This window comes from Hippoglossus stenolepis, chromosome 15 (genome assembly GCF_022539355.2).
Source record: "Hippoglossus stenolepis isolate QCI-W04-F060 chromosome 15, HSTE1.2, whole genome shotgun sequence".
Taxonomy (NCBI): Eukaryota; Metazoa; Chordata; class Actinopteri; order Pleuronectiformes; family Pleuronectidae; genus Hippoglossus; species Hippoglossus stenolepis.
In genome coordinates, this window is record NC_061497.1 from 3624183 (window position 1) to 3695464 (window position 71282).

General features: G+C 40.8%; 4 protein-coding genes across 9 annotated transcripts in view; 3 read left to right on the forward strand and 1 right to left on the reverse strand.

Annotated features, from left to right (window-relative positions):
• Nucleotides 1–1205: 1205 nt before the first annotated feature.
• On the forward strand, nt 1206–18109 carry samsn1b (SAM domain, SH3 domain and nuclear localisation signals 1b). Of its 4 annotated transcripts, none has more exons than XM_035178359.2 (15): nt 1206–1448; nt 3052–3186; nt 3663–3706; nt 3987–4027; nt 5071–5151; nt 5352–5449; nt 7912–8038; nt 8121–8515; nt 12810–12887; nt 13030–13149; nt 15375–15504; nt 16017–16168; nt 16966–17166; nt 17269–17419; nt 17799–18109. In XM_035178359.2, the coding sequence occupies exons 1-15, from the start codon at nt 1425–1427 to the stop codon at nt 17972–17974; spliced, it is 1953 nt and encodes a 650-aa protein (XP_035034250.2). In that variant the 5' UTR covers nt 1206–1424; the 3' UTR covers nt 17975–18109. The 4 variants fall into 4 exon arrangements, with proteins under 4 accessions (XP_035034250.2, XP_035034249.2, XP_035034251.2 ...); XM_035178358.2 differs by having other exon boundaries at nt 1207–1448; nt 12810–12920; nt 17290–17419; XM_035178360.2 differs by having other exon boundaries at nt 1207–1448; nt 13033–13149.
• Nucleotides 18110–19632: 1523 nt separating this feature from the next.
• On the reverse strand, nt 19633–46998 carry gdpd5a (glycerophosphodiester phosphodiesterase domain containing 5a). Of its 3 annotated transcripts, none has more exons than XM_035178364.2 (17): nt 46681–46998; nt 38162–38336; nt 31160–31263; nt 30978–31071; nt 30829–30888; nt 30639–30737; nt 29833–29926; nt 29010–29155; nt 28054–28136; nt 27743–27893; nt 26834–27055; nt 26360–26505; nt 24170–24317; nt 23678–23760; nt 22581–22595; nt 22229–22341; nt 19633–20958 (listed from the first exon to the last, which is right to left on the reverse strand). In XM_035178364.2, the coding sequence occupies exons 2-17, from the start codon at nt 38276–38278 to the stop codon at nt 20873–20875; spliced, it is 1761 nt and encodes a 586-aa protein (XP_035034255.1). In that variant the 5' UTR covers nt 38279–38336; nt 46681–46998; the 3' UTR covers nt 19633–20872. The 3 variants fall into 3 exon arrangements, with proteins under 3 accessions (XP_035034255.1, XP_035034254.1, XP_035034256.1); XM_035178363.2 differs by having other exon boundaries at nt 26825–27055; XM_035178365.2 differs by lacking the exon at nt 22581–22595 and having other exon boundaries at nt 26825–27055.
• Nucleotides 46999–53239: 6241 nt separating this feature from the next.
• Nucleotides 53240–58354, forward strand: serpinh1a (serpin peptidase inhibitor, clade H (heat shock protein 47), member 1a). The gene is made up of 5 exons (XM_035178380.2): nt 53240–53437; nt 54894–55500; nt 55580–55678; nt 57048–57280; nt 57377–58354. Exons 1-5 carry the CDS (start codon nt 53420–53422, stop codon nt 57677–57679), a joined length of 1260 nt encoding a protein of 419 aa, XP_035034271.1. The 5' UTR covers nt 53240–53419; the 3' UTR covers nt 57680–58354.
• Nucleotides 58355–61013: 2659 nt separating this feature from the next.
• Nucleotides 61014–71282, forward strand: part of acer3 (alkaline ceramidase 3) — a 12425-nt gene continuing 2156 nt past the window's right edge. The window contains exons 1-11 of the mRNA XM_035178383.2: nt 61014–61176; nt 64891–65001; nt 65198–65250; nt 65836–65888; nt 66167–66248; nt 66330–66365; nt 68853–68911; nt 69028–69129; nt 69756–69860; nt 70421–70466; nt 70558–71282. The exon at nt 70558–71282 is cut by the window's right edge and continues 2156 nt beyond it. Of these exons, the coding sequence (XP_035034274.1) occupies nt 61074–61176; nt 64891–65001; nt 65198–65250; nt 65836–65888; nt 66167–66248; nt 66330–66365; nt 68853–68911; nt 69028–69129; nt 69756–69860; nt 70421–70466; nt 70558–70611 (804 nt within the window). The 5' untranslated portion in view covers nt 61014–61073 and the 3' untranslated portion in view covers nt 70612–71282. The remainder of the gene's footprint in view (nt 61177–64890; nt 65002–65197; nt 65251–65835; nt 65889–66166; nt 66249–66329; nt 66366–68852; nt 68912–69027; nt 69130–69755; nt 69861–70420; nt 70467–70557) is intronic.

The following is a 71282-nucleotide window of genomic DNA, read 5'->3' on the forward strand; positions in this document are numbered from 1 at the left end:
AGATTTATGGGATTTGTCAGAGTGAAACACGGATATTTCCTCAAGTATCTCCACTCCGAGAGCAGGTGAACGTCTCTGCAGCTTCCCCGAGGACACACCCGCCGTCTGAAACCGGCCCCATCACTCTAATACAGCTGGAGGGAGACGGTGCAATCATGTCCAGGTGTTTTCTGGTTTATTATTATATAAATCACAGAAATAAAAACTGTCAAATACAGTTTTATTCAATTTAAAATTAAAAGTATTCCTGGACTGGATTAACAACATTGGCTTCAATATGCGTCCAGACACACATGATGACATCACATTAATGTCTCATCAATACATGGTACTGACTTGACTTCTTTTCCTGGAGACTTGTGCTTTATCGTTGCAGATCCAGGATCACGGCTGCTGCTGTAGATCGTGATCGCGGCTCGTGATGGTGGATCATAAACGTGGACCATGAATCATGAAATCGTGAATCGTGGATTGGGAATCGTGGATTGTGGATCACGATTGCCTAGATATACGATATGGCTCGTTATATGTTCTACCATTACTGGCAATACCTCTGTCATTACTGCCAGAGCTGCCCCCTTCATCCCTGTCAGACTTTTTCTTTTGTATAAATACTTTAAACACTGATACACCTCTCCCTTTTTAAAAAAAACACTTTTCTTATGAATATTGTAAATATTGTTATTTTACATAACTATATTAGACATCTATTGCACTTCTGTATGTCCGGGGAGAGGGACCCCTCACATGTGACACTCTCGGAAGTTTTGAAATGTTTTCCCTGTTAATAGGATTTTTTTGGTAAGTTTTCCTCAATCTAGTCGAGGGTTAACGGCTCAGGCTGTTGCACCTTTAGCCCTGTGAGACAAATTGTGATCCGTGAATATGGGCGATACAAATACACTTTTGATTGATTTATTGTTTGGCATGAAACACATTTGAGGTCAGAACCTTATGGAATCTGTGCATTCTGCATTAATAATAACAACAATACGTTTTTTCCGAGTAAACAGAGTGTGTAGAGGTTTAACTTCACTGAGTGATTAGTTAATCTCTATGGGGTCATTATCCTAATCATTTCAGATAGATGCCAAACAAAGCCGGCCTGGGCTGTTTGCTGTCTTGTTGTTACGGGTGGCCCGGCCCTCTCTGAGGCCGGTGCTGGACAGTGACGGCTCACTGCATCTATTGGATTATGGGAGGGATTTGAAAGTAGGATTAGGCCGTTGGGCTGTGGACAGCATGGGGGCTGCACGAGCCTTTACATCACAGGGGTGTGTTAGAGTGCATGTGTGTGTGTGTGTGTGTGTGTGTGTGTGTGTGTGTAAGTGCATGTGTGGGAGGTTGGCATGTGAAAGTGTGTTTGTGCATCCCAGAGGCGCGTCTCCACTTGGCTCCATTGTCTGTTGCGCGGACCGTCAAACATGAACCTGTTCTGCTTCACACTGGTAAGACACTTCCTCTCCTGAACTCCTGTAGATTTGAGGGTGGTCTGTCAGGGGCTCGTTCAGCCTCAGAGGCAGAGGGAACTCTGTGTGCCACTGTGGGACACACTGGTGATGTTAGCGTAGCTGACAAGGATCTGAAATGGGCTCTCTGGGGAGCGAGAAGACGACTGCAAACAACTTTTCTTCTCTAAAAGATTCATACTGTTCCTTAGACGCAGTCTTCCTTTGCTGTGTGACTGTAGTTGCTGGGTTTGTTTTGGCTATGTACAACTGTTAATATAATATAGTAGACATGATAAATCCTGTCAACATGGCACATTTTCTAACAACGTAACAACAACTTAACATTGCACATTATGTTTTCACTGTCAAATTACGTCCATAAATATTCTTGAATGTTTGAATAAGGATGAAAGTAAATATTGGCATCATCATGACAAAATGAAATGATTATAACGAGAAAATAAATCATGAGACTGAGTTGAGTGCTGGTGATGAATTGAAACTTTGCCATGTGACTGCCACATTTATTATTCATATCTGCTGTCCTAACATTGATGGATGACCAGTAATAATTTAAAACAGAGAATATGTCAATACAATACTTTCGTCTGCACTCAGTGCCGGTTTGGGGATTTACTCTCAGGTATGATTTTGAATTCAACAACGTGGTACAAGACAGTACAAGATGTCTCCAGCCTCCTGATCCCAAAAGCACAATAACACAGGAGATATTCTGCTCAACACCCCAGATATGTCAATGGTTAAAAGCTGGCGTCTTACTCACACAGCGTGTCAGCCCTGAGCAGCTGAGACTATCTGTGTCACAGTCTTCAGGTTGAGGTGGACTGGCTGATCAGTCCCACCCTGTCCGGGACGTATAGACACATAGTGACTGGGCTGATGAAGCTGCTATATGCAGTTCACGAGAGCTCACCGGCAGTTCAAGGTTAAAGGTTGTCGATGAGAGCCTCGGTGCAGAGGAGGAGATGAAACATTACTTTACGTTACTGACAAAAATTTAGGATTTTTGTAAGATGTAATGGAATGCATGAATTTAAACTCCAGTTCTATGTACCTGGCTGTGGAATGTTGGATGCATCTTCATAAAGGACATTTGACTCTCCACACGAACAAGGTGGTGATATTAGAAATGTTTATATCATTTTTTAATACCAGGCTTCTTCACATATTTTTACATAGCACTTCTCACACAGAATATAATCCTGCCTTTTCCCACGTCCAGACATTTAGACAAAATCAGTGTGTGTAGCAGAACGCTGACCTGCCCTGTTCAGGAACTGAGAAAATGAAGCAGAAGAAAGTTCAGCACAAAGTGATGGATATCGATTATACATGTTTGAGTGACACGCTGTACATGCAGAGTAATTACACCAGTGTAGATGCCAAACTCTTAGATTAGAAGACATGTTCACCTGCCCCTGCCTCAAGGCTTTTCATTGATTTTATATTGTGTAGTCGGACTGATGACTGATTCCAGTCAATTCCTCCCTGATGAACCTCAACAATAAGTTTGAACAGTGTGAAACAGTGCAGGCTGCTGTTGCTCTGTGAAAACGCTGATTGCTCTCTTTACTCCCAGGCGGGCTCCACAGAAAGTTTATACGAACCAGCCTCCAGCCCAACGCTGAGGGAAGTCCTGCCCAAGTACCAGTGCAGCCCTGCTCTGCTCAGGTGTAAGCCTGAGTGGGGGGGCTCAGAACCATCCATCACTTCTGTGAGTATCTGGTATAGTGAGCAGATTCCACACATTCAGACCAGTTTAACTATGCAGAGTTTTGCAAATAGTCCCTTCACAACTGCAGTGGAACAGAGTTGTGGTGCAGCAGCACTGTAGATGTTCTCTGCTACCTCCCTCCTATACCCAACACAGTAAATAAACCTGTTCTCAGTGGTGGAGGAAACGTTTCACTAATGTAAAAGTACAAATAAATAGACAAAGACGTACTAAAGGAAAAGTGGAAATACCACATTAAACCTGAGCAAAAGTAGTAAAAGTATTTGCTTAAAAATTATTCCTAAATTTTTTGCTAAACTAATGCAATGGTCTACTACGTCATCAACTGTACCTACAATGATGATGCTAATGAAAACACTTACACTGTTATATTAATTAAATCTAATAGCCTCTTCTGAATCCATTTGAACAAATTTTGCTAAAAGTTACCTTCTCTTTGGTTTTGTTTCCCCAAGAGCCAACCTGAGAATGCAGTGAAATTAAAAAGGAGCAGCAAAAGGTATGTGAGATTTTTTGGCTCACTTTCAATTCAATTACATTTGTAAAGAACCAAACCATAACATACATTATCTCAAGGCACTTCACAAGTCAAGATCTAACAAAAATAGAGAAACCAAGAATTGTTCAGTAACATGTTTTTTAAAGTGAACACAGACTGCATATCTCTAAGTGACAGGTTCTTTAATTCGATTTTCTGTGACTGTTTCTTTCTTACTTTTCTTTCACTCATTAGAATCAACTCAGTTCTTATTAGTACATTAAAGTGTTTGTCCTTTCAGGTCCTGTTTACCGTCATCACCCTTGGACAATAAGACCACAGGTTGGTAGATAATGATCATATTCACTCACTGTAATATGCATCCCTGCGTCGCCTTCAAATCACCTTCGCCTGGTGCAAAATGCTGCTGCTAAGATTATTACTGTTTATTACTTCATATTACAAGAATTATTACAAGATTGATTATTACAAGAAAACATGACCATATGGGGCAAAGGTAGCGGACCGTGCAATAACCATAAGGTTGGTGGTTTGATACCTGTCTCCCCAAATATATGCTGAAGTGTCCTTGGGCAAAACACTGAACGCTAAATCACAACTGACAACTGTGCCGGCTGTGTGTGAATGATGTATGATAGAGAAAGTGCAGCACATACGTGCACCATATGAATGTGTGAATGGCAAAACGTATTTGTAAAGAGCTTTGAGTGGTCATCAAGACTAAAGCTCTACATAAATACAGATCATTTACCATTTATCATATAACACTGGTCTGATTCTAGCCTTGCTCCACTTGCTTCCTGTTCATTTTTACATTGATTTCAAAATTTCATTGATGACTTTTAAAGCCACATCATGGATTTACTTACTCCCTATGAGTCTGGACACCAACTTAGATCAGCTGATAGTCTTATCTTAGGGACTGAGTGGTGACTAAAGGCTGACGTGCTTTTGCACTACAGGCCTCAAAACTCCGGAATGATTTACCAGCTGAGATCAGAAATACTACATCTGACTTAAATCCCTTCTTAAAATGTTATAGGTGAATTTTAATTAATTTTATTTATTTAAATGTTCATAATTGTATTGTTTTACTGTTTTCTCTTATATTATTATTACGATTATTATGATCATTATTATGATTAGGATGATTATGATTATGATTATTATGATTATTATCATTTTTAGTTTACAGATGATTCGGACTTCATTTAAATATAACTCTGGCCCACACCACTCATCTTAATCGCATGTTAAATGTGAATGACTCTTTCTGTAAATGCAGCTACAATGTGACCAATGTGTCACCTGCTTCTTCTTCTTCTTCTTCTTCTTCTTCTTCCCCTCCACCTTGTCTGTTGCAGAAAAAGACATTCATCATGTCTGCTGGACGTCTTCTGGTGACGAGATGGACTTGTCTAATCAAAACAAAGTTCGGAGCAGAGGTAAAGAAACATGTTGGCATGTGCAAAAGGAAAAAATAATGAATTGGTTGTTGTGAACTTCTCAGTGTGAGTTTGAGGCATAAGAGGATGAAGGTGTGTTTACCTGATATGCAGGATGCCTTATTGAAGTGTATGTTTGACAGTAGATGCATTGAGGAGGACATGATGCAGTAAGTGACATGTGTTGTTTCATGGTGCAGAGATGTGTGAAGCTCGCTGTCAGAGCAGCAGGACGACGAGAGATGACAGAGTGAAGGAGCTGAAGTGTGACAGGACACAGGCAGATCTATCCGCTCAGGTAAAACCACGTTACTGACACCTTACAGCAGCCTGCAGTACAGAGCCCCCTTATGATGAATGTAGTGTTGTGTTCAAAGTAAAACCAAACCCTATTATCTAAATAAATGAATGACATTCACACGAGGAAAGCAGAGGGCCGAGTTTAGTCTTTTGTAATCCTGTACCCGCGATGTGACAGACACGCACGTAGATACCTGGCATACCTGGGTGTTTGTGCACGTGTTAGTGCACGTGAGGGAAATGACAGTGGCTGTTTACCTTTGCTTATGTAACAGAGGAGGAACAAACACTGAATGGATTATATCACAGTGGAGTGAAAGTCAGGTGATGTTTAAATGTGTGAACGCAGAAATGTGACCAACGCTTCAAGTGACTTCAGCGTCTTTATGTGCCGTGTAGGAAGGTTACAGGAGGTAAAAAGTGAATTTGAAGTAAACTGGAGGGAGGTCAGTTGTATATCAGCCAAATCAGATCCACTGTTCACTTTAATCTGCTTTATAATCTTTAATCTCCTTTATGGGGACCTTTTATATCTACATTGTGCTCCCTGGATTCTGTACAGGTTGTTGCTTTTCATGCCAACAGCTGATAGTTGAGATGGGAACATCACAACGGGGCAGCAAGGACACAAGGGAACAAGGGATAATGCAGTGGCTAAATGGGTCCTAGGGTCCTGCTTTAACTTTAACGTGCATTCAGATCCTCTACAAATAAATCCCACTGAGAACTTTACAAATAGATTGGTTACTAAAGTAAAAATACAGAGTCATAATCAGCTAAATGAACTTTAAATAAAAGTATTCTATTATTATACATCTGACAATTCAGAGAGGAATATTGTACTATTTTTAATCACAGCATGATATAAAAAGTACAACACATTCTTTCAGAGGCTATGTATATAAAGTATTTTAAGAGGCTGCTTACACCCTGATGGAGAGAACTAACCTAATGCAGCCATTTATTATAATATTTCAGCCATACAAGATGTTTTACTGCATTTTCATGTTTGATAATTAATTAATTACACAAAGCTTATAAAACTTATGTAGCTTTATTTCGAGTAGCGTTTTTAATGCGGAACCTTAATTTATATTTCAGATTTGATACTGGTACCAGTGTTTCCGTGGGGTCTTAAAAATGTAATTATCTAATCTAATTTTAGGCCTTCAAAAGTCTTAAATACGTTAAAATATTACGTAGTAGGTCTTAATACTTCTACGTCTTATGTTAAGTTATGTAAACATTGCTGCTTCTATTGCACATAAAGATGTGTTGTTGTTTAAGATAGGTGTTTCAGCCGCATGCAGAGTTTATGATTGTGTTGTAGTTCTTTCTCAACCAAATATAACACTTTGTAATAAAACTACAAACAAGATCAATGGGTCTTGATAACTAGACTCGCCTTGGCTGTGGGAAACATTATGGATACCTGCAGTGTCTGCCTTTAGTTTGCATGTTACCGTGGCAATTCAAGGGTCAGAAAACCTGCTGGAAGAGTGAATACTTCTTCCACCACTGAGTAAGTGGCATTAAAGGGAATTTTTGATTTGACATGAAGTGAGAAAGATTTCATATTTTCCACTGCAGCCACTTGGTATAGTTTGCAGAGGGAAATGAAATGAAACGACTTGGTGTCTCAGACCTGTTTACGTTAAACAGCAACACTAACCAACAAGGACACATGTTACACATCAGACATTGACGGACAGTAATAAGGTCTTGCTGGATTCACAGCAGGACGTCACATGAAGTGCAGGTTAATAGTTCCTTTACTAAATGTCTGTGTTTAGCTAATTTTAGCTGTGCTAATAGGCGCCATTGTTAACTTCCTTTGTTCTTAGCATAATGAGCCTTCATGTACTGTCACTGGGTTTTTGTTTTTTTAATGGTGTGCTTGATATGGTCTTATCTGAAATGTGTGATGCTGCCATCATCAGCAGATTTCCCTTTAAGAAAAGGTTACCAACCTCAATGGGATTTTCCCTATTAAACACAGTACATGTGCCAACATTGGACTGTAAATGTACTTTCTTTCCACCAGTGAATGTAATTACCATTTGTTTTCAAACTGAACTAAAAGGGAAATCAGAGAGCACATACCTGTGCCACGGCCCAACAGTCCCCTTATGGAAACATATTTAGATTCACGAGATCCAGATATTAATTTGTAGCTGCACCAAATAAACATCAGTCCCTTAAACATTTTTGATTGTTTTCATTAACATCTGTGACCTGGATCTGCACCAACATTTCTTTTTTAACCGACACCACGTCCTTCAAGCAAGTTTTGTGGTAACGTGTTCTCTAGTTTTTGCATATACATTGATAATAAAACACATTAAAAGTAGTGGGTAATGAAAGATAACTCACAAACAAAACTCACGACACAGTGGGTCTGAGTGATGCTGGGTGTGTGTGCACACTGCTTTGAATGCACAAACTGTTTCTTCATTCCAGGCCGGTGAAACTGCAGCTGACACAGCAGAATCCATTCACAGCAAAAGAAGACAAAAGAAGTTACTGAGTCTGGTGCTAGCAAAGAAGGGACATCAGAGGGGAGGAAAGAACACATCTGGGAACAATGGTGGGTTTTGGGGGATTTTCTTTGACTTGTATAAGAAGAATTATTATATACTTATTGAAAAACAACTGCTGCTCTTCTTCAGATTGTTTGGCAGATGTGTTGAGCAACAACAATCCGGTGCTAACCTGCATCGGCCTGGGGAAGAGAACAGAGAAGTCGTCTAAACCTGCTGCATCAGCGCAGAGGCAACAGGCCAAAGAACATGAGGATTCAGAGGAGGAGGGCATTTTGAGCCCAAGGGTTGGAACTCATCTGTGGAGCCCATTTGAGTGCCCACAGCCCTGGACTCCTTTCTACCACACCTGCCAGCAACCTCGACACGAGCTGTGGGTGTGTGGCGGCACCTTGTCACTGCCTCGGACCACAGAGTGGGATCGTTTCGAGACTTTGATACAGAAACTGGACGTCAAGCAGCCCAGTCCGTCTCCCCCACAAATGATCCGCTCCATCACAGACCTGCACCTCTCACAAAACGCAGTAAGACACACAGCACGTTAACAGACTTTTCCACTAGAGCAGATGTGTCATCCTAATGCATAAATTCACAATTTATCAAGTCTGTCTTGGATTGTTAAACTTGGCCCCGTTTCTGCATCTTTTTGGGTCTGAATGATTAAAAATGTTGAGTGACTGGGGGTGGCCACACTGAGAGCAGTCGCTTTGCTAATTGAGAAAATGCCTCCGTCAAAGGTGGGGTAAGCGATATTAATTCCACAAACCATCAAATTCTGCTAATATCTCCTCACAATCCATTAGCTGTGTGTGCACTGATAATCTGGTTTAAATACACATCGCTGGCTCTGTATTTTGGGAAACAAAGAGAGTTGGACGACCCAAACAGCAAAACCCTGTTCCAACAGGGGTATTCATGCTTCTGCATGGAACAGATGCTGTTGGGGCCACCACACATTGGCCCAATCCCATTTCAACCCTTGGCTCTTCCCTTTCGTTTTGGGCGTTCACATGTAGGGGTAGGCTGTTCCAATACCTGTTGGGACGGAGGGGTAGGCCTAAGGCAGTGGTCGCCAACCCGTCGATCGCGATCTACCGGTCGATCCCCCAACTCTCTGGACTCACTGGCTGTCGTCTTGTCGCAGATCAGCTGTGTGGCCGTTGTCGGTTTTTCACATGCGCTGTGTGTCCGCTAACTGGCGGTGGAGCTGCAGGTTTACCTCCTGCATTTCCTTCAAGAACAAGTTGGTTTATGTACTAAACTAAATATCAGGACTCTACGGTATGAAGATGCGCATCTTCCGGTCTGTCGATAACAATCAAAGACCCGCTGGAACAAATGAGTGGATCTAGAAAGTGAAACGCTGGAGTGCTTTTACTTTGAAACGGGTTCGGGAAGTGATGTAAATACGTTTGTGTCATAGAGAGATGAACATCGTGGTTCACAGCAGAATAAACAGAGAAAATTATCTTTCACCTGAGTTTTAAAGTGTTTCTGATGAATGTATGTCACAAACAAATGGTTGCACCACTTTCTGTATGCCTTTTCAAAATAAAAGCACTCCAGCGTTTCTGTTGATGGAATCCATTCCCTTGTTTAAAAAGGGTTTTTTATTGTTAAATATTTGCTGGAGCAGAAGATGCACGGCTTCATACTGTGTAGTACTGGTATTTATTTGAGTACAAGGGACTTCTTTCATACAAGGAAATAATCCTATTTGTGGCCATATTCAAATCAAAGCCTATATTATGTAAAAACATTGTGCTGCAGTAGCAGCTCTTCTGCAGAACATGACGTGGAACTGAGGAGGTACATATTTTGCATTGTAAATATGAATTGATATTAATTTGAATATTGTGCATTGAATAGAAACATTTGCACCACTGCCCTTCGTTGTGTATATTTATTTCTTGTACATTCAGCCTAACAGAAATTGCAAAAAATAATAAGTATGACCCTCCTAAGTGGGTTTCTTGGAAGATATCAACAAAATCACGACTGTTTGCTGTCCTGGCTCCTAAATGGTGGAATGAGCTCCCCATGGACATCAGGACAGAAAGTCTATACATCTTCCGCCGCCAACTAAAAACACACCTTTTCCGACTATACCTTGAATAAAAGTTTAAACTAACAATTTAGTAGCACTTAAATGGCACTTACTTATAGCATTCTGTAGTTTTGCTTTCTTGAAGAAATTGTACTCTTGATTCTTGTTGTTCTGGTTTGTTCCTCATGGTTGATGCACTTATTGTGAGTCGCTTTGGATAAAAGCGTCAGCTAAATGAAATGTAATGTGATGGTAGATCTCGGCTTAAGTTTGGAATTAAAAAGTGATCTTGGGCTCGAAAAGGCTGGTGACCACTGGCCTAAGGCATAGGGCTGTATACCCCTCCAAACGGAGATTTTTCCGACCCTCACTTCAAAGGTAGGGGTACCCAGAATGCCTTGCGAATCACAAGCTTGGAGGGAGACCCACAAATGTAGTATTTTCTCCATTAAGAAGGATTTAAATTACTGATTGTAATATCTTAGTTTAATATCATTTCAATGAATTATGGTATCTTTTTTTACAACAACCTTAAAATAAAAAAAGATTGCGAGCGTGCTAGCATTGGCATGCTATCGTTAAAATGCTAGCAATCTTTTTTGCATGAAAATCCTGTATTTTCACCTAATTTCATATAGGAATACCGACTATCTGCTTCTTATGGTGTTGTCTGCAGACGATGCTAATGTGTGTGGTGGCTGATTTCAACTTGTGAAGATCAGTGATGCACCTTGGCAATGCACGTGCATGAATGTGGGGGGATGGAGCTTCTGAATGAGCAATGAAGGGAGGGGTGTATTTGTTTTCAACATCAAAAGTCGTCCCCAAAATGAGTTACCCCACCTTTAAAGTGTTCAAACATGTTGGATGTTACTTCTCCACCAGGTTTTCACTGCTTCTGCTAATGGAAGAAAACCATTGCGGCTGTAGAGTGGAGTAGATCCCTCTCTCTGTTACAGTTTGTTCCTGAAGTGATGTTAACTGTGGCACATGGGATCTTAAAATAGCTTGTCTTTGTTCAGCATTTATTTTGTGCCAAAGTCCAGTAGAGAGCAGCATAAAGGCTCCAGTCTCTGAGGTGTGACATTTTGTGTTGATGCAGTTTATAATGCAGCCAGCTCCCAGACCTGCACAGTGTCATTAAGCTGTGCCTCGCAGGGCCCGGCTTTCTAATTGCACCTCCGAGCTCCTCCGGGAACATTCAGACCATCCGAACAGTAATTGAAATGTCTACCAATACTTGTTTCCTTAAATTGCTCTTATGGTTTTCTGAACCAAAGCTTTTTACAGCTGAGTTGCATTTTCAGCCTCACTAAACACAGCTAATGGCTCCTAAAGTGCTGCTTAATAATATCATAATCATGATCACAATCATAATCATGTGGAAAGAAAACAAATGTGATGACATTATGTGAGACTGTGTATGGACCATCCTGCTCACAGTGGCTAGTGCAGAATGTAATAACTTTTTCCCTTAGAGCCTACATTATGAATTATTGATATGTTATGAGTTTATTAAAATAGTTTAAACATTATACGTAGCTGGGAAGCATGAAGCAGCTTGAAAAATGTCAGAGAGCAGCCCATGATACACTTATAGGGGAGATTATCTTATTTAACATTTCTATATCAATTGACTGGTCATTTATTCTATAAAAGTGTTGTCTGGTGCAGCTCGGAACAAAAGATGTGAAGTATAGAATCCAGAGCATCTGGAGTTTAGCTTAAGGACTAAAGTTAGGATATCTCACTCTCTGCTGCTTTGATTTTGACAATTATTAATGAATTAAAAATTATTTATACGGCACTTTCAAAACAGAGCAGTCAATATAAAAAAGTAAAAGAAATAGAACAGAAAAACATATGTAAAAACAACATTGAAGAAAATACCTTAATAGAAAAGAGTGCAAGATCATATTGGAGAAAAATACGACAGCTAGACACCATGTGTGCTATAAAAGTGGGTTTTGAGAATGGATTTAAAATATGACACTGACTTTGCTAACATAAGGTGGACAGCTAGGAGCGTCCTGCCTGAGGAGCATAGGCAGCGGCTACAGGCTAAAGTACATTACTAAAAGTTTTAAGATCAATGCTCAACTTAGCCAGTGTCGTGACGAGGATGGGTGTTGAGGTCATTTTTGTTTCCCCCTTATTATTCAATGCAAGTCATTTTTAAATAATACATATCCAGAAACAGTGAACATGTCTGTGGTTGTAACCTGTTTCTAGTTCAAACACATGATGTATTAATAGCTGCTCATCCAACCACTCAGTGTCAGTGCCGTAACGGCCAATGTTGGGAAATGATCCAAGAGTGAATGTAACAGATGTTCTGAGCGCGGAGCTGAATGACTGATAAACTGAAGCTAACGACCAACTGTTTTTATACTGTCTCTCCTATAATGACACTTATGTTGGAATATGAGACTATGAATCAGCAGACCAAGATCATTTTAACTGTAAAAAAAACTATACTGGTAGAAATAACAGTGAACGTTTCCCGACGAGATAATAAAATAATACATCTTGCAACATAACACAGTAAAGCACAACATGGTCCTTAAAATACAATTTACACACTATTTTGACTTGGGATATAAAAATGACAAGATATCCAGCTGTATTGCTGCCAGGGGTTAACCTCATTTCCCAAAGACGAATCATAAACGGGAACGAACACAAAGTGTTTTTGTTGTGGGGGTCACAGAGAAAGATAATATGCCCATCTGTCACTTGAAAACACTCATTTTAATCTCTATTTTACCCAGATGACCAGATTTGGGAGATTTGACGCCTCCTCACAACGCTCGCCTTTAATGAAACCGCAGGATGATGGAAGCTGTGCGGTAAGACAACCCACCTCCTCAATCTGCCAGCAGGTCTGTCTAGGAATTTACCCGTCTCAGACATCCTCCACCACACCAAAAAGCCAGTATTTAGACTGGGAGGAGCCCTTTGTTTACATGGTGTTTTGTTTTTAAATCCAAGCAGGGGCAGAAAGAGGAACCGACCAAATCAAAGCTGCAGGAGGAGAAAATGGAGGCGTCACCACAGACAGACAGGAAGCACGTCGACGCCCCACCAAAGAGAGTTCTGACAGCCATCACCGTACGTCGGGCACCCTACCCAGCTCATGTTAACACAACCAGTTTGAAGTTCACTGCTCCCTGCATTCGGTTCACACCTCATGAAGTAACATCTGTTTGCAACCACACAGCTGTCAGCCCCACACCTGCTCTGCCAGGCTGAGCATTTATCTATCAGTTTCACACAGAGCTCATTACATGCTAATGTTGAAATGAGCCCTGATAGGGACTGATTACTGACAGGTTATCTGTAGTTAACCTCGTTTAAAAATCACCATCACATGTGACGTGAGGATTTCATCACCAGGAGTACTGATCATATTTTTGGTCCAGCATCAATAATAACCTCTACATTATTTGGTGTCAGCTGTTTTAAATGTATTTTTACTGCACCTTTCTAGTCTTGCAGTTTGGGGTTCAGTATCTTGCTCATTTTAAAATAATGATACATATGCATAAGTAATAGCTAATCACTTGTGAAGAATTATTAAGAAATTGTATTGAATTCCTCTAATAAGAAATGCACACACATAAGACTGCACGTCACCTGGATTTTACTGAAAACAGTCTGAACGGGGCATCTGGTGGCCTAACGGCACATTCCACATAATTACAGCATCCATGGTTGGATCCCCGGCTGCATGGGGACCGTTGTTTCATATCATACCCCTCTCCCTCTCTCTCTCTCTCTGTGACCTAGTTTCTCTCTTCATCTTTCTCTCTTTCTCTCTTTCTCACCCCCCCCATCTCTCTCTCTCTCTCTCTCTCTCTCTCTCTCTCTCTCTCTCTCGCTCTCTCTCTCTCTCTCAATTGTTATCCAAAAAAAACCAAAAAAAAAGGAGGAGAGACTGGCCACAGCTATGGCAAAAGGTCAGGATGAATTAATGCATGAATTAATGCTTGATGTAACACAATTTGCACCATTAAGGAATTGCTATTTATTAATTTGCAGTGATGTTATACATTGAATTATATGCAACCAAAATAGCTTGAGTATAGTCGCAACAAAATAAAACATATCAATGTACAGGATATGTTGTCTGCTGATTTTATGCCTTTAAAGTGTCACTTAAATTTGACCAGAGAAAATGTGATATGCGATATGTTAAATTCAAAAATAAATATTCAGCACTAATGAATTACACATATAATATGAATCCCGTCACATTAGATGATAAAATAACACGATGTCGACGTCCTCCTGGGACTAATTCCCTGTGTTACATATCAACTTCAAAGACTTTATTGTCATAGAAAACTATACAGACGAGTGCATATTTGAACGAAATGTCGTTATAGAAAATAATAAAGTAGACTAGATAAAATTAATAGAAAAATAAAAAATAGAAAAACTTTAAAAGCAGCATTAAGTAAGTATAAATCGCTCACATAATAAAGTATATACTGTATATTGGTATATATACTGTATATTATATATATAAGTATTGTGCACTCGTATATTGCACACATTTTTTTTAAACGCATTGCATAACAGAGATTGTAATTAAAGTAAAGTCCAGAGTGTGAGTGGTTTAGGATCTATTTATTGGGAGTTCAAGAGTCTGATCCAAATGCTGCAGTACCTTTTTCCTTTATGTGGGATCAGTGTGTCCTCTTGAACATTAAGTGCATTTTTAGAATAATGGGAACATCATGAATACTAGTGTAGTTTAGTCAGAGACCAAGAATTCAGAATAACAGAGCCTGCACACTCCCTTCAGTTTAAGGCAGATGCATTTAGTCTATTTCCACTTTGAGCTCTTATAATACAACCTAATTATTCCCAAGCATCCAAAATCTGGCTGACAAACTCAGAGCCCAGTGAAATCATGTAGTATTCTGTGTTTCAGCTGCGTGCCAATTCAGAAGCCTGTTCTCAGGTGGACCGTGCCAGAATAGTCCGTGGTGTGAAAGTCCCTGCACAGGAACAGGAAGTTAAAAGCTGAACACAGGTAGCTGGGGATTAAGCTCATCACACACCTCCTAGGTGTCAGCTATAAAAAGCAAAGGCAACTCTTGCGGGATTAAGTGTTTTGCTTGCCAGAGGAGCTGCGTGTCCCAGCGTAAACTGGGATGCTGAGCTGTTCCGTCACATGAGGAATCAAACGCAGCAGCTTAGGGCTCCGACTCAGTTTTCTGGTTGGTCAGCGGCCTCTTTTGTTTGCCTGCAGTGGGAGATAACGAGTGACAGAGCATGAAAAAGCGTGCGAGAGAGTAAAAATGTGATTTGGTGTTTCGACTGTGCAGAATGGGGACACAAAGAAAGATGAAGCGATGAAGAAGGCTGCAGGTGGGCGACCATTCACTAAAAGACACAGGCAGTCCACTCACTCTCTGACAAGCCTCTACAGCCTCAACAGTGGACAAAGCTCCTCAAGTAAGCACCTTCAGGCGCTGGACCCAGTGTCCTCTTCACAGCACAACTCATTGAATTATGCAACTCCTCCTCCTCCTCCTCCTCCTCCCTTTCTTTTATCCCATACTTTAAATGCTCTCATTTATAGAACCACACTAACCTTTGACAAACCAAAACCTCCACACAAGCTATCTTGTGGTAGAATTCAACATGTTCCTCCATCTCTAATTTTATCAATGACAACACTGACTTTTTTAATTTCCTCTTTTTTGTTCTTTTAACTATTGATCCAATTATTATAATTATTACTTATTATCCACTTATTTGTACTACTTATTTTATTGTCTGCTTTTGTACTTTGTGTTTCGCTGTTTGGATTTTTTTCTTTTTGTACGTGTGTTGAATATATGCACTTGTATCATTGGGTTCAGGACCCCCTCAAAAACAACATGATACAACCCTTAATCCTAATAAAATGTCATACAATCAGCTCAGGCCTTATTGAGCCCTTTTGTTTGTGTGTTGTTGCCCAGGTGGAGTCACCAGTGGGTCAAACTGCTCCAGTAACAGAGGCAGTCTGAGGCTGGAGGAAGATCTATTGTGCACCAGACAGTTCTGTGGCAGAGCCAGAGTCCACACAGACCATGTGCCAAGTCCATACGACACCGAATCACTTAAACTCAAGGTAAACAAGTCTGCAGAGTAAATGCTAATGAAATAAACCCCCTGTATTTGTGTCTGTGTTGTACTGGGGCTATTTTGGATGACAGTCATCTGCCATCAATATGATTTTGAAAGGGCTGAAAGGGAACAGACTCAAATGCAGGACACAACACGGGTACAAGTTCAGCAGCTGCAGGAGATCAGTCGAGCCAAGCAAAGGTTTCCAAAAACACAGAGCAAAAACAAGATCCAAAAATCAAGTCATACACAAGGAGAACGGAACACTACTACTACTACTACTACTACTACTACTACTACTACTACTACTACTAGACAGGGAATCCTGGAACTGAAAAGACCAAGTGGCAGAGAGAGAGAGGAGAGCACCAACTAAATACACCATGGGGGAGGGGGGGAGCTAACAGGACACAGGTGATTGCATTAAGATCGAAACAGGTCATCTAAGTGGTGGGAAATGGAACAATGGCAGGAAGTGAAAGGATCTGAAACAAGGAAATGAACTAAACAAACATTCAACAACTAGAGATCAGGTGTTACCGTTATTTTTAGCCAACTGAGTGGCATTGCTCTTGGTGTGGATGTAACGGTCCATTTGGTCTGGTTGGTCCAACATATTGGACCAACATATTTTTCAGGTTCCTCTTATGCAAATCATTTTTTTTACCTACTGTGTTTTGAACTTCCCAGCAAGAAGTTAGTTATTTTGCAAATTATCTTTGTATGATATCGTTTATGTGATGTTGGTGCATGGTCCCTAAATAAGTAAACGTAATCACTTTCAACCAAACGTTCCTTTAGGTGGGAGATGTGATTGACATCATCACTAAGCCCCCCATGGGAATATGGAAAGGCATGCTGAATGGCAAGGTGGGATATTTCAAGTTCATTTATGTGGACGTGCTGAGAGAGGAGAGACCGGAGCAACACAAGGAAACACAAACCCCCAAAGACAGACACAGGTCAACGGTCCAGGAAGTGTTAAAGCGCCTCAGTTTGGAGGTATTTTTCGTTTTTATTTGATTGATCTGCCGCAGCAACAATCATCTTCCATACATGATTGTGTTCACCCAGCTTGTGAATGGTGTTTTCCCCATTCATCAGGAGTATTCCTCGTCTCTGCAGCAGAGCGGTTACCAGACAGTGGAGGACTTGATGAGGCTGAGGGAGCATCACCTGACGGAGCTGAATGTGACTGATCCAGAGCACAGGCGTCGTCTGCTCGCCGCTGTCGACTCCCTGCAGCAACTGAGCTGTGAGTAATGGGAAACACAGAAAAGGTCATCCAAGGACGGTGTCATCATGCACATTTGTGACATGATAAAACTGGAAAGAGATACGCTGAGACGTTTGGATTCAGAAAGGAAAAGGGACGAGTGACATTACGCTTAAAGTAGATAAGACAGTGCGGGTATCCAGGCTACTAAAGAGGTGAGCTAAAGAGGTTAAGGATAACAGGATAACCCCAAAGAGCATTTCTCAGAATAGAGCAGGACGCAGAAGGGCGGTGGCTGCAGACAGACAGGCCGTTCAGCTGTAATGCACAGGAACAATAGCTGTAAAGTATAACTTACTGCTCATCTATTCCACTCTCTGACAGTACATCCAACCAAGCTGTCCCCTCTGATTTACAGCTGATCGTCAGATGGAGAATGAGGCTAATCAGGAGGCCGAGACCCCCGGTAAAAGCACGAAGGCTGATATGAACAACTGCTCAAGGGACTCGGGCTGCCCCGACAACACGGCAGAGGACACAGAGCTGCACAGTCCCCCTCAACAACCTCTACCAGCGGAGATGACGGCTTCATGAGAGCAATCCATTCTTTATAATGTCTGCTTTATCCCTTAATGTGCTGCTGGGATGACTTGTGAATCAAGCGCTGTTCTTCATTTCTTGCAACAAGGTGATTTGACGTGCAATAAAACGAGCCTTTACAACAGCAAATCAACTCCACTGCTGGTTCTGTTCGTCCATTTGTTTCCTGGAATTAAACATTTTGTGGATGTTTTCGTTTTAGCATGTTTACACTTCTAATGTGGCTCATAACGGTCTTCAAAGAGCATCACCCCATGACATGAATAAATGCTCGTCATCTCTATGCAGGGTAACGGTACAGTCGAGTACATCACTGACAGTAACATGAGTTTTTAAACTGTGCACATTTCTAGGACTGCAACTAGCAGTGATTATCATTATATGTTCATGTGCCAAGAAATGATATAGTAATACATTTTATTTATTTTTATTTATTTCATAAATACAATGCAGCTCAAAGTGCTTTACTTTAAAATCAAAGACATGAAATAAGATAGATCAATTAGAACATGTTAGCAATGAAACAAGGACTTAGGATGAAAGCATTAAACTAACAAAAGGCATAAAAACAAGTGAAAAAACAAGACAATGGTGTTAATAAAAAGGATCAAATTAATTAAAAGCAAAATCATGAGTAATTAATGATTTGAAAAAGTAATTATGGATCATATTAGAGATTATTATGCCCTTAATGTTGATGTCTTATCTGAACATTAGAACAAAATCCAAATATTTTCAAATGACAGATGTCATGTTCTAATTTAATTTTGGCTATTTTGCTTGAAAGAGTGATTAAAGATCAATCAGTAATTAAGCACGTTGCTGATCAATCAACAGATGAATTGAGAATTCACATCATCGCAGCTCTACAGATGTCATCTTTTTGATACTCACAGTGTAATGATGCTTATTATCCTAATACGTTCTAATGTTGCACGCATAGAAACTGTTGATGGATTTGTGTGGTTTGAATTGCATTTACTCTAAATTTTCTGGGCAGCTAATGTGAATGTAAACATTAACAGAGTACATCGTAACTTCCTGTAGGAATCAGCACTTTATCAGTATAACACAGGTAGTTTACTGAGAAGTGAGGTTTCTGTTCCTATTTTTTCTGAAGGTGCAAACTCTGCTCTCTTGGTTGAATATTTGTAATCAGCAAATAAACTTAATGTTGCTTGAAATTCCTCAACAAGCCGGAAGGCTCCCACCATCACCAGATTCATTTAACATGTTAGCATGCTAAGATATACTACTTATAACAAAAGACAAAAAGTTGACTACAGGTGAAGCACAGGGCCCAGGGTAAGGTCATTAGATTTATTTGGTCATAAACTATTTTGGGGAATTGATTAAATTCTGTCCTGATGATGGTGTTAAAAAGAAAAGTAAAGTGATCATGAAAGTCAAGAGGATTCATCCTCTGGAGACAACAAACGTCTGATCAAATCCATTCAACAGTTGTGGAGATATTTCAGTGTGAGACCACACTGTCCTCCATGGAGCCACGCTGCAGGTATTTAATCATAATGGTAACTGCATAAACACAACCTTAATTAATATCAATCAATATCATATATTATTCAAATATTGACTAAAAGTATTTTGTTACCTTTTAGATTATTTTTGAAAATAATCCAGAGAAGAAAACCTGCACAAAGATCAAATTTATTGAACAGTTGACAGTAGTAGTCTGACTTTTTACCCCTATCGTTAAACTAAAAATATATTCTACAATATTCTACCAGTCACTTCATTTAACAAAAAGGCAGCCATGTGAAAGATGTAATAACTAATACGACTATACAGTAAATCAATCATGGCAGATAAGAGGCAGAAAAAAAGCTGAACATTTTCACCCCCCACCCCAAGTACCCTCATCCCATGGAACTCATGCCAGAGTCTGTCCCACTTAAAATAGGAAGTCAGTCATCATGATAATCAATGCAAACATAAAATATTCTGTTTATACGTCCAAAACAAATCCTCTCAGAGGGAACAAAATAAAAACTCATATTTACATCAGTGTATATCACAGAACACTACACAGCTCATTTCCTCTGTTATAAAACAACAGCAAACGTCAATGACATGGAAAAATACATCAGCACAGCTTTATTAGCTCAGATAAACATTTGGAGAAGGTCACTCAAGCAAATGGACTGAACAGAAGATCTCCCTTGTGGTCAGATGGATGTTTGGCCCAAAAACAACACAGATCAATACATCTATAGCCAATAATGTTAAATGAGTGGATATTCTGCCGATAAAATGTGTTTCTGTTTCTACATGAAAAGGTGAATTGATGTTTTTAAATTATGCTTCAAACAAATAGATTTATTACAAAGAAAAAACAATCACATGTTTCACCAGGTCAGTGAGTGTGGCTCCAACTGACTCCACTCGATTCTCAGTGTATTCGTCAGCTAATCCATTGAGTGATGACATCATCACATATGCAAAACAGCAATGTTCCCAGTGACCTTCACATTTTGAAAGGTTGAAAGTGACAGCCTTTGACAGGGTAAGGAAATGCTGAACTGTTTTAGAGCCTCGTGGATTACACCGGCAGTATTATAGGATTAGGAAATACACCAAAGTACGTTATATTAAAAATATATATAGGAAGGTGTCTGATGATGAAAGGTTGCACTGATCAAAACCAATGCCCAGTCCACAAATTTGTTCATCTCATAAAATGTAATAAAAATTTAAGTTGCACGTAAGCAAGGGGATAAACAATTCTTTTTTCTGGCCATAGTGGAAACATTCATTTGGTAGCTGTCATCGCTTCCGGGGTCATTTGCCGTATAGATGTGTGTCCTCTGTGTTCGCCTTTTTCTGCTCACCAGAACAATCCTTGTCAATCATTTCCCATGAGTGGCTGGTTTTTCAGTGGCCTCCGTGAGAGTATCTGGCGTAACCGTTCTCAGGATACAGAGACAGCTCCTCTGTGCTGCTCAGCCCGTTGTCAAGCTCTGAAAGAGACGACAGACGTAAAGGAGTCTGAAAACATTATAGTGTTTTCTGCTGTTGAACCTTTAGTTGCTTCTTGCTGAAGCACAGCAAGCACGTATTTATCCAGTCAATATGTGGGGGAGTTAGTTACACAGCCAGACGATAAAAAGATCAATGGGTTACGTTGAATTAGTTATGAACTAGAAACACTGTTAACAAAGAAGTCGGCAAAAAAGCTTTTATGTTTCAGTCCCCCTAAGATTGGAATCAGTTACCTTCAAACATCCGTTTGCTTTCATCTTTCACTGTATTTAAAAATGTTTTGCTTTCTTATCTCAAATTTGACTGTCTATGTTTTCAGTAATACAATTCACCATGTCACTATTATTTTTCTTTTACAGATGGATACATTTTTCTCTTCTTTTCTTTTTTCTTTATTTATTTATGTATTTTTTCTCCTTTCATGGCAAAAATAGAGTGTGAGGTAAAGTGACCTTTGATCTCTAAAATCGAATCAGTCCATCATTGAGTCCAACTGAATGTTTGTACAAAATTTCAAGAAGTTCCCTAAATGCGTTCATGTTCACAAGAATGGGATGAACGGATGGATGTACACACAGACTGACAGACGGATGGACGTACTGACAGACGGATGGACGTACTGACAGACGGATGGACGTACTGACAGACGGATGGACGTACTGACAACCTGGAAACACAATGCCTCCGGCCACTGGCTGTCGCTGGCGTGGAGGTGTTAATACCAAATAGGGAGATTTTTGGCTCATTTGATTAATTTTGATTTTTGGGGATGGCTACAGGGTAGAGTGGTTGTTCTCCAACCAGAAGGTCAGCGGCTCGAATCCCAACCCTTGCCGAAGTGTCCTTGGGCAAGAGGCTGACCCAGAATGGCCCCTCATAGATGTTGAATGCACTAATTGGAAGTTGCTTTGGATAAAAGCGTCAGCTACATGACGAGCATCCGTTTATTTTGTACAAAGTGTTTAACCATAGTTCCTTAGTGTTTTCATTCCCTCTTTCAAAGGATCACATACAGCAAAACCTCCACGTGGTTGTTTAGTAAATACAGATAACACTGATTCACTGGCACCTATAGATACAACTCGAGCACCACCCTGTGCTGGTGTTAAAAACTGTGCACAGGCCGTCTCCCACCTCTGATTTGCATTCACATCCTTGTTATCCTGTTGTGAAACTGTATTGTTTTGCATGTTTTTTCTGTCCAGTTAAACCAGATCAACTGTATTTCCGGGTGTGAATGAGCTCCACCTGAGAATATGAGCTTCTCCTTCATGATGTTGACGTCGCGACTGGTCCGTCGCCCCACCGCGCTCAGCATGATCTGTTCAGGGTTATAGGTCTGCATCCCGCTCAACCGCCACCTGTTACAGCAAACAACATCGCAAGCACACGATTCCACCAGTGTTATTACACCTTTTTAAATTTAGCTGTAGTGATACACAGGAAATAAACATTTAATGGGGCCACACTGATGTACAAGAGGTAAACAAGTGCAGGGGAACAAAGGGAGGGAGTCGGCCCCTGGGTGTTGGGCAGAAAAAGGCACGAGGAGGACAGACGAGGAGGCAGAAACAAGGAGCAAGGCGGTGGCAGCAGTTACCTGATCATATGATAGCTGACAGATGCCAGGGGGCAGTGGAGGAAGGTTGCATGCAGATCAGGCAGAGCACAGCACAAAGAGGACAGGAAGAGAGTGAGAGGTTAGAGCACGGAGGAGAAACGTGCAAACATCCAGGAGACAAAAGACATGAGGAGACAAAGAAAAAAAAGTAAAGAATGAACAGTCAGTGTAGAAGCAGCAGACAGTACAAAGGCCAAAGGTCAGCTCAGATCCAATCAGACTCGAGCAGGTTAGGTTTGGTTAATACTGAATATAAGTGTATTTAGATCACATTTGATTAAACAAAGAACAACTGACATTTATTATCATTTCTACTCAACAATGATACCAACTGTGTTCACAAAAGAAGAAAACAATGGATAATATATTAATAACACTGATCAGCCACAATAAAAAAAATAAAGACCTGTTTCTGCTATTGAGTGTAGCTTTTAAATGCTGTGAGCAACACAAATTAAAAAGAGCATTCACCTCCACTGTGCTGGAGCTGAGGCAGAGGTGCACATCTGAAAACCACACGACAAATCGAAACTATCCACATGGTGAGATACCGTACAAAACTTATTTTGCATTTCTTAGTTATTTGCATGAACTGAGCCTTTCATTCCAACTGGTTTTTACTAATTTGACAGAGAAATAATATTTGGCCTGTTTTTCTTTATTTAATAGTTATTTTTAAAGGCCTGGAGAACCGAAAAGAAAGACTGAGAAGAATGAACATGACTTTGTGCTGGAAGTATCCCTTCTATTTAAATTTAAATTTGTATTTGTGATTATATATTTCGACTTCACGATTCTATTAATTCTCTTGCCACCATTCAGATTGTGACACCCATGTGTCGCGACTCCCAGGCTGGGAACCATTAAATTAAATTATTTTATATATACCTAATTATGTGCCATGAAGTAAATACATGCTTTATATAAATGCTTCAAACCAAATACAGAAATACTCATTGAGAATGAATATGATGACTGTTTCGACAGGTGCGTGAATACTTTAAATGTATGTTCAGTAGTTGTCAGTGTATGTCTGTGATTTTACACATGATGATCACAGTCCAAACTGCACTTACTTCTGGAAACAGAAAATCCCTATGACGATGGCGATGGACACCAAGTCTGAAGCGATCCAGATGAAGCCATAAGCGTACTGGCTCTGCAAGACAAGTCAAAAAGAGGTAGTTCCCAGTCAGCACCACTGGAGGTCACCATCCACACACACGCATCCTGAAGCTAACTGACTAAAGCAAAAGCATGTTGGACACTTGTTATATACAGTCTATGGTTGGACAGCTGCTCTTCGGTTCAGGTCCGTCCTCTTGTCTCAGCCTGTGTCAGACTCTTTCCCAGGGTCCTGTTGTTGTCCAACTCCACGCTGAGCTCCCTCATATTTCTCTGCTTCCTTGCCCTCGAGCCTTGCTGGGCCCTCGTCAGTCTCTGTCCTCTCTCCTGCTGTCCTCTTGTCTCGCTGTGTGACCTTGTCAGTCTGTGTGTGTGTGTGCTGTGTGTGCGCGTGTGCGTGTGTGCGTGTGTGTGTAAGAGAGAAAGAGGGGAGAGCTGTTTACCATGAGCCAGATGGGGTAAGGCACCTTTCGGAGGACTTGAGGGGCATCAGAGGACACAGAAGGCACCCCGCTACACCACAGAAGGGAGTAGAGCCAGGGCTCGTTCACTGGGTACACGGTCACACTCACATTATTGGTCAGATACTCCCTGAGAGAAGGAAAAATACGTGTGAGAGCTGGAAATAAAGCCCCTCCTCCTTTCACCCATAGTCACAGCATTCTGCTCTTACTTTATGGTCCAGGAAACTATTGCAACTTATTAAAATCAATAAAAAATGATTTAGAGAATCGGACATGAAAAGTAGTGGTGTTTCTACAGCAGCGACAGTAAAGTTCACAACAGCAGAGTCACAATCAACTCAATAATGAGACTGGAGACAAATCATTCATTAGACAGTAACAATCCTCCTGTCGGACCTCTGTCCTCCTCTCTTTGTCCTCCTTTCTATCCTTGGTCATCCTCCCTGTCCTCTGTCCTCCTGTTTGACCTCTGTCCTTCTCCCTTGGTCCGCCTCTCTTCGTCCTCATTTCTATCCTGTCCTCATGTCTGACCTCTGTCCTTCTCCCTCTGTCCTCCAACTTTAACTAAATCAGCCTACCAACATGTAGGTATATTCTGTGTTTTCAGCCTAATGCATCATAAACTAGAAGGGTACTCAGAGACCGTACACCTCTGCCAAGGCCCAGCAGTCCCCTCATTAAATTACACTACAACTAGCTTTTTATTTAGATCTGCACCAAATGACACATACTCATTAACATGAGTCCTCTAAACATACTAGACTTTTTTTCTTTAAGATCCATGAATTGTTCTCTGAGAAATCAATAAAAATATTGAAAAATGCCGTCTGTCGCAATGGTAAAGAAAACCTGGATCTGCCCCCCGGATGGTGGATTCTATCCTGACCTATACCACCAAGTTTTGTGGTGATTTGTCCTTTAGATTTAGCTTAATCCTGCTAACTAACTAACTAACTAACTAACTAACTAATGTTGGTTTCTATTATTGACAGCCAGGACATGAGAGGTAGAAGGTGACCTGTGATCACAATGGCGGTGTCCAAAAGATCACTCACTAATCACTATATAGTCCACTAGATTGAGTTCGCCATTTGGTAGTGCTGTCTGAATCTTACATTTTTCCTACCCTATGTAGTGCACTTATTGTTTCCCACAGTACGTCGCTGATACCATCATGCATTGCGCTTGTGGCCAGAGAGACGAGAGGAGAGGGGGAAGCAGGAGCGGCCTAACACACCCCTTTCATACAAATGTAAATACGAGCAGTATAGTCATTCAAAAATGCTTTTACCTTAAAGTAATAATACTAAGTGACAAAATAAACATTCAAAATGTATAATGGGATTTCCCACTGGCCACCGTTGTTGTTGTACGTCATATTACTTCGACAATGATGTGTTCCTGGCACAGAGAAAATGGAGTGTCCAAAAGCGTTTTTTCCTTTCCAGTTGAGCTCACTATATAGTCCTCTATAAAAAAGTCACTATAGAGTGAAGTAAGGAATAGTGGGTGATTTTGGACACAGCCAATGTAAATTGCCCACCTGACCTCACCATAGGTCGTAGAACTGTTGTGGGCCTCAGCCCCCTATGGTCCACCCACTGCTACCACAGAGGACTTTAAACACAGCCAGGCTTTCAATAGGTCTCTAGCCCTACGGTGGGTCTAAGGTCCCCGGAACTGGCTGTTGAGACCCCCAGGACATTTCTTTATAGCACCACAGCCCCCTTTTTAAACATCATTAAACTTGTAGTCTTCCAACCAACACTGACTCAAATGGCATCGCCAGAGGACAGTAATCAGACTTCACACTAATCCTGCTGCCAAACAAGTGTTCATGTGATTCACGACATCAAAGCTGCAAAATATCCAGAGAAGATTTGAATTGATATTGTTCACATGCTTGTTTACCCCCTCAAATTTCCACACACATAATCAAGCAGATTACTGGCTTTTTTCAGTGGGTTACACTCAGCCAGGTGGAGACCAAGTCAATGCTCTACATGGAAGTCATTTTGAATGGCTGCAGTAGACTTATAATTACTTACAAAGTAAACATCTATGTAAACTTCATGAGAGAGAAGTCAAAACGTGTCAGATTGTGCTCGAAACCACAAACAAAGCTGTGTCTCCTCTCCATAGTCTTTAGCAGTGGCTGCTTGCTCTTACTGTATGTCTCTGTGGCTGGCCTTGCTATAGTGGAGGGTCAGGCTTGTAATTCCCCTCTGCCTTATCTCCTCCAGCGACAGCTTCTCAGTTGTAGTCTGCTGAAGCCCTCGCACCCTCCCCCTGTCTGTGTCGGGGGTCCACGTCACCTGGCAGAAAAACACAAGACGTGGAAAGACCCTTGGTCAGACAGAATCCAGTGTGTGCTTCATATTTAGCAGAATTCTGCAGTACAAAGGTGTTCCTTGTAGGATTTAAAATATCAATATGATGTTAACAAATTATCCCTGCAGCAGTTTTCTGCTGAAACATCAGTGCCCTCTGACTGTTTTGTGCCATAAAGCAGTTTTCTATATAATCCCTTCTGGCAATCTGCTCAGTAACAGTTGTTTATACATGATTTATTAAGGTTGGAGTACTACAAGCAGCACCTTTAATTTATCAAAGGATGATTACGGAGAGACCTACAGTCCTCACCCGCTTATGGGAAATCCCGGCTTTCTGCACGGCCCACAGCGTGTCCATGAACCAGCTCCGGGAGCGCGGGTGCTCTGGTGGAGGTTTGCGGACGTTGAGCAGTGCGGAGCTGTTGGCCCTGGATGCCAGACGCAGCATCTCCACCAGGCTGCAAACCGTCTGGGTGCCTATTTTGCCGCGTTCCTTCGCTGTCAGGGTCTCAACTGTCCAGTAGGGGTCACTCTGGAAGCAGAGGACAGCAACAGAGAAAAAGACACTGAGGTAAAATGGCTTTTAACATAAACAATATTCTGTTGTGATTGATGCAAACATGAGAAACTGTTTGCACATAATATAGTAAATATGTAGAGCTAATTTCTTCCTTGCTTGTTATTCACATTATTTATGTTTTATATGTTTACAAAGACAGCACATGTCTGTTCTTCATTCAACAAATCAAATTCAACATTATATTTTTATATTGTTTGTGTATACATTTGCCCTTTGTCTTTCTCTTTCTAATATCACAATTTGACTAAAAAATAAATGACATCTTTTACATATGTATTTCCAAAGCAAACATTCAGTTTTAGTATGTTTAATCTTTTATGACCTTTATATCTAAATTTACCCACTGACCTTATATTTAATGACTGCAAATTATTTTCGGGTTAAATTCCTTGAAAAATCAAGTTCATCCATATAACACTTAGATATTTCTATTTCTTTATTATACTGGTAAATGTTCACTACATTTTATACCCACTCTTCTGAACAAATACTAAATATTCATTGTATCACATTTTAGACAATTTCACCACTATTCATAACAAAATATGGTGGATGATGTGACAAGGGAAAAAGTAATTTTGTAGCTGTGGTGCATCAACCAAATGAATGTGAACTGAGGTGAAGAGGATTGTTCAGTACCTCCAAAAACCACTGGCCAGCGTTTAGAGAGCGAATCTCTGTCCAGTTGAAAAGAGTGGCATCATCAAACTGTCTGGCTGGAAAGACCTTAGTGACGTCTGTGGTTCGCCTCAACGTGCGGTCTCTCATGAGGAATGGAACTCCATCCACACTGAGGGGAGACAGCGGTCAGAAAATGTTGAACTCTAAAATCACTTATTTTTTCTCATTAAACTCAATCACTTATAGTAAACAATACGTGGGACTTGGGAATTAATTGAATGTAAATAAATGACTCAGGAATAAAATGTTATTAATGTGTGATGAATAACCTGATAGTGACGTCGGCCTCCAGGGAGCTGGCTCCCTGCTGCAGGGCTCGGTTAAAAGACACCATGGTGTTTTCTGGAGCCAGCTGGAGCAAAGAGAGGACAGACAAGAGCACAGGGGGAGGGTGTAGAAAAACACACATCAATGGGCCGTGATAGAATTATAAAACAACATATAAATGGAGAAACATGATTTGTTGAAATCACAGATTGAAATTATTACAAAGTGAAACCAAAAAGGGGACATAACTCAGATCCGTTTGAAAGTATTCCAATATAGAAATGTAGGCATTCCTATGAAAACAGCAAAAACAATGTGATTCCATGTACAATCTGCAGTAACTACAGAACCAAAAACCAAACCACTAAAAGAAGCTACCTTGAAGTTGCAAATGTGAGAGAATTAACTTTACAAAGTCACAGCAAAAATTAGAACAGGCATAAAAATTGTTCTGATATTGATCTCCATTATTTGTGTGTGTGTGTGTGTGTGTGTGTGTGTGTGTGTGTGTGTGTGTGTGTGTGTGTGTGTGTGTGTGTGTGTGTGTGTGTGTGTGTGTGTGTGTGTGTGCTGTGAACATCACTCTACATTTGTTCACAGCTAGTCATCAGGAATTTGCTTGGCCAGCTGTGAAAGGAAAGTTCAATGTGTTGTTGACGGTCGAGCTCTGTGAGTAACACAACAGGCTCATTCTGCTGTGGAAAACAAACTACAGAGTTAGATGCATATTCAATCCTTGAGCTCTACATAAACTGTTGTTATGTTGTCATAAAATCATCAAATCACACTAATCCAAATAGTTCAACATCATTATCATATTTTATTCCACTTCTCCAGAGCATCAGCAGGAAATGAACACTTGACCCGCTGCAGCAGTGTCATCCCCACAGAGCTGCACACCATCGATCTGAACAGTTAAGTGGATCAGACAGTGAGGTCTGGCGAAGCCCCAACTCACCATGGGAGCTCCCCGTCGACCGATGATGTCTGGCCGAGGTCTGAGGCTGTGGCGGTCCATGATGCAGGGGCAGGTGAATGTGAGCGGTGCTAAATAGACAGCCAGGAGGATGACGACGTAGATCAGCAGCACCAGCACCTGGAAATCTAAGAGGGAGGAGAAGAAGGTTTTAGAGTCACTTTATTCTTTATTCTTCTGCTCATCTCATATACATATTGTGAAAAAATGCTAACTTTTTTGTTGTGGTTTGTAGAACTCTGTTTAGGGGTAGATAATTAGCTAATGCCGGATAATTCAGACAATTGCAGGAAATCGCAGAAAAATCTTTTTAGCATTGGTGTGTCTGAAATATCTTTGCATGAAACTCAAATATTTATACCTGATGGCACGTTCTACTGGAGATAGTGTTCATTTCATTCACAAAAAATGTGATGAAATAAATTAGTAAATTATCTATTTAAAAAAAGATGAGACACTGACAAGTTTAAAAATAAAAAATAACCTTTTTCTCTATATTTATATCTACAAAATAAAGTATTACATAAATTAAATTTAGTTTTTTTATTTGCAAATGTAAACGTACCACCAACCGTGCCAGCCTGTACCAGACTGCTGCACGCACATTAACAATATGACTGTGGAAGGTTGGGCAACATTCACTTCGGGTTGACATTTTAACCTGCTTCCAATGTAATAACATATATTTGTAACTTATTTAAAATGCAATCATAAAAATGATCTTTATCCCTTATGTGGAAATAGAAAACAGACATTTTGCCTCATGGATGACAGGGGATGTTTGGAAATAACAGCATTGACTTACTGGATCTCTCTCTGCGGACCACATACCCAGCTACCAACCAGCTAAAAGCTGTGACTGTCGCCAGGGCACCAATGTGCAGGAATGGTGCTGTGGACTGGTAACAAAACACAGTTATAAATCAACGTTCATTAAATGATGGTTACTTATTACAGACAACAGAGAGTAACTTTGAAGACATTTAGATAATCAACACATATCTCAGAAATATGGTAACAATCAGAACTCTTAATGATTTGTTAACAGAGGAAACAGAAAAAGAAAAGATTGTTATGTCTCCTATAAAAAAAACCAAATATGTGAATAACAGATGTTGGTTTATATGTTTTTTCCTCAATACCATGTTGCTGACTCACTTCAGATCAAGGCCTAACATTGTAAATACACCCTCTGCAGCCATTGTTGCCACAATTTGGTTATGTCTGTCATGTCATTACTTTGTGCAATATTTTAGTGTAGACAGGGTTTAAATGACTGGAAAAGAAATAGTAAGGTTTTTTAGAAAATATAAGAGATGATTCATCTCCTCAAAAACCTTTGCTAAGAGATATAATACAAATCATCCACATTATTACATGCTTAGCTGCTGAAATCCCATTTTCTCCACCTGATCATCCCACCTTAAATCTCTTATTTAAAAGATTTATTATAGACTCTTTCATAAAGTACAGTTTCAAACCAGTGTCACTATGTCACTGTTACATATTTAATTCTATTCAACATGTAGAAAACTAAATAAGTAAAAGCATAAATGCAAAATGAAAACGTGCAGCGAGCTTATGGCCGTCTCATTTTGATTCTACACCAACCTGCAGTGACACGAGCAGGATGTCCCACTCATCTCCCCATATGTCATCAACAGAGACGACACCAGAGATAGTGGTGAGCAATGTGGCCAACACTCCGATCTGTGGAAATGAGACCAGATTCATGAAGTCAGCTTTTGATTTGTGTGTGGAGCAAATTCATATCAACAGCGTAAGATGTAAATCACAGCACCTTGTGAACCCAGAAGAGATTCAGCTGTTGGCCCAAGGATATGTGGAAAAGAGCTAATATCTGAAAAAGAACCAATTTTCAGTAAAAGGTACCTTAACTGATCGATAATCAGGTCTGCTGACATTTTGGGATTAGAAGAAGACTGTTACCAGTAAGAATGTAATATAGCTGAATCCCACAGTGGTGGACGCGAGGATGGGGATCGTCTCATCCCTCCATTCTCCAGAGCGGTTGTAAACTGACCTGTGGACAGAATAGAGATGACTGATCTGTGCTGATATTACGGAGAAACTTTGCCTTGTTTGACTGAGGAGGAGGAGAACTGACTCACCAGTTAAACTCGTTGAAATCATTTTGAGCCACCAACCAGAAGTAGGCCCAAAAGAGAAGCAGGAGGAAAGAACTGCACAAGATGACGAACCAGGTACACTCCCACTGGGAAGGAAACCACAAAGGACAGTTAACTAACTGAATTTGAGTTTCCTGCTGAATCCCGTATCAGGACAAAAAGAAGCTCTGAGAAAAAAACAAGCAGCTATAATCAATATTTTCATGTCAACAAGGGATTAGGTTATTATGTGTGGGTTGTAGTGACAGAACCAAGTGATAATTATAATCTGAATCTGAGGTTCCCCTCAGGACAAAGGAGCCACACAGCAATTTTCATCTCGCTGCTTTATGTTGTGTTATTTTTTATGGCCAATTGATTAATCTAAAACATCCCTGATATGAACACTGCCATCTTGTGCATTTGGAGCAGGAGTCTGAGCAGCAGCGATTGTGGGTTGAGGCCTCGGCAGCCAAGTCAATACACATGTCAATCCCAAGTCTCAGCTGTCAATCATGATGTTTGGGTATTAAATAACTAATTAAAAGCAAAACTTACTGACAAAATGAACACTTGAACATACATCAGTGTAATAAGAACTAACTAAACTGAAAATATGTGACGTGTATTTTAAATTTTGATCCATGTTCAATCCACTAAAGGCTTACTTTATGCTCAACGTTTGACACGTACACAGAAACAGGCACAGCCTTCTGTCCGCACTCTGCAATCATTTGTCCATATTGTCTTGTGACAGCTTATGGATAATAAACAGAGCAGTGCCGCTGGAAATAAAGTAGATGGTAGCCAATAGTTCATGTGAGATGACAATAGGACATGAGGAAGAAATCTCAACAATGGCAGAACTGTTTGAGGAGAGACTTTAAGAGCTGTTAAAAAACTACAGGCATCTTCATGATGATACTTTGCCCAGGCACTGGTAAAAAAAGCTGCTTTTGCCTTTTTCTTAAGAGGTACATAAGCACAGCCTCTTCCCCTGTCACCATGTTTGTTGTAAGAAACTGCCGACTTTGCACTGTCCTAACAACCATGCCAAAGTGAAGGACACATGGAAGTATGTGGACAGAGATTGTTAGATCGTTTGAAAAGGACGTATCTCATTTCATACGTAAAGGAAGCATAAATGCACCTTAAAATGGAGGAGGCTGGATTCATGACCTATACTGCAGCCAGCCACCAGGTGGCGATTAAGATGCTTTGGCTTCACTTTTGGATAGCAACCATGTCGTCCATCTTTATATATAGTTTATGATCCACTCTAGCAGTGACGTTTCCAGATGCAGTAGGCAGCAAGAAGCCTCCAACATCCCTTGGTTGCTCAGCACTACACAGCTGGCAGAAACTTTTAGCTTCTAGTTGGAGCACAGAGTGGGCGTAAAACAAGGTGGAAATGACCTCATTTCGAGTCGAATATGAATGTTGGGGCTTGCAGATACTTGGATGACACCACACAAGCCTAAAAGTCAACCAGAATTGGCTAAGCTAGCGGACGTGAGCATTTCTGACAGTCCCTGAATGCATCAGCGGCCATTTAGGCTTTAAAACACGGTGTAAATGACCTTGTTCAGAGTCGAATGTGAATGTCGGGGCTTGTGGACACTTGGATGACACCACAGGAGCAGTATGGAGGCATGTTATGTTTGTTTTCTGTTGTTTTTTTACGTCTGAAGATAAGTCCCTAATACCTTCAGTTGTATTGGAATTGGCTGCTACACTGTTTACCAATGAAACTCCAGAAGTGTTTTGTGGACTCAAACACCTCACCCACCCCTCCATCGGCATAGTGGTGAGTAGATAATGAGTGAACTATTCCTTTAAAAGGAGTCAATTTCATAACAAAGTCAAAACATATTTCAAAAAGATGAATTCTTTTATTTAACTCCTTACTGTAGGGCCTCCTGTCTTGAAATATGGGGCAAAGGTATGGAAGGGAACTTGTGCAGCTCTCAAGGACTCTTCCCTTCAGTAGTTAACAGGATTAGCAGCTAGTGCCATGCGAGGGGAGGTGAAGAATATGATAGGCAAGTCAACAGATCCAATGAACACTGATCAGCTTTGCACAACACTGTGCCTGGACTAACCTCTAGCACCGGCTTATATAAGAGGCTGGGGGATCATTAGATGGGTGAGCAAGTGAAGAGCAAATGGCCGCACTGATCAAGCTGTGGTCTAAAGCTTGTGAAGGGTCCCTCTGTTAGTCAGGAGAGGAGAGTGGATGCAAACGTATCATAGAATACGATTTAATTGAATGAGTGATACAGTCAGTAAAATATGACAGGGTATGACAAGTTTCAGGGGCTGTTTTTAATTGGCTTAGCACTTGGCCGTCAGGTGACTGCTACATGACCATGAGGCACTGTGCCAGAGTCACGTTGTCAATTTAGCTCATGCAAACAAACAGTGGTGTGAATATCGCCAGTACAGTCTTCACAGATGTTACCACGACGGCCTTTCTGTCCATGCTAATACAAATAAATCAGACCACTTCCCATAATGCTGTACTTCAAAATATGATTCCTCCCCTGGTCAATATTTCTATCCTGGTATCTTCTCCAGCTCTGGTGGGCTTGAACTGAAGAAAAAGTTCAAGCCCCAAAAAAATCTCTACCATGTGATGCAATGAGTATGTATGTGAATTAACCATTTTTTTAAAACTCTGTTGTCTGTTCTTCTAGTCTCCTTTGAGAGTTCTTGTTTGGTAGATTAGGATTCCAGTGTCAGAGGGAGGGTCACCAGCAGGGTCATAGGAAGGCTGTGACTAACAGGTGAAGTAATCCCTGCCTGAGGAAATCTCCTTGGTGAAGAAAATGGTGACGAAGAGAAGCTTTGTCCTCAGTAACTACTGTCAAAGTTCAGTTTAGCATGGCAGTAAGTAAGATCAGTGCCCAGCTGCTCCTCTGGGAGAGTCCTCTCTGCAGCCACCAGCACAGTAACCCTACATGTGACTATGGACACCACAGACAGGGAATGTTGGTGATACTTAAAATTAGGAGACTGGCATAAAAACAGATGTGCTCACTGTTTTTTAACTATTGTCATGATGTCATACATTTCATTCATTCATTCATCCACATCACATTCTCCATCCTTTAGCAGGCAACTGTCCCTGTGCTGAATCCTTTATTTTCAGAGGAGATGCATGATTTCTGACACTTTCTCCTGAGAGCTACAAGGTCCCTCCGTCTTTCCAGCCAGAACTGCTGGTACCAGACCTCTGACAGGGCCCATAAATCCTGATCTCTGTGCTGACCCCCGGACCACCCTCTGCTGATAAATACCACACAGACTGGCCTGTGTTAGACAAGGTCAGTGTCAGCAAATACACATTTGTCTGTATTCAGGATTAAAATACAGACAAATTAACAAATGATCATTAATGCAGAATATCTAATGTGGATAGTGGACATACAGTGTCATTTTTCTTTTTAATTTGCAGTGGTTGAACAAAGTGTAACGGAAGTCAAGAATTCAACCACTGATTATACTGGTGGTTCATGAAAGTGTAACAATTACCTGAATCCTCTGCAGTCAAGTTGCATATTGTATGTTGAATCATTAAAATCAAATTATTAATTGATTTTCGAAAAAAAAAAAATAGACAGTTAACTGCAATCAGTAGAACAAATACCTCATCCATGATTCTTTTCCATTAACCATCTTCTCGGAAATCAGTGACAACTTCAATGAACAATGTTAAAGAAAGTGATCTGGATCCACACCAAATATTTTGGGTTCTTCCCTGACCCATAACGCACCATGCAGCCAAATTCCGTTGTAATCCACCCCATAGCTTTTGTCTAATCTTGTTTACAAACAAACAAACATACAGTGCATACCTATTAAAGCCTTTTAAAACCTGCATTAAATGACCTTTGACCACCTCTGGGCTATGTAACTCTTTATCTGTTACATTCTCCACTATTCACCAGCCAGCCGCCACATTGTGTGTCTGCTGCTCGTCAGCTAGTGTACAGTCATCAGAGCTTTTATCCTGACAATGGCTCCCGCCTGCTGCAGCACGAGGAAGGCTGCTGGAAGGCAATGAGAGTGAACCACAACATTAAAGTTGCAAGTTCTACAACCATAACAAGGGACCTCATCACATCAAACACATGCATTTTATTCAGTGTTAATATTAAAATATTGATTACTTCAGCTTTAAATAGTCATACACACCAATGTATACCATCAATTCTCCTGAAGTAAAGTCATATTGCTGTGGACCATAAAGCCAAAGTGCAGAGTAACCACTACACAAAGAAGCAGAGGTTCTGAACTGATCATTTCTAAAAGAACATTGAGCCTGAAACACAGTTCAGTAGAACCATTGAGGCTTAAATTCAGCCTGGATTAAAACAATGACTGTCTGTGATAAAAATCATTCACACATCACAGCACAGTGCTGCTGCAGCAGTGTAAACTGACAGGAATGGTGCATGGCCTTCCCCCTTTAAGTCTCTGTCTCCTATCAAATACTGAGCTCATGACACTGTGTAAATAGATTGGATAGAGAGATTTGATAGACGGACATACAGATAGACAGATAGACGGACAGATGGATAGACGGATAGACGGACAGACTGATAGACGGACAGACAGATAGACGGACAGACAGATAGACGGATAGACAGATGGATAGACGGACAGACAGATAGACGGATAGATGGACAGACAGATAGGCGGATAAGATAGACGGATAGACGGACAGACAGATAGACGGATAGATGGACAGACAGATAGACGGATAGACGGACAGACAGATAGACAGATAGGCACAGATGGATAGACGGACAGACAGATAGACGGATAGATGGACAGACAGATAGACGGATAGACGGACAGACAGATAGACGGATAGATGGACAGACAGATAGACGGATAGACAACAGACAGATAGATGGACAGAGATGGATAGACGGACAACAGATAGCGGATAGATGACAACAGACGATAGACAGATAGACGGACAGATGGATAGACGGACAGACAGATAGACGGATAGACGGACAGACAGATAGACGGATAGATGGACAGACAGATAGACGGATAGATGGACAGACAGATAGACAGATAGACAGATAGACGGATAGATGGACAGACAGATAGACGGATAGACAGATAGACGGACAGATGGATAGACGGACAGACAGACAGACGGATAGACGGACAGACAGATAGACGGATAGACGGATAGACTAATGTGTGTTTGTATTTTTTCCTCTTGGTCAGCACATTCACAGTGCTCGATTCAAACATTTCGTAAATGGAGTCATTTATGGCCGAGCCACTGGCTCTTTGTGATAAATCGTCCAGCAGCAGGAGCTGCGTCTGTCTGCTCAGTGTGTATCCAGCACAGCTGGGTGTCTGGATCTGCTTTACACATCCAAACACTGCCCTGATTCTGCTGCTCGCTTTATTGTAAGGATCGCTTTCCACAGTTACTAGGGCCTGGTCAAGAAGCCCCTTAAGAATGTGAGAGAAAAAATTAGGATGATATCAACGTCTTTAATGGATTTGTTTTTGAAACATAAAAAAAAATTCTAAAAGTAAACCTTGAATAACAAATTCATTATTAATTGCGTAAATAGATAAGAAAAAGGCTGTCATCAGTTTTTAGTTACATATAACAACTAGTTTATATTTGAATGCTTAAACCAAACAATACACGTCAATCCTGCACAACATTGTCCCGAACTCTTGAGTACAGACTTTTGAATGAACAGTCATTTATTTTCAATAAGTTCTTAAAGGGTAAGTGGCGTTACAGTAGCCTATAGGCTCTACGACATGTAGACTGTGACATCGCTTCTTTGAAATCTTCATGGCATTCATTAAATTCCTCAGAAATATGTAAAAACACAGCAACATCAAAATAGCGCGGTCAAAGCAATGGCACTCAATACAGTGCATATAGCTAACAGCCCAACAGTCTCCTTATGAAACCACATTTAGATTCACTAGATCCAGATTTCTATTAAGATCTGCACCAAATTCCACACACTCATAATATCAGTCCCCTAAACAAGTCTAATTTGTGTCATCAAGATTCAGGAATTATTCTCTGAGAAATCAATTAAATTTGTTGAAGAACGCAAAAATCTCTAAAGTTCAAGAAAGTGACAAAAAACGTCTGCATCTGCACAAAGATTGAATGGATCTTTCCTGATCCATCCATCCTTCCACCAAGCTGTGTGGTAATCTGTTCAGTAGTTTTTGTGTAATCTTGATGACAAAAAAAACAACCAACTAATAGACATGAGTGAAAACATTGAGTCCTTGAAGGAGGTATTTATGAATATCTATTTTAAAATAAATGGGACCAAGAGAATGATCTAAAAGGGAAATGCAATGTGCAAAATAGGAGCCTGTAATGCCACAATCAAAACGAGTGTAAGCACAGTGAGTTGCACGTGTGTTTGCTGCTGTGTAGTTTCTGTTGCCTTTCACAAAGCATGACCTATTCCTTTGGCCCTCACAACCACAAAATGGAAAACAGTTAATTTATCCCTGAGGTGTGGTCAGGTTTCAGTGCAGCCTCCGCAGGACTGTGCAGTCTCATTATCAGGCTCTACAAAATATACAGAACAGTGAGCCAATGGACACACACACACACACACACACACACACACACACACACACACACACACACACACACACACACACACACACACACACACACACACACACACACACACACACACACACACACACACACACACACACACACACACACACACTTTACTCAATCGAGTCTTTCTTTATGTAAACGCTTGTCTATAGAGACCAACATTATCATATTCAACATATACATTTTTAAAAAGTATTGTTTTGGTACTAAAGGTATGCAACCTGTACAAATAACAAATACAATAGCGCATTAATTCAGTAAAATGTCACACCACTAAAAGTACAGTATCGCTACATTTAGTTGAGTTTATTAATGAAACAGCTTTTTCGGATTGTTATCACGAGGCGTTATCTTACCCTGGAGCTGTCGTCTTGGGAACGCTGGTAGCGTTTCCAGCGGCAACCATAGATCCCAGTGACAAAGGACACAAAGACCTGCTTCTCATAGACCTGTAAGGGTTGGTGTTTCACCATGCTCCTTCAGCCTCAACGCACCCCCAGTCCGTTAACATCCCACACAGGACCGGGAATCCTGCGGAGAGGATGAAGAGGTGTTACTGTGCTGTAAGGAAAACAAGCTCAGGGTCTGTACATACAATTACATTTTTCATCAACATGTTACGTGTCACGTCATGTTGCTGAGGTATACTTTCACACTATAGCCCTGAGCCTTGCTTAGACCGACAACACCAGTGAAAGCAAGTCAACAACGTATTAGTGAGTAATGTCTGGGACGCATAATATTATGGTGTATTCTTCACAGTCACTAGTCAGCCCTTAGCATTCTGAGGATTTATGCCTGTGGAAAAGTGGCAAATAGGCAGGGTGGGCAGTAACGCGTTACATCTACGCTGTTACATGTACTTCAGTAGTTATTTCAATAAATTGTACTTCTGAGAGTAGTAACACACTTCTCTCTACTTTTCCATGTCTATGACACACTCAGCCGAGCGGACACAGCAATTTCCCTATGGGCCACACTGGCTGCGTGAGCGTCACGGCTGCCACGCGGATCTGCTGCATGTCACGTTTTTCTGTTGTTCACACAGGCAGCGTGTCTGCTGCATGTCTGCAATGTGAGTTTTCTGGTATGATCGCTGTATTTCCTTTATAAAAATGCAGCTATATACGCAACTAAATGCCAGGAAACTATACGCTATCTTCCAATAACACTAAAAATCTTGTTAAAACAGCAGAAACGCTGTAGTGCTTTTACTTTGAAAGGGGTATAGGAAGTGTTGCACATATTTTAGTTTGTGAAACATTTAACAAATAAACATTAAAACTTTGGGGAAAGATCATTCTCATCTTTACGCGGAGAAATTAGGCGACACCTCGATTCAAAGATGGAAGATGGATGTTTTTAAAAAGCAGAGTGAAGTGTTTATTACTGATTGGCTGGTGAATATTTCATGCCTTAAGTTATGTTACATATTTTCAATTGTAAAGATTGACTTTATTTAGTGGAGTTTGTTGTTTTTGAATGACTGCATCTAAGCCATTCCAGCAGGGATTGATAGTTTTTATATATATATATATATATATATATATATGTAAATTGTCTTTTATCCTGTTCTTTATATGGCACTGAAACAACACCATGTGCGTATATTCGTGCTCTTCACCCGTTTATCTTTTGACCAAGTTTAGAAGATGTATATCACATGGCATAAAATTCTTTTGCTTAATTTATTGGAATATTATTGTTATTTTTGAATGTCAGTATCTTCCTATCTTGTGTTACATAGGTTAACATTTCTAAGTCAGGTTTGTTTTGGAAACTGAATGCATGTGCACACACAATGCAGCCTGCGTTTCCTCTGAGGATTCAGTGAACCCTTTTTTCTTGACGTTTGAAAGCAAACAGTGCTTAACAGCTTGTATTTTGGCATTTGCCTAGTTTTGAATATGTCACTTTATTAATTAGTAGTACTTTTACTTCTACTTGAGTCATTACAATTATAAAGTAACAATACTTTTACTTGAGTACTGTTTGTTACTCTACCCACCACTGCAAATAGGCATTGGTAGTTAGGTATATGGTATGACTGAAGATTGTCATTAAAAAACAGTCAGATGGATACTTCATGTTACTCTCAATCTCACTCGTGCCTCAGAGAAAAGCTTGTTGCCGTGGTGGCAGGTAAAAATGTCTTGGCACAGGAGGGGTAGTATGTTCTGTACTTTCTGGAAGAGCTGCTGCTCTGCCTTGTCTCTTTTTACTGGTTCCTATATTATTCAAAATAGATATTTTTTCACTTTTCTAAATCTGTATATTATGTAGACATAATTATGAAATCTACAGAAATGTGTGTGTTGTTTATATGTCTAAAGAAAAGCTGGAGCATTGCTCGTTTGATGGTGTGACTTTATGGATGTGAGTCTATTAGTGGGTTGGTTCTTTCATCCAGACTGAAAAATCCCAACAATCCCGAAAAGGATTGTAATGAAATCATGCACAGACATCTGTGATCCACAGAGGATGAATGTATGATTTTCATGATTCTGACTTTTCAGATTGATGCTTAACTTTTTTTCAAATTAAAAATAAGTGAATTATTTATTAAAATGTAAAAGAATTGATTCATTCAAACTAGAATAGCATTTAGAGGAGCACAACCCTGCAACAGTCCCCTTAAATTCAATCAAGCTGCACAAAACTGTATCCACTCATAGACAGTCCCATAAATATGGGTGATTTTTATCATCTAGATCCATGAATTATTCTCTGGGATATTGATAAATGTTGATAAAACGCATTATCTCACAGTATTAAAGAGCGTGAAAAAAAAAAAAGGTTCCTGAATCCGCCCCGGGATCTGCACCAAAATCTTATGGGTTCTTTTTTTGTTTGTTTGTGCTTTATCTGTCCAGTAGCTTTTGTGTAATCTGGCTAACTATCAGACAAAAGAAAAATGATAACATAACCTCCTTGGTGGAGAGGAACTATAGAATGGCACTCAGTAGAATGCGTACCACCACAAAGGCTCAACAGTCTCCTTAAATTCAATCAAGCCGCAGCCGATTGCTCACACTGATAGATCTCAGTCCTGCTTGATTTTTTTCATCAAGATCCATGAATTATTACCTGGGAAATTGGTGAAAATGTAAAAAACAAACAAAAGCAAATACACCAAAATCTCACGATGTTCAGGAAAGTGATAACAATTTCTGGATTTGTCACTTTTCCCTGATCTGCTCCAAAATCGAATGGCTCTTTCTTGGCCCATGTCGCATTCTTCCCCCAACCAACCTGTTCTGTGTGCTTGCAGAGTAAATATGCTCCCTCGGAGTATGGTTTCGCATATTGGTTTTTACATATGCAATATCCTATGCCATATCCATCCCTTCACAAGCTTTGGTGGAAATCATTTCAGTAATTATTGCATAATCCTTTTGACAAATAAATCAACAGACAAATGTGGAAAAAATAACCTTTTTGTGGAAGGAAATGAAGTTGAGTGTTTCACGTTTCAGGCTAAATACATGTATCACAAGATGATTAACTGCTGAAGAACATAATTGATTGTACAAATGGCTGTGATACAGATTCAGCCAGCAAACCAGTAGTATTATTTTTTCTTATTGTTTCATATTTCAAGACACACATGATCTAATTTATTTTATAAAAAAAAAAAGAAAAGAGGATGAGCCTGAAAATGAGAAGTTTACCGGGCTTAAATCCCAAACCCTGAAATATTGAGTCAAATTGACTGACTTGGAGAAAACGGGCAGACTAATGGACAGCAGATCACCTCTCCTATTATCTGAACCAAAGTCAAAATTGGACCTGGAAAGAGAGCATGAGGTCACTCTGCCCGCTGGCTGATGTTAATGCTGGCATAGACTTGGAAAGGCCTCTGAGGGGAAGCTACAAGTGTCACCGCTGGCAGCATTCATACCACGTGACAATAAAAGGTGGATAAAGCTACATCTTTGACGCAGCAGTCATAGCCATAGCGACTATAGCACTGTGTCCAAAAAACAAGGTCTCCTACAAATCAAGGAGAGCACTATGTTGGTACAGCAGGGGTGGAACTGCAGAGGTGCAATTTTAAAAGCTCACCCTGATCCTCACAGCACTTATGAAAACAGAGCCATTTGGTGCTGTTGACCCCACAGTAACCACCACCATGGCTAATCCCCTGCACCAACCCAAGATCATGAGGTTTTTTAAAATACTATAGCCTCTACACTGAAAACCAAGCTCAGGTTAAATAAAATGTTGGCCATTTTATTGCCTAACTGCTTCGAAAGGCAATTTCCGAAGCAGATAAAGGTGTATTAAGGCGTGTTTCCAAGTGAACAGTCCCCAACAAAACAAACTGTTCCTTTGTTCTTATCTCTGAGCGGAGAAATTACAACGTGACGGGGGTGTACTAACATTCGGTTTCCATGTGACTCAGAGATTTTTTTTTAGAGAATCAAAAGGGTAAACACTGGAACAAACCTTAATTTGACACGCAGATGTCAGCTGTTTTGCCTTTGAAACCTTTAAACTGATGGCGTTGCCAGAGGAAAAGTCAGGGAATCAAATAAATAAATCATTCAATTCTATTTGAATGATCTTGAAAGATATTTCAAGATACTTTAGATCTGACATAATTCATCCAATAAATATTTCTGGACCAAAGTGGCTGACTAGTAAACCAAACTGCCAGACCACCATAGCCATCTCAGATATTAGGCCACATGCTGCCAACAATTGGGCAGTGACTATAAGTCAATTTGTTATTTGCTGAAGAAAAGATGGATCAAATAATTAATAATTATCTGTACAGGTGGTCTGGGATGCATGTGGCCACATTCTTTTCACTTTGTGAACACAAGGGCGTTCTGAGCCACATTAAAGGACCTACATCCTCTGACCGGCTGCAATTTCATAATGACCTTAACTATCAACACAAGAAGGGCACATGGAGAGAGGGCATACCTTTCGCTAAGGCTTCAACAAATATTGCTATGTTAAGGAAGTAAAAATAAAACTTTGGTCTGCCCCTAAATCAAATCCGCTCCAAAAGTTAGTAAACATCCAACAGCCGGCTAGCCTGACGATATGTGCCCCAACCAATATTCTCATCTAAAGTTGGTCAGCGTTGACATCTTGTCAGCAAAACTTGCTTTGGGCTCAACCTGGCCAAGAAGTGAACATTTTTCCAGCAAATCTTCAAAGAAAAATCAATCATATAGTTGTCTTTCATTGTTGCACTAAAATAGAATTAGAACATGTAGAAAGAGAACCCTTATCCAACCTTGTTGGTTCATGAGAGTCACATGTTGCAGGACTTATATTATGTATTGTAATATCCATCATGTGTCCAGTTCGGGGTTTTCTCAAGGGATAAGTCAGTGTTTGTTTAGGATTCTAACCTAATCTATACAACAGTGTTCAAAAGGAGGAAGCTCGCAGGTCTTCATCCTTTCACTGTTGACTGGTTATTACATGGAAACTCCCAGGCCTGAGGGAGCCCTCGGCTGCATTCAGAGGAGTTGGCGGATTCCCAGCATTCACATCCTGACCCTATCCTCAAACAAGGGCCAACTGGAGCTGAAATCACAGGGGCCTGATTCCAGCCAGGTTGGTCTATTGTCTCTGTGGCTTTTTCTAACATGGTGTTATTGTCACAGGGCCAGTGATAACTCCACATTAAAAGCGTATATACTCAAAGGATACAAAGATGAAAAAGCCCTCTTTTCATATTTGGTTTGTCTTGTCCAGCAACCATGAACTGGACTAGAAAGAATTAATAGAGGTTGCTAATTTATGTGGATAAAAAGTAATCCAGGTGCAGAAAGGTGTTTGTGTCTGATATCACAGATGAATAATGCACAGATATTAAGATGTTTTTTTAATGAAGCAAAGCTCTATGGCTAATGAGGGCAATAACGGCAAGAACGCTTGTCGCTTGTATCCAGGCAAACATGGAACCATTACTGGAGGGAACAAGTTTACCTGGAACACTATTCAAGATGAATCTGTCATCATCAGGTACAATCCCTCTGAAGGAATGTCATCAACACACAATATTTACAGTATAACCACTGTGGGCAAAAGCACGCACACAATTCTGAGGCTATTGCGCATAAAAGCTGTTAACGTCAATAAATGCCAGTGTTGATGAAACTACATTTACCTGATATTTACACACCTTTTATTTTGCTGCAGTATATGTGCTGCGAGATGTGAAGTGTTGGCTGATTTGTCAATGTACCCACTGTCACACCAACTGTTGATTGGTCTCCAAGAACCTAAGCACTATTGTCTGTATTCATTTTTGATGTAAATTCCATTGGTTTGTTTACAAACTGTGTACATGGTAAATTGTCTGTATTATAGAGCTTTCACAATACAGATTTCTTTGCCATTCACCCATTCCCACACAGTCCAGCACTTTCTTAATCAGCAAACCAATCACACACACACACACACACAGGTATCAAACCGCTCTCACTCCTGAGCCCCAGCCGTCCCAGTATCTCTTCACTGCTCATTTTATATCTGCTCCTGGTGCATTTACAACATTTACAAGCCCCTCGTAACATGGTGAAGAAGGGAGCTCTCAAACGGTCACTTGAATTCACCTGTGCTCTGCCTACACATATGACACAGCTCTCTGTTGTGGGTTTCCATTGACCTCTCCCTGGGCTGGCTTCAGGCCAGTTTCCTCTCATGAACCTGTTGCTGTTTACCTGAGAGGACTTTACTACTCTCTAACTTCCCTGCCAACTTCCAGCAGTAACCTGGTTAGGTACTGTCACCGAGCTGATGAGGCTCCAGACGCCTCGCCGTGTCAAAGTTGTCAGTGGAGTTAGAATCCTGCGCTCATTGAATAATAATACAATAATCCATTAAGTCTCACCCAACCAACTGCCACAGAGCCTCTGCCATATCCGGCTATTATTAGCCTTTTATCTCGGTCACTGTCGCCTCTTTCCAGGCTCCCATCGTCCAATCCTTCATGAAATTTACATTTGCATGCATTAATAATATCCTTAATCTTTCAATGGATTTAGCCAAAAATAGAGTTTCCATTAGTGCCACGGGCTCATTATCCACACTGAGTGAGGAGGTATGAGGGCACAGACTGGAAACAAAGCTGCCGTCGCAGCCAATGAGCTTTTGTCGTCAGCCATGTGTCCGTGAGGCGGCCAGAAGACACGATTCTCCTGTTAGTGAAAGTGAGAGCTGTTCTTAGGTCCTGCACATCATCAGCCAAGCAACACAGATAACGCTGCAGGAGGACCCTGGTACACAGAGAGATGACAGGCGACTGGTGGTCAGACACTGTATGTCTGCTACTAATCACATTTGTTGAGGACAAAAGGAGAGAGCTATGTAATTAAAGCTTGATTCATTTGCCTTGCAACGATTATGATGTCACCACTCAGTTGCTCAAATATATTTACCTTTTTTAAAAGTTAAAAACAGGTAAATGAATCAGCCTTTAGATACTTTCATCATGTATAAATTCTGTATAAGTCATACTTTTTTATATTCGAATATAACATTTAGTGAAGGGGACGACTAAATCCATCCATCCATCCATCATCTAGCCCTTATCCTCTTGAGGGTCGTGACAGGAGCTGGAGCCGATAACAACTGAATTACATGCAGCACACAAGGGCAACTTAACATTTAACTGCCTGATTTACCGCCTCACTTCAGTTTACCATGGTCACCATCAGCGAAATGTTGAATGCATGATGGGAAATGGAGTCATAACAATCTTGTTGATCGTGGATTACGATAACAGTAGTAGCGCTGCTCCCTTCATCTCCGTCAGACATTTTCTTCAGGATACATACTTTAAACATTGATCCACCTCTCCATCTATGTCAGACACTGTCTTTTCTTATCAATGTTGTAAATGTTGTTATTTGCTACTCCACTACATGTAGCAGTTCAATGGGTTTAATAAAAACATTTTTAGTAGTCTTGACTTACTCTTGAAGGTTAAGGGCAGAGGATGTCACATCTTGTTAAGCCTTATGAGGCAAACTGTGATTTGGGAATATGGGTTATAAAAATAAAATTTGAATGATTGATTGAACTTAAATGAAAGTCCCCTCATTATCTGCTCACCACTATGCCGATTCCGGAGTCTTAGGGGTAAAAAGTGTTGCAGCCAAATCCAATACAAGTGAAGTCAATCGCGACATCTTCTTCCATCGGTATAGTGGTGATTAGATGATGAGTGAATTTAAATTTTTTGGTGAACTATCCCTTTAAATTAAAATGTGAAAATAACTCAATTTATCAACCAACAAAATATTAATAAGCTGGTGAATATTTAGTGCAGTCTGTTCCTTGAAAACCATAAACTAAACCTATTTTCTAATGCACATGTAGGCCCATTCCTGCTTCTATAACTTTTTACACTATATACAGACATGTGTATTCCTGCTTTGTATGTTTCTATTCTATTCTATACGTACACATAACAGGGTAACACAATGATTCAGCTCAGTGATATATATTTTTGGGGTTATTCTTGTGCACACCTGACGCCTATAGAGCAACTCACACAACAATCCGCTCTGCAGCAAGTGCCACTGTCAGGAGACAAATGTAGTTTCTCTTCCTTCATGCGACACATGCAGTTTGGGGGAAATCCTGTCCAACTGTCAACTGGATCGTCTCTATCAACTAAACACCCATGTGCCATGAGACAGACACAGTGCTGCTGCTGCTGAGCGCTCTGTGGTGCAATGGACCTTAATGAATATGTGTGTCTGAGTAAAAAAACACAGCCAGTGAGCAGACAGCAACTCCAAACTTCAGCCGAGTGATGGCCCAGCACCGCACGCAGCCCAGTGACAGCTCCGTGGATTAGGTTTGATGAAGATAATCCTGTGAAGTGCGCACAGACACTTACCTCCACCACAGACTGCTGCTCTTTTCCTTATGTCTCACGGCGCCGAGCTCGCAGGTTATTCTCTTATTTCCACGGCTGTTGACATCATGTCGCTTCTTCAATGCAGGACCACCACTGATGACAAGTCTGTAAAGTTGGGTCCAGCGGCACGTCGGGACACATCGGCCGAGGGAGCCGCTACTCGGACCGGAGAGAACAAGTTGTTTTAAAGTGGAGTGGTGTTTGAACAGAGGAGAGGACGGTGTCTCTCAGAGGAAGCCGGACCATCAGGGCTGCAGGAGACGAGTTAGAAAGTGTAATCCGTCACACACGGGGTGGGAGGAGCTGAGGGACACGCTGCAAAAAGTCTGCAGCTTGGAACGGAACCCTCCGCAGCGAGAGTGTGTTTAACACCGGTGCTTCTTACAGTGTGCACACTGACTGTCAGGTAAATCAACCTGAGCAGCAGGAAGTCAAATGATACCAACTCTTACTGCTCAGTTCACTGCGACTGATGCTCCTTACATTGTATTCGTTTTTTTTTTCAATGTGAAATGTCCCAATAAATTATGAACAGATTTGAAGGTTCACTTTTACAACTTTAGAAGTTCAACCTTAAAGGTTCAGTGTGTAAGGTTTAGGTGAAAGGGATCTATTGGCGGAAATTTCATGTAAAAATGTGTGTTTAATCTAAATTGTACAAATTGTTGTTTTCTTTAACCTAGAATGGGCCCTTTATGTTTAAAGGTTCAGTGTGTAGAATTTAGAAACATCTAGTGGTGAAGTTGCATATTGCAACTGAATACCCCTCACATCATCCTCCCCTTCCAAACAGGAAAGAGAACCTGTGGTAGCCTTCAGTTGTCATAAAAACTCAAAAGATGTTTAGTTTGTCCATATTTGGCTAATGTAAAAAACATGGCGGCCTCCGTAGAGAGGACCCACTCCCGATGTAAATATACAATATTTTGATATAAAGGGCCCATTCTAGGGTAAAGAAAATAAGAATTTGTACAGTTTAGATGAAACACACTAGTGAAAACATCACAAGGATTATTTTATATTCAATTTCTGCCAATAGATCCCTTTCACCTCAACCTTACACACTGAACCATTAAATACATCATGAGCGGGTCCTCTCTACACAGGCCGCCATGTTTTTTTTACAGTCCAGACTGGACAAACTAAACACCTTTTCAGTTTTATGATTACTGAAGGTTTCCACAGGTTCTCTCTCATGTTTGGAAGGGGAGGGTGAGGTCAGGGGCATTCAGCTCCAACATGCAACTTCACCACTAGATGTCACTAACTTCTACACACTGAACCTTTAAACACATTGTTTGATTCTGTGTCATTCAGCTTTATTTTTCCATATGCAATAGTTTTTTGTTCCTGATTTTTCCCCCTAAATTGCCTCCTAAATGTACCATTTACCACACAACTTAAATCTGTATTCATGTCACTCAATTTATTATTACAAAAAAAGAGTATTAAGCTGGTGAATATCTTCAACACTCTTTAAAACCCCTTAAAACCGTTACCTGTAGGCCCCTGCTTCTATAGGTTATGTTTATTTCTCTTCTCACTATGCTTTAAATCTGCGGTTATACCCAATGTCTTTGTATATATGTTTTGTTAGTTTGTTTGTTTGATTGTTTTTTTTTAAAGTTTTACTACAACTACTGGAGGAGAAATGTTGTGGATTATATCTGTGGTTATTACTGTGAATTTGCCATGTCAGCATTGGTATTACACACACAAAACAGATGATATCACGTTTAAAGGTGTAAATAGTATGTTATAATATAGTATAATATATTATATTTAGTATATTATATTATATCATATTATATTATGTTACATTATCGTCTGGACTCCATTATTAAGGCATTTTTTCCTTTTTTTGTCTCTGACTGTGAAGTGTTTTTCCTTTTTTCTTAGCATGTTTCAGGAACTTATTTGAAATAAGATATGAGTGGGTAAAATTACCCAAACATAACTCTCATGATGTACATTTGGCATCATGGATATTGTTTTTTCAGCAGGATCAAACATCTGAACCAGATGTGATAGATGTAGTGAGGATGTGGAGAGAGAAGTTATCTTCAGTCATCTGTAGCTCTTCCTGTTTGCTGTCTCCAGACCTGTTAGTTACAGCCTTAAGACAACTGATAGACATGTGTCGACAGAGTGTGGGCTTTAGCAGAGTAGATTAGACAGTGAGGACAAACTTTAGAGAAATGTCCTCATGCTCAGTGCGTTATAAGACGTTCTGAGAAGGTTAAGTTGAGCATGCTGCAGGCTCCAAGTGTGGGTGGAGATGTCAGGAAGGAGAGCTCAAAGGGGGATAAAAGAAAAATACAGTAATTTAATTAAACCTCCCAGTGGGGTGGGTGGGTGAGAGGCCTGAAGTTACCAAGGAGGGAGGGTTGGTATTAGCTCCATCGCATAGGAAATTGTGTTTTTTCCAGGAATTTACAGAGCAGGTGCAGGGGGGTGGGTGTTAAGGTTTGGAAAGGGAGGCTGTAGTATCACACTGTGAGGGAGAGTTTCCACAGGGCAAACCTGAGCTTGAGCAGCGACGGGAAAGAATGCATCACAAATAATATGTTGTCTTAACGTATCCATGTGATTTTACAGAAGTGGGAACTTAACAAATAATAACATCTCAACCATGTGCAAAGCCAGCTCTCTGAAAAGATCAATTACTCCCAGCCTCTTTGTCCACTCATACAAAGTTGAATTTTGTTATGCCAGGTAAAGAAAATCTTCCATTTAATAAGATAAAGATTAAACAATTTTACATTGACCTTGTTGTCATTACATTAATAGAAATTGCTCTCAGCAGGGAGAAGCATGGGATCGTCTCTACATGCTCTATATTCTCTCCACGCTAGAGCTGCTAGACTAGACTAGCTCATTGTAGTAACGATTAAAAACTCAGTTCTATATCACAGCAGGCCATGCATTGCCAACAACAGAGCAGATGAGTAGCGTTTGCTAAGAGAGCTATTCCAGGCCCAGCAGCCAGAGATTAACCCTTGGCCTAGGATAATTACGTCAGATCCCTTTAATCCTAAACAATTGAGCCGTGGCAGTGACGGTCCTACAATGACAAGTTCCTTACAGTCGGAATCGGTTGGACCTGTGATGCTGTCTTCGACTAAAAGTGAGGACATGTTTGAGTGAAATGTGGACACTGAATCAGAAAAGCACTTTGGTAAAACCTAATATTTGTCAGGGGAATTGAAAATTAGAATTTCTACAGTAGGAAATTTAGTTCAACTTATCACAGTCTTGTTAAAATAATTTCATTCCATTGTTTCAGTTAAGTATGGTAACGATGATTGTTGTGGCAATAACAGAAGCACCGTCAGAAGTAATGTTTCTCCAGCTAACACTTTGATGGCCTCTAGTGGTCATGGGAATTACTATAAAGTTCCTATTTATTCCACCAGAGGGATTCTGTACCCACTGTGCTATTGGCCTCCTTGCTCCTGAAATCCAAACATAGAGTTCATTAAAGATGTAATCTGATCTGAATCAGTGTCTGAATAACAGACAGCAAAAACACACCTGTCATGTTGTTTCTCTTAGAACTGGGTGACCTGATAACTGTGATAGTATTCTTTATCCACAGGGGTTATCAGTCTGGCAGATGAGAGGTATGCGGGAGAGGCAACTTTCTGCTGCCCTCCCAACCTGCCAGATCAAATTGTCTAAATTTTCATGTTTTTATTTCTTCTGCCTTTTGTTTTGGTAATTCAGAGCTCAACCACAAACTCCTCCTGGGTGATTCTGTGAGCCACCTGCAGCTCCTCACTATCTGTCTGAAGGAGTTTCTTCTGTGTCTGCTTTATGGTATTTCTCAGTGGTGGAGGAGCATTTTATATAAGTACAAATAAAGACACAAAAACTCAAGTAAATGTAAAAGTATTTTTTATTTGAAAAGGAGTAACCCTTTTTTGAATTCTGATATTTGCTTATATATGAAGTCAAGCCAAAGTGGAAAGTACAAAAAAAAATACAGATAAGTGAAAAATGCAAGTATTTCTTACTTGAGTGACAATATTTGTGAATCTGAGGGTTTCAGGGTGGCTGCAGCCTCTCATGCTCCTTTCTTGTATCTTCCCCCCCCCCGCTGATGTTCTTCTTCTAGAGTTTTCCGACAGGCCAACTGTTGTTTTGTGAAAGTTGGACTCTCCAGTTTCCTACCTGACAGATCTTAAAGGTCTCTATGAAGCACCTATCTCTCATTCTTCTTATTCAATCGTCCCAAACTTATGACAGGCTAAAAGTCCAACTACTCAGTGAAACATTTATAAAAGCCTGGATTCAAATCAACAAGTGCAACCTGTGTTAAATTAGAAATTCTGATAACCCCTGTTTTAGATACAGTGAGAAATGAAATTATTCTGAATTTTGAAATGGAAAAAAATCGGACTCTCACAAACAAGTGAACTTCGCTTATGTAATTTTGCTGATTAGGTGAGTTTACACAGGGAGCTTATCAGCTTCATTTTTAATTCATCGGTCACATGTCTGACAATCCAGGTGCCTGCTTCATCAATATGACCTAAAGGGCAGATTTACACTGCCAGTGACCCCTCTTCACATCCTGGTTACTACTTTTTTTATATAATCAGCTTATCCATGGTGGAATGGTGTTATAGGAACATACTTTCTGCCTTGAATCAGAAAGCTCAAAGTATGTGTACAAACAAAAACATGCTACAGTACAGCTTCAATGAAGGCAGTTCTTTGGATTATGATAAAATACTCAACATACAAGTATGAATGTTTATTTTTTGTGCACCCACAGGCAGCTGCACAGAAATAATAACAAGCTATAGACAACAGGAGTAGCTTTACACCGGATGTGCATCCGCTTCTCCTGTAACTTCCCTCTGTCTGATCCACTCACAGACACAGAGCAACTGGAGGCCGGGGGAGGATCCACACAAAACCAGGAAGAAGAAAAGGAAGCATTCATGGGAAAAATGAAACCAGAGCATTCAGTTCCCACACTCCCCACACATATCAAATTCATACTGGCCTGAACTGCTGCTGTTGAATTGTTGTCACCATACACATTTCAGTGGCTACTTTTGACCCATTTAGTCTTTTTGATGCTCTTTGAAATAAAAAATAATAAATGTGTTTGCAAAAGTTAGTGCATGAGCCGGTTTGTCTTTGCTGCTCACTGTTGTTGTAGATAGCTGCAGTCTCAGATTGGCAGCAGATGATAAAAGTGTTGTTAACCAGGAGGAGTCAGATAGGCCATATCTGATCTTGGTTGCCTCACATGCCTCTCTACATAGTTCATGGTGGCACTGGTTTCAGACCTAATGCGACGTAACCGTATAAACGACCTGTGAGTCATCATATCCAAGTTGCTGCCAAGTTCCCTGTATTTGTGTCAGGACACGACATGTAGTCAAACCACTTCCCCGAGACAATGGCTCCTGCTGCTTATGTAACACAGAGGTATCAGACATGTAGCTGGAGGTCACGTCTCTGTCTTGTTGTTACACAGACTGTCGGGTGTGAAAGGACGTCCAGCTGTACATTCCACTGGTGATAGAGCTCTGCAGCAAACATAATGTGGCTGAATTCCCTACAGAGGTCTCTTGTTTAAAGGAGCAGTCAGCTGATTTTATATGTAAAGGTCATTTAACCCATCATGGAGAGTATGTCTGAGTTATACACTGTTCTTTTTTTTAAAACTTTTAATATATTTCAATAAGACAAAATACACATAGGGATGTGTCCATAATCATACCTGTTTCAGTTGATAATTCATTGATATCAGTCTCAGCTCAGTAATGAACCCATTACGAGGAAAAGGGACATTCTTTAAAGAGATAGCTTAAGTAATCAACCGAGGGAAAAGGGATGATACTGATGCAGTGTTTCTGTTGGTGTGTGTGTATAAAGCACGAGAAAATAACCCGGATGATGGTCATCAAGTTTTTTTAGCCTTGATGACCACTCAAAGCTCTTTACAGTGCAGTTTTGCCATTCAGCTATTCACACACACATTCATATAGTGCAATGTGCAGCACTTTCTCTACCGTCCATCACCCATACACTGGTAGCACAGCCGTCAGGGGTTATTTGGGGTTCAGTGTCCGTCGACCTTCTGTTCTACCTCATGAGCCCCAGCCACAGTGTTGTAAAATGGTTTGCCTCGAATGAGAATATGTATCTGTGGCAACTGACCATGCCACCAGGTTCTCACCACAGCTGCCAGAGACGATTTTGGATAACCGATCAGTGCAGCAATTAAAGCCACACAAGCAGGAGTTTAAAGGCATGTTTTCTAGATCAGTACGCCACCATACGATGGATACATTTGATGTGAATACAAAATACCAATCATACCACTACAAATTCAACTTTCAAGTTTACTTTTATTGGAGAAAACACTAAAGGGAAAGCTATCATGTATCAGTATGTAATGAGGGGGTGCGTTTATAATGGGTCACTGGTTTTAAGTGTCTGGGCTCCAACTGAGCAACAGATTCCGGCTTTAGGACCTGGAGGGGAGGATTCCTCTCCCACGGCCCCTGGATACTATGGGCGGGACTGGGTCTGGAAATAAGATTCCAGGGCAGAGATTTTCATGCTCTGAAAAACCAGGCATAACAATCCCTGCACAAAATTCTGTTCTCTGCCATCAGATACATCAAACTTCATATAGAGCGAATCAGCGCTGGTCGATCTATTTGTGAGCAGCTTGAGGAGAACTGCTGAGCTAATGGCAGAACCTAATAAGGTAAGATAAAAAGATCTGGGAGTTGGGGGCAGGGAGGGAGTATCCTGAGTTCATCTGGTGGGAAATGCCCAGGCATGTGAAAAGAGGCCACAGTCAGATCTGTGAAGTGGAGCTAAAGATTCCATTGTGGGGTTAGGGTTAGGGTGGGTCAGTAAGGTTGTTGGAGAAGTTAGGAAAGGTAGAAAAAAGTAGAAGAAAGTGTAAAAGAATGTAACAGAAAATCAGAGACATATTCAAATAAACTTTAATTCAGTTGAATCCAAAGCACTTAATTTGTCTCTCAAGTGTCAGTTGAAGTCATGTGAGTTTGCAGAGTTGGCTGCAGCTTTACCCAAATAAATGAACATTATTATTGTTACATATACACGTACAAACTCATAGGAAATGTATGGAATCAGTTTCTTATCCCATGAGATGAAGCATTGATTTGTAATTGCATCAGTTGAATGGTCCTAACCCAAGGAGAATGATCTATGGAAGCTCCTGTAGAACAGGAATGAAAACTAAGAAAAGCAAATTTAACAATTTTAGTCAATGGGTCATGAGTTTAGTCTCCAAATGTCAATTGTAGTGTTAGTTTACAGATGCTGTTTTCATCACATTGACCACTTTAATCTGTTCTAACCCTGCTGGCAACAACAGAGAAAAGACCACTGTTAAAAATATTATCAAATAAACTATATAAAGAGGTATAACTAAAAGAATTCCGCTGCATGAAGTCCTGTATCACTCCATCTCTCTGTGTTGTCTTTGTGGCTTAGTGAGCCTGTAAAAACACGTCTGGGAAGCTGCTGGAAAGTCTGATGTATAGAAAACCTCTATGTTAGGTAGACTGTTGTTTCCTTATTGTATTTCAATAAGAGTCTGTTTCTTAGCCAGTCAGTGTTTTATAGAGCAAAAATATCTACTAATAACTACAATTGTAAGTATAACTGGCCATGAGCTCCTCTTCTTGAAGCCTCATACGTGGCTTGTGTGTGTGTGTGTGTGTGTGTGTCAGCATGCAGTCGGTTCCTCCTCACTGCAAGGAAGTGATCAGTATCAACCACACACACACTTCTTTGGGGGAATGGGTCAAATCTTAATTCTCTTTGTGTTATAAAGACGTGAAGAGCTCAGATCTATCTGGCCAGTGTTTTGGCTACATGTAAGCTGCCGACGTGGCCATTATGTAAGTCTTGCCTTGAGGTTTTCTGGGAGAAATCCTCTGTAGTTTGAATTGTGTGGTTAACCCAGATCAATCCTCCTGCTTAAAACTGCAGGGTAAATACTGAGTTTAACATAACATGTGTTTATTTGGGTTAAATAAAGAGGCTAAGGTTTCAAATATATTTCAATAAGCCAACTGAAACAACAAATATCAACCAAGAAGATGTCATCTCCGTTCTTAGATGAGTAACAGTGTGTGAGTGGCAGCATATCACGTCATGGCTTCTCCTGTGTTTTCTCTAATCAGTGTTACATCAGGTGGCTGATAAACCTGGCAACCCTGCTCTGCCTGGCCCCTTCAGCCGCAGCTGCCACCGCCGCATCAGCAGACAAGGTCCTCAGCAACCATGCCACCATCCTGGCTGACAACAGTGCCACCCTGGCCTTCAGTCTCTACCAAAACATGGCCAAGGAGAAAAACATGGAAAACATCCTGATCTCCCCCGTAGTGGTAGCCTCCTCTCTGGGCCTGGTGGCTCTCGGTGGAAAGGCCTCCACCGCCTCGCAGGTAAAAAAAATTCTGAATGCAGCTAAAGTTAAAGACGAGCAGCTTCACTCCGGCCTGGCAGAGCTGCTGACCGAGGTCAGTGACCCCAAGACCCGAAACGTCACCTGGAAGATCAGCAACCGTCTGTACGGACCCAACTCTGTCAAATTCGTGGATGAGTTTGTCAAGAGCAGCAAGAAACACTACAACTGTGACCACTCCAAGATAAACTTCAAAGATAAGAAGAGTGCTGTGAACTCCATCAACGAGTGGGCGGCCAAGTCTACTGACGGCAAACTGCCTGAGGTCACCAAGGATTTGGAGAAGACTGATGGAGCGATGATCATCAATGCCATGTTTTTCAAACGTGAGTCTGCATTCAATCTGTATATTTTGAGTGAATTATTCCTTTAAAGGAGCTCAAATAAATTTTCTTATTCCCACAGCTCACTGGGACGAGCAGTTCCATCATAAGATGGTGGACAACCGTGGATTCATGGTGTCCCGCAGCTTGACGGTTTCAGTGCAGATGATGCACCGCACAGGTGGGTGGAGACAATCCTGAATATATTCACAAACTCATTAAAGACACATAAACACACAAAGGGAGAGTTCAGCATGTAGAGAAGTTGTTTGCTTTCTGCTTGGGAGGAAATACACTGTAACCCCTCTCAACAGTCAGTAGCTGACTCAGCATCTTGACTGGGATCAGCTTTAAACAGGAAACCTGGCTCAAAGGTAATTAAATCAGCGTACTAGTACATTAAAGGCTTCTGATAACAAGTCATATCTTCTTCATTTAATTTCTAGAAAAGCGCAAGAGTAAAAACAACAGTTCATATCTTTACAGGGGTTCGTGTGCCAAACTATTCTTGGCTCTGAGCGGTGTTGTGAGATGTCTAGATCGTTATCTTTAATGAATTTTTAATGAACACCATTTCACATACACGCATGGAGCATTACAAGCATTCTCAAATATTCCTGTAAGAACAATGAAAAAGGGTCTTGGCCTGCAGACTGCTTCCTGTTACATTCTTGCAGTGCCGTGCAGTACAGTCAGGTGTGTCATCAGCAATGACATAAAATGATGCTGATTAAGTGTGTCTGAATTTAATGCTCACAACAGAGAGACTTATTATTTACTATTAAATAATATCACTATCACTAAGTGTCTATTATGAATCCATTAGTGTGTGACTAACCAACAGAACAACATTTTAACAGCTATTGTATTTTCCTGACAGTCGACATTTCAGCATTCATTAACATGGACTTTTGTCAAAACATCTTTATGGCTTGTGTTGTTATGTTGCATTGTGGGTAATGGGAGCTTGGGATGTTCCACTCTCACATGCTCACAAGCGCTGGGTGTCTGCTCCTCCACAGGCTCTTAAGGAGGCTTTTTAAGGAGGTCTGAGCAAATATTGCCTGTTTCAGTTAGAGGCTCAACCAACAGGCTCCATAATGGACAGTTTGAGATAACTAAAAAAATACTGTGAATCATGCAAAGCTTCTCTAGTGGACACCCAGAATTAACATATATAGCTACAGGTGCATTACAGTTCTACAGGCTCTTTAAAACAGAGCCAGGAAGGCTGATTCCCTAAAGATATGAGAGACATTCATCTCATCTAACTCTTGGCAAGAAAGCAGTCAGTCTTTTTCCCCAGTATTCCCAACTACCAGAGTGTTTAGCATGCAGGACGCATGACGTTACCTAAACGGTAAGCTCTGGAATTCACTTGTTTCTGTTTACAACACATTCAGACTTATCACCACAAACTCTTAAATCTGGTTGTTTTTCCAAGTTGACATCTTCGTCGGTGTCTTCTACCTGTGATCGCATATAAAACAGAGAAGAGTGCACAAGATCAAGATGCTAATGTTTGTAATATATTTCAATGGTTTCCTCAGGTATCTATGGCTTCTATGATGACAGCACTAACAAGCTGTCCATCCTGAGCATGCCTCTGGCTCATAAGAAGTCCAGTGTGGTGTTCATCATGCCCTACAATGTGCAGCCCCTGGAGAGTCTGGAGAAGATTCTGACCAAGAAGCAGCTGGAGACGTGGATGGGCAAACTGCAGCAGACAGCAGTAGCTGTGTCTCTGCCCAAAGTCAGCATGGAAGTCAGTCACAACCTGCAGGTAACAGATTAAAGAAACCATGAGCTTCTTAGTGGATTTAAATGCCCCGACCTTAGTCTTTGCTTTTCACACTTTACCTGCTGTGCCTTTCTGTAGAAACACCTCGGGAAGCTGGGCCTGACAGAGGCTGTGGACAAATCCAAAGCAGACTTCTCCAACATTTCTGGGAAAAAGGACCTCTACCTGTCAAGCATGTTCCATGCCTCTGCCATGGAGTGGGACACTGAAGGGAACGAAATTGACACCAGCGTCTTCGGCACGGACAAGCTGAAAAACCCAAAACTCTTCTACGCCGACCACCCCTTCATCTTCCTGGTGAAGGACCAGAAGACAAACTCCATCCTGTTCATTGGCAGGATGGTCAGGCCAAAGGGTGAAAAGATGAGAGATGAGTTGTGACCATGTGTTGACTGTCGTGTTTACAGATTTAACATGTGACTGTGTGCGTGAGTGTAGGTTATCTACTGCAATATGCTTAGAGAAGCGGGGAATGAATTATAGGTTTGATATTTGCATAAATGCATTCCTTTGTCCCAACGGCATTCCACAAAAAGTGAACAGTCTTCAGTTTTAACTTGGAGAATATTTCTTACTATCTGTATTTTTGTATTGGCACATCACATTATGGACTGAAGACTTACGTTAAGTATGATTTCCTCAATTTATGCCTAAAATGTAAATGCACAATTTCATGAAAGTTGATCATCTGTATGTGCAGGCACAAAAATAGTCTTTTTTATGATCAAGTCTTATCAGCCGTTGGACAACAAGCCTTAAAATTTTATGAGATTTGCTTGGTTTTGATTGAACAAAATTGTTTTCAGTGTGTCAAGTTTTGCTGTTCATGTCCATTAGACCAATGGATCATAAATCATTTTCCAATTCTTTCACTTTCTCGCACAAGCATGTTTGTCTTGAACCAAGAGGCCTCCGTGCAGTTTATCTTGGTAGTGATCTATGCTGAATGCACTGATCTACACTGGCAAACAAGTGGTAGATGTACGCACTGTCTCAGCAGCATGTGCACACATGGTTTTTGACTGTTACAAATCAAATAAAAAAATATGAAAAGTGTCTCGTCTTGATTCTAGATATTTGGTGCTGGCGCTTTTTTCTGGCATTTCCAAAGACGCTGACTGAATTCAGTTGACCTGTCTCTCGGTATGTCTGTTTGAATGACTGTTTGCAAAACCAGTTTACCTTTGGCAAGTCAGTTAAAGTCAGGCCTCCCGGGTATTTCTAGCCTAATAACATCAGATAGTACCAGTGGGGAGTTGATGATGGGAACACTTGGGCAGCTCTGCTTCAGCATGTGGTAACGTTGGAGGGCTATACACTACATGGTTAACACGCCTCTGAATGATAAATCTAAATATTTAGGCATCAACAAAATATTTGGGCTCATCCAGATGTGTGCTGCAGCTGCTCTGATGAGCAAAGCTACACATCATTGACCTCCTTTGCATTAGGTTCACGAAGAAACTACTAACAATTTTAAAGTTATTTAGTAGAATAGAATAACATGATTGGTGCATGAATAAACATGTTAGGGCAGTTTGTAGCCATTGTTTCTGAGTGAATTACCCCATCTAGAGGACATCTGGACTTGTGGCTGAAAAAAAAGATTACATTTTTTTTAATCCAGCTAAATATTTCTTGAAAATTATAACTGCTGTAAGTATTAGGAATGTCTTTATTTGGGTTAGGGGTTAGGGGTTAGGGGTTAGGGTTATTTTTTTTAATCCAGCTAAATATTTCTTGAAAATTATAACTGCTGTAAGTATTAGGAATGTCTTTATTACTCACACTGTAGGATTATTGTGATATAAGTAAATTCGAGTATTCAACTAAGTGCTTCAAATTAATTTAGACATGTGTTTAATTGTACATTTGGAAGTGTTTGGGTTCCTGCATGTGATACAATAGGTTTTACATTTTCTAAATTAGCTTTAATAAAGTAAAATTAGTCTTTATATATTACAGCATCAAAGTCTGGTTACTACAGTGCATTTACAAAAATTGTCTGCTCAAACTAATTGAACGAAGATTCATACAGTATAGGTGTTTAGTTTAGGGATATTAGTTTAGTATAGCAGTGTTAGAAAGTAGTTTTGCTGTGTGATGTATGCAGTCTTGCACCTAATCTCTCTAGAATAAAGAGCTGTGGTGTCATATGGTTGTTGTGCTGTGTCTCTCCTTTGTCTGAGCTGACAACTTTCTGTCTAATTATTGCTGGAGTGCAATTAAGTACTGAAGTGAACCTGCTTTATCTATTGGTTGCTGGGGTTTGCTCCAGTAATGTACACAGGAAGAGAACTATTAATGTTTTCAAATGCATGTTACTTATAGCGTGTTCTATGCAAACGTTATAATATCGGGATAAATCATTAACCTGATACAGATAACACAGTACACGCCAGTAGTGTAGTCAATGTGTTCATCAAAGGAAAGTCTGTAATGAAACAATAACCAACTGTATCTGTCCAGATCCTGTCCTGACCTCCCCGATACATCTCACACACACCAACATCCTCTCTCTATAGATATTTTTGTAAAATACTATAGGACACAATAGAAAATGGTAAAGGAAACAAGTGTGTTGGAGGACCAAATAGGATTAAAATAAATATCGGATCATGATCAGGACAGCCATGAGGGAACGTCTCCGGCTCCCTGGCACAGAAATGACAGAGATGTGGAGGCGTCAAAGACACAAAGGAGCAGCAGCATGGGATGGGAGTAATCACATTTATATATCACAACCTGAATGTGATTAAAACCAGGTTAAACATAAACAGACAGGTGTGCATGTGTTGACAGATAATGGTGGTGGCTTGGCATGCCACAGAACAGAAGCTGAGGCAGCCAGGTTAAAAGTTCAGAATACATATATTCTGCATTTATAACACGCTAAATTTCTATTTAAGTCCGATATATAGATTACAGTGTTCCTTGTCTTGATCACACACACACACACAGACAGACACACACACACACAGACAGACACACACACATATGCACGCACACACGTTTGTACTTCTTAGTGAGGAAACCTATTGGCATAATGCATACCCTCGCCCCTTACCCTAACCTTAAACATCACAACTAAATGCCTAAACCTAACCTAAAGCTAATTCTAACCCTAACCCTGAAAGCAAGTCTTGAACCTCAAACAACCCATTAAAAGTGGGTCAGAAAGTGAGGAAACCAAAATGTCCTCACTTTCCAAAAAACTAATCTCACACACACACACGCACACACACACACACACACACACACACACACACACACACACACACACACACACACACACACACACACACACATGTATATATTATACACACAATTTTACATATATACAACATACTAATAATAAATAAAATACATATAATATATGATATATTTAGTCAACTTAATTGTCAATTCTGCTCCATGTACAGGTCATAGGCAGGATTGAAATGGTGCTTCTCTCTAATCCTCGGTGTAAACATATAAGTAGACGTATACATAAGTACTCAAAAAAAAAAGAACACAACATTGTATGCAGCCAAAGGGCACACATATTTTATCAATATATATAAATATATATATATGAATGTGTGTGTGTGTGTGTGTGTGTGTGGTGTGTGTATATATATATATATATATTTACTATATGTGTATAGGCCAGTGAATATGCATGTGAGGGGGAGGAGGTGTAGTGCTCGTGCTCGTGCTCGTGCTCGTGCAGTGATGGGACCTCAGTCCGTTAGCAGACACCACAGCCTCCTCCTCCTCCTCCTCTTCTTCCATCATGGCTCCCTCGATAGACAGGCAGGGATACTGGGGCCGGCCGACATCAACGCTGGACTGGTGCGAGGAAAACTATGTCGTGTCTTTCTACATGGCGGAATTCTGTGAGTACAACCCGAGAGTGTGAGCGACGCTTCGGGATGTTTACTGCTGCTTTACAGGAAGCGATCGCGCTGCGGCGCACAGACACCGTGAGGTGTGAGCTGGCAATAACGCAGTGTGTTGGTGTCATGGTGCGAGTCTCTCGTGGCGAAGTGGATTGGACTCCCAGCTTCAGTGTTCGCTCTCCCGACATGTTCGGAGCTAACCGGCCGGCTGCAGAGCAGGGGTGTGAGGGGCAGGACGAGGCTGCTCCTGCCGGGAAAACGCTGCAGCCTGCCGGGAGCGTTGTGTGCCACTCGTCCGCCTGGTCCGAGCTGCTCCCCATAGCTCTGTGGGCTTTATGTCTTTCTGAGCAGCCTCATCACTCAGCCATCACAGATCCACATCTCAACACATGACCACACTCTGTAGGGGTTAGTTCATGCGTATCCCCCTCAGTCATTCTCACTTGTAGCTTGATAAAACATTTCCTTCCTTCTATCCGGGTGCCTCAGAGGCTGTCAACGAGAACTGGTTCATCAGGAACCAGTATCTTTTAGATTTAAACTCTGTTAGAAGCACTACAGCTCAAACAGCTGTCTGTACACACAGGTCATGTGGCTGACATGCACTGACACATGCTCAGTGCTGGAGCTTTGAGCCCAGCTCCACTGGACAAACCACCCTGGAAACAATACTTTCAACCACTTCAGTCCTCTTAACATTGGGAATGCAGAAGAAAGTGTATTCTGCTTTCCACTGCAAACCCCATGTTATGATCTCATGTTTATTATTCATATTCCCTGCATATGTATTATAGATTCAGTGCAGAAGTTGAATGGCACTCAGTAGAGCACCTCTCTTGTTGAAATTCGCAAATAAAATGTGATAACGTGAAGAAATTGGAACAAATTTGCACCAAAACTGAGTTGCAGTCCATCCCTCTTTTACTCTCTGTCTACTTACAAATCCAAACTAGAATTTCACTCCGTAGAGCACATACCTCCACCATGTTCCAACACAGCTGCAAGATATGAGTCCCTTAAATGTGCCTGATTATTTCATCAAGATCCTGGGAAATTGGTGGAAATGTTGACAAACACCCAATCTCGTCAATGTTAAAGAAAGTAAATAAAAGTTCCTATTTTCGCCCCCTGCTCGGGATCCACCCCAAAATTGAATGGGTTCTTCGCTGACCCACACCGCACCCTTCCACCAAGTTTCGTGGAAATCTGTTTAGTTGTTTTTGTGTTATCTTGTTCAAAAACAAACGGACCAACAAAGGTACAGGGGTGAAAACATAAGCTCCTTTGCAGCTGTTACTGAAGATAAAGTGTTGAGTGATATTTCACTGTGTGTTGAGGAGTCCACCTTCCATTTGCAGTTGTCATGTTGTCGAAGTGATGCAACAGTTAGTGAAAGGTGAACTCAAGCCAAGTGGGCGAGAGTTTAATTACAATACTGCTTTTCATCTTCTCTATGCTTGTCCATGTTAAGAGGACCTCAGTCACACATTTCATTTTCTAACCCCTAACCCTAACCCCGTAAAGTACAAACTCTGAGCCTCCACCTGTCGAGCGCACATTGTACTGTAGTACTACTGTAAATGAAGCATACATGTACCTAGGATACTGACAGTTGAAGCGTTAGTTACCACACGTTACACACGGTGGCCGGGCTGGATAATTGTTTTAGAAGAATTGTTCGGCATTCAAATGGCGATTCAGGTTACAATGGTTGGAATGTGGCATTGTGAACGAGGAAAAGAGAAACCGCCAAGACTTTAAGCCTCATCTGATGTGAGCTTTTGTGCAATATCTCTCTTTGCAAAACAGCAGCACACGCTGAGGGTTGAACACACAGACACAGGGGGATGTTATAGCGAGTCTCTGACACTGGAGAAAAGCGTCTCATCCCCATGAAAACAAAACATTCCCATGCTGTAGTATGCTTGGTGTGCGTGCATTTGTTTTCAGGAACCAAAGTCCACACATGTCACTCCTAGGACTCTATCAGATACCTGCAGATAAAGAGTGGAGGCGGTTGTGAAATTACTCGTCAGCAGGATTAGTGATAAAACTAATCGGCATCCGGGGGAGCTCGAGTGTTGTCCACGCCTGAGTTTACACATCACCACACCCAGGACGAGCAATGTCAGGAACAGTGTGGAGCTGTTTTATCAGGTGGGCCTGATGGTGTATCAAAGGTAAATACAGTGACATCACTTCAACCACAGGCTGCCCATACTTATACAAACAGAACAAAGTGCAATACAACATAGTGCAACACATGGTTCCACAGTTATGACTTGAATGCACACATATTATCATTAGTGCTTAATCTACTGAATATTTGTTTCATTGGTTGCTTGGTCTTTAAGACGTTAGCAGTTTCACAATAAAGCCCAGAGTGAGTTGATCATGTGTCTTGTTTTGTCCAACCAGCTGTGGGGAACCTACAGATATCCCTTCAGCTAAAATACAATACTAAGATAAGGAGATAATTTGCATATTTTAGAATCTGGAACCAACATATTTTTTTGTTGAAAAATGAGTTGCACAAGAATAGAAAAATGGTTGCAGGTCATCCATCATTTACGCACTGCATACTTACATACAAATTCAAATAACCCTATATTTATGTTTTTTCCCCCTATCTTAATTCAAGAGCATGGTCTTTCAGTTCATGAGCATTTTCTTCTGCACTTGGAGTTTTTTTTTTGGGTGCAACAAATCTATCAAAATTCCCCAACCAATAGAATCCCAGGTGTGGTGTTGACAAATGACAATTGTCGTGCCCTCGTTGTGGGTGCGTTAGGTTTGTTTGTTTGAGAGTCTCGTACGGGTGGTTCCTTTAACTGGGTTCTTGCACGTATTTGCTGTGACTGTGCAAATCAGTCCAAGCTAAGCTTTTTCAGAGTGAGGGCTGGATCTTGAGTGCAAGCTTTGTAAAATCTGAACGTGATGTCCTGCTCTCTAACTGAAAGACCACACTCTGGTTTAAAGAGAGGGAAGAAAACACATATATTAAAGGTTCAGTGTGTAAGGTTTAGGTGAAAGGGATCTATTGGCAGAAATTGAATACAAAATAATCCTAGTGATGTTTTCACTAGTGTGTTTTATCTAAATTGTATGAATTGTTGTTTTCTTTAAACGAGAACAGGCCCTTCATGTTTAAATACTTTAGATTTACATCGGGAGTGGGTCCTCTCTATGGAGGCCACCATGTTTTTTACAGTAGCCCAAACTACACCACAATAAACACCTTTTGAGTTTTTATGACAACTGAAGGCTACCACAGGTTATCTTTCATGTTTGGAAGGAGAGGGTGATGTGAGGGGTTTTCAGCTGCAACATGCAACTTCACCACTAGATGTCACTAAATTCTACACACGGAACCTTTAACACTGGTACATAGTTAAAGTGATAGATGCACAGAAAATCAAGTATTTCAGTTTAAGTTTGTTTACTTGAACAAACTGCACCAACCGTAAATTGTTGGTGGCAACAAGCATATGCACTGCACAGCATGCACTGCATGACCTGCAGTGCAGTTATGAGGATTCTGTAAATTATCATTCATGTTGTTATGGTCATAATCTCACATGAAGCCCAGGCTGCCTCACCGAACTCTCGCTGCCACCATGTCACCCGATCACAGTGACATTCTTATTGCTTCTGATATTTCGCAGGTCGTATCATCTGGCTCTAAATCATATCTGGTTTCTTTATGTACAGGGAATACTGTTAGCAACCTGATTATGATCCTTCCTCCCATCTGCGGGGCCATCCAGACGTATCGTGACGGCCTCGAGTTCCGCTACATCTGCTCTTTCCTCGGACTCGCAGGTTAGAAAGTTGAAAAACAACTATGGCTCCATACATTAGTGACAATACTGAAGCCAACCCTGCTCTTGTTTACTTTTAGTGACTGTCAGCAGTTGCACAATTTTATCTAACAATGCCCTCACTTCATATTGCAAACATGTGAGAATGTCTTCACATTTGATTGGTCTGAATGTTTCGTGGGGTTGTGTCTCACCAGCTGTTGGTGTTGGGTCCTGGTGCTTCCACATGACGCTGCTGTATGAGATGCAGGTGGGCCACAGTGTTACAGTCAGATCTAAATGATATGTATCTACACCATCCATCTATTTATCTATTATTGATACCTCAATTTCTTGCTGCATTTTGTAAATATGAGGTCAAATATCTATAACAGAGTTTTAGGGCCATTTAATGGCAAAAAAAAATCGGATATTTTGACAATAAAGTGGTAATTTTACAAGAGAAAAGTTGAGAATGTAGTCTATATGTTCTTTTTGAGGGGAAATATCAGCAATATGCGTGCTATTCAAGGGGTTTCATAGATTCTCCAGAAACAATTAAATTGGTTACAAATTTTGGACCCATAAGAGGTGGAACTCTGGCGAGCACAGGTTCTCCCTTTAACCCTTTCTAAAAAAATAGAGTTTTTTTCATCCTCATAATATTATGACTTTTTTTCTTGTTGTATAACAACTGTACTCTTGTAATATTACAACATTGTTCCTCGAAATCGCAGCAATTTTCTTCTCTTCATTCGGGCCCTAATACTCTGCTGCTTAATGTAATGCTAAATGATGCTATAATAACATCCTGTGGTGATGTACTCATATGTTCTGTCTGTATTCTCATTTGCAGCTACTGGACGAGTTGCCAATGATTTACAGCACTTGTGTCTTTGTCTACTGTCTGTAAGTGGCTCCACTCTCACGTCTGATGGAGAATAGATTTAGTGTGATCGTGCATGTAAACTGAACCAGTGACTCCCTCGCTGATCATGTGTCACATTTCCAAGAAAGTACAGTGTGCCGTCCTCTGGTGTACTGGATGTAAAGGATCTATTGATTCTAAACTGGACGTGTTCCTCTTCCCACTTCAGCTCAGCTTGTTATTTACTCACACATTCTTTATGGTTATTCAATCTGAACATGTAAATTAAACATATTTCACATGTTTCTTTTTTTTTCAGATATGAGTGCTTCAAAGAAGAAAACAGAATTAGTTTATTACCTATTGCACTATTAATAATCTTCAGCGTGTCAGTGACTGTGGTGAGTTTTCACTTTCATCCATTTAATAAATGAACCATCCATCATGTCCCCCTGACTAGTTCCTGTGTTTCTGTCTGGCAGGTTTACCTACAGTGGAAGGAGCCAGTGTTTCACCAGGTAAGGGAGGGCTCTGTGTTATCACCTGGCTCGGATTGCTCATTGTTAACTGTCAGGGCTCAGTGTGCCTTAGGTCATTTCTACCTTGTGCAAACATTGGGCTTTCCAACATAGCATGCCACATTGTTTGCTGGTTTAATATGTTTATTGGTTACACATACAGGGTATTTAACATTAATGTAGCAGCCAACAACTGTGTAAATATGCATTGGAGTAATGGCATCCTGAGCAGAGAGTGAAGTCATGCTCCTTCCGTGTGTATCTCTGTGTGCGCTTCTCTGTTCTTTGCTTTGGTTTCGGGTGCACGTTCATCTCTCTCTCCCAGTGAACCAATTGGTCCCCTCCACATTTGTAAAGAGAGACGGCTCCAGCTCTGATCGTTATAGCAGGGATGATAGTGATAGGCATACACACCCCAGTGGACGCATGGTGCTGTTAAACCAAAATCTCTGCAGCTTATTTTTTCACACAGTCTATGGGCAACACACAGGGTGGAATGATGCCAGCCATGCTAACTGGCTGGTAGCTGCCATGCAGGCCCACAGAGAGAGCTTCAGGCGGCAAGAGGGAGTGGGGCCCAGAATTAACTTTTAAAATCAAACATTTACTGTGTCTCACACGGAGGCTCTGGCCCTGGTCAGGAGCACCAACCCGCTGATGAGGTGGGATTTTACCAGTCTGCATGGCAGCTAGCTGGAGTGTTGTTTGTTGACTCTCCTTCACACAAGGTCACTTTGTTCAGTTGTACTTCTGGTTGCCACTTTCACTGGGCTTTTCAACATCCACAGACTGTATACAAAGCACACGGCTGAGAACAGAGTGGGCACCAGGTGTGACGGATGAAGCATTTGCTTTAGTCCGAGCGACTGGTGCATGTACGGATAGTGAATACAAAATCAATATCATATATGTGACCCTTATCAAGTCAGTTATGCAAAATGCTAAATTTAATGACATTTTATTACCTCTGTCTTTGAGGTTATGTTTTCATGTGTTTGTTAGTCAGCAGGATTATGTAGAAACTACTGGACCGATTAGTATGAAACTTGGGGACAGGATGCATTATGCGTCAGGAAAGAATCCATTAAATTTCGGTGCGGATCCGTATCAAGGAGTTGATAAAGGAACAATTTGAGATTAGCTTTTCCTTTCTCAGTGAAGAATTTGTGGATCTTGATGAAAACTATCAGCCATGTGTAGGGAACTGATATTTATGAGTTTGTGCAATTTCGTTCCCAATAAAAATCCAGATATAGATAATTAAAATGTGGTTTCATGAGGGGACTGTTGGGCCTTGGTGGAGGTATATACTCTGAGTGGCATTCTAGGTTTAAAGCGTGTTACAGATCAGCTAAGTATTTGTGAAGGTGTAAAATAAGTCATGCTCTCTTGTTTCTGTTTTGGTTAACTGTTGTTGTCTTGGTTACGCAGTGTTTGAACCCCTATGGGTTGTACCTGCAGAGTCTCACATTGTGTGTGTGTTGCATAACAACAGTAAGGACAATGTGAAAAAGCTGCTTATGTTTACTCTCTGGAGGTGACTTTGTTTACTAATGACAGAGCTCCATGGTGGTTCATAACAAGACCGATAGTGTTCCTGACGGAGCACAGTGAGACAACAAACAGACTGGATTCAAATGGTAACTTGTGAATGATGAGAAACAATGGAGTGAACATGAATTGAAAGTTCAAGCTATATCAAGTGATGCAGGTTTCAGGTTTCATTTAGAGAACGTTTTGAGCTGTGAGTCCCGAAATACAAGTGCCTCATAATGTACAAAAAAGAAACACTTAATCAAAGCATTATTTTTTTTTAATCCTAAGAAAGAGCAGGGATCAAGAAAAACCAAAAACAATCAACTTGTTTATAAAACAGTTTAGAGCGTTAGGAATAGGAGAGTTCATGTATTTTGGTTCGCTGGGGGTCACTATGTGCTCCCTGTGGCGCTGAAGCAAAGAGCAGGGAGGGGAAGCTGCAGACAGGGACCTGTGTAAAGGGGGTGAACTGACCTTGGTAATGATAGAGAAGCAACGCAGGGCGGCCTCGTCACAACTTCCACTTAGTGAGGGAAGAGAGGATGACGATAATCCTTGCAGCATCATCTTTGCACCCTCTCCGGCTCCTCAGACACGCCTGTTATCAGCCCCCTCCCCAGAGTGGGCCGGCATACTTAAGGATTGAGAGAACGAACGTCAGGTAGATTTGTGTTAAAGCGTCACACGGGGGACCAGCTCTTTTCGCAGAACACTGAGGTAGTGGATTCTTGGCAGTGTTTCACAAGAAAAAACAAAATGGAGGAATAGTCATGCAAATGAAAGCATCATTTTGTATGTTTTTTGTTATCATCTGGTGACTGCTCAGATTCACATGGGTCATCGCGTTGAGCTCCGGTGACCTGATGAAAATGAGTAAATAGTCAAATGTTCTATCTGTCATCCACCAGTCCTCACTGTGTTTTAGAGTCAAATAACTGTCCTTTCTTTTAGGTCATGTATGGAGCTCTAGTAGCTTGTCTAGTGATGCGCTCCATCTTCATTGTTACGTGGTGAGTTTTCCAAGAGGGGCATTAGAGTCTTAAGTATCTCAATATCAAAGGAAGTGTTTTTCATTATTATTCACGTGCTGAATGATGATGTTTGTTGTTTCTGTTTTGAATCGTAGGGTGTACCCCTGGCTCAGACCGCTGTGTTACACCTCCTTAGGTATCTTCCTGTTAGGATTCCTACTGTGGAACATTGACAATATCTTCTGTGACTCATTAAGGTGAGGATTTACAAAGTTTAATATCCTCCCCATAAGAGCTGTGGTTTGGAAAATGTTCAAATCAAGGATCAGCAATATTTACCTTTATGTGGCATCACAACATTATTTGGATGCATTTTTCTCATAGTAAGGACATTACTCAAGTTAACTCAAAGTAATGTCTTTGCCTGGAAATGGACCAGCTTATGCACTACTCATTTACATAAGATACTTTAACTTAATTCATTTTATCTATGACGCGTGCTGCATGTACTAAGTATTAGTAAGTAAGTAAGTATGTTAAGTGTATGGATCCCCATCGCGTCTTCCTGGGGCCCTGAATAAGAAAGAGTATTAGGGCCACTTAAAGGGAAAATAAAAAAATCTTAGATTTCTAAAATAAAGTAATAATATTAAAAGCATTGAGTTATAATTTTGGGTTTTGTGTCGTGTTAGAGAGGGAATATCAGAAGATCAGCCTGTTGCCTTTCTTTATTAACATAGTTTGACTTTTTTCTCACAATCACAGAATGTTTTAATTCATTATGGCCCTAATACTCTTTACCCTCACACTGTTCTCACACTACACTAGAGTCTCATACTATACTATACATTTATTCCATTTGTCAACATTATCGCTATCTCAGAGCCAGCAGAAAAACACTGCCCCCTGGTGTTGGAGTAGTAACACAGTTCCATGCCTGGTGGCACATCTTCACAGGCCTGGGATCCTACCTGCACATACTTCTCAGGTAAGCTTCTCTTTCAGGAGCAGGTGATAGCAGCGGCAGTGCGTTTTGTTGTGGTTGTGATGGAGATGAAGAGTTCAATGTAGACGTGATGCGCATCAAGGAGACCAGAACAATATACACGTTTACAGAGTAATGTGAGCAACTGTACCCCTTAAGTCCGAAGATGTCTCACACAGCATCCCAACCCGTGACAGTTTACAGCTAGTTTGTTCTTTATCTATAACTTGGCCTTGGGTATTGCTAGGAGGGAAGGGAGAAAGTGTTGACAGGCTCTGTTCTCCTAATGGTAAACAAATAGCAGATGTGCTCTGTGAGGATGCTCAAAAGTTCCTCAGTGTTGGGGTGGCTGTGGATGAGGGGTAGAGCGGTTGTCCTCCAACCAGAAGGTCGGCGGTTTGAAACCCCAGTCTTCCCCATCTGCATGCTGAAGTGTCTTTGGGCAAGATGCTGAACTCCAACTGGCCCCTCATAGATGTTGAATGCACTAATTGGAAGTCGCTTTGGATAAAAGCGTCAGCCAAATGACATGTAATGTGAGTTAAGTGTTTGCTCTTTTTCAGCCTGCAGTTCAGGTCAACCTACCTCCAGCACAGACCAAAAGTAACGGTATGTGTAGCGCTCAGCCTTTGCACATATTCCAACTGTTTTCATTCCTTCTCGAATTCAACTATATTTGTCCTGTGCTATTATTGTTCAGTTCCTGTGTGGAGTTTGGCCCACGTTGCACATTGAACCACAGAAGATGAGCTGAGTTAAAGGGACGGGCAGCAGCTTGAGGATGGTGACTGCCATAATCCACACACCATCGGCACAGGGACCTGCCAGTGCACGCTGCTGGGAGCTCAGCCACCAGGCAGGGGGCAGGTGGACCCTCAGACACCACCCCAGGGAGCCTTCTGTTCTGCACTGTGGGGATTTACTAAGTACAGTATAGCACTGATTCCAAGTGGAAGAATTTCCCTCATCAATCATGACTTATTAGACTAGATTTTCTGTATCTTTATTGTAATTTCATTTCATTTTCAGTGCAAAAATGATGTGTAGTCCACTGCACTGGTAACTGTTGAATATTTCATAGTGGTTAGCTTGATTTGAGTTTGGGAAAAGAATTCACATTAGCTTATTAATCGTGGTATGTTCGATTCTGTGAATGTTTGAATCCCCATTAGCCCAATGATATCAAATAGATCCCTAAGCTAAAGTTTTAAATAAGACTATTGCTTATGTGTAGTTTTAAAAGGAGCTGAAGGAGCTGTATCAACAACTCAGTGTTTTCATATCCCTTTTCCAGGAGTCTCATATTGTGTTTGTTTGTGCTCACTACATGTGGGGTGACACTAACTATCAGCCAAAACATCTAGTCTAAAGTAGGGCTGTGTCCCAAAATTAAATATCTGCAATGAGTATATTACATTACGTTAC

What these genes read in the sequence shown, in the direction of transcription:
- samsn1b (XM_035178357.2), top strand. Translation starts at nt 1,425, where the DNA reads ATGAACCTGTTCTGCTTCACACTG. An exon ending in AAACAAAGTTCGGAGCAGAG is followed by an intron (nt 5,152 to 5,351) that starts GTAAAGAAACAT and finishes TTCATGGTGCAG; the next exon opens with AGATGTGTGAAGCTCGCTGT. An exon ending in AGGCAGATCTATCCGCTCAG is followed by an intron (nt 5,450 to 7,911) that starts GTAAAACCACGT and finishes TCTTCATTCCAG; the next exon opens with GCCGGTGAAACTGCAGCTGA.
- gdpd5a (XM_035178363.2), bottom strand. Translation starts at nt 38,278, where the DNA reads ATGGTGAAACACCAACCCTTACAGGTCTATGAGAAGCAGGTCTTTGTG. An exon ending in GGTCCGCAGAGAGAGATCCA is followed by an intron (nt 29,156 to 29,832) that starts GTAAGTCAATGC and finishes CCTCCCTCTTAG; the next exon opens with ATTTCCAGGTGCTGGTGCTG. An exon ending in CTGGCCAGTGGTTTTTGGAG is followed by an intron (nt 27,056 to 27,742) that starts GTACTGAACAAT and finishes CTCTGCTTCCAG; the next exon opens with AGTGACCCCTACTGGACAGT.
- serpinh1a (XM_035178380.2), top strand. An exon ending in GCAGATGATGCACCGCACAG is followed by an intron (nt 55,679 to 57,047) that starts GTGGGTGGAGAC and finishes TGGTTTCCTCAG; the next exon opens with GTATCTATGGCTTCTATGAT. An exon ending in AAGTCAGTCACAACCTGCAG is followed by an intron (nt 57,281 to 57,376) that starts GTAACAGATTAA and finishes GCCTTTCTGTAG; the next exon opens with AAACACCTCGGGAAGCTGGG.